Source organism: Ptychodera flava, chromosome 3, assembly GCF_041260155.1.
Source record: "Ptychodera flava strain L36383 chromosome 3, AS_Pfla_20210202, whole genome shotgun sequence".
NCBI lineage: Eukaryota > Metazoa > Hemichordata > Enteropneusta > Ptychoderidae > Ptychodera > Ptychodera flava.
The window spans coordinates 36,575,542-36,647,630 of NC_091930.1; the positions used below are offsets into that span (position 1 = coordinate 36,575,542).

General features: G+C 38.4%; 4 protein-coding genes and 1 pseudogene across 7 annotated transcripts in view; 3 read left to right on the top strand and 2 right to left on the bottom strand.

The window, feature by feature from the left end:
* Positions 1-3,165: 3,165 nt before the first annotated feature.
* Positions 3,166-3,957, top strand: LOC139129263 (sepiapterin reductase pseudogene; annotated as a pseudogene).
* Positions 3,958-20,578: 16,621 nt separating this feature from the next.
* Positions 20,579-52,195, top strand: LOC139129925 (uncharacterized). 2 transcript variants are annotated; one of them, XM_070695613.1, is made up of 3 exons: positions 20,579-20,715; positions 44,270-45,266; positions 49,906-52,195. In XM_070695613.1, exons 2-3 carry the CDS (start codon positions 44,292-44,294, stop codon positions 51,238-51,240), a joined length of 2,310 nt encoding a protein of 769 aa, XP_070551714.1. In that variant the 5' UTR covers positions 20,579-20,715; positions 44,270-44,291; the 3' UTR covers positions 51,241-52,195. The 2 variants fall into 2 exon arrangements, with proteins under 2 accessions (XP_070551714.1, XP_070551715.1); XM_070695614.1 differs by having other exon boundaries at positions 44,273-45,266.
* Positions 27,221-27,739, bottom strand: LOC139129264 (tigger transposable element-derived protein 6-like). Its single transcript, XM_070694905.1, has one exon. The coding sequence runs from the start codon at positions 27,737-27,739 to the stop codon at positions 27,221-27,223; it is 519 nt and encodes a 172-aa protein (XP_070551006.1).
* Positions 27,247-28,949, bottom strand: LOC139129924 (tigger transposable element-derived protein 4-like). The gene is made up of 2 exons (XM_070695611.1): positions 28,387-28,949; positions 27,247-28,030 (listed from the first exon to the last, which is right to left on the bottom strand). The coding sequence occupies exons 1-2, from the start codon at positions 28,694-28,696 to the stop codon at positions 27,933-27,935; spliced, it is 408 nt and encodes a 135-aa protein (XP_070551712.1). The 5' UTR covers positions 28,697-28,949; the 3' UTR covers positions 27,247-27,932.
* A 9,084-nt stretch (positions 52,196-61,279) lies between the features above and the next one.
* LOC139129926 (ataxin-2 homolog) overlaps positions 61,280-72,089 on the top strand; it is a 30,541-nt gene continuing 19,731 nt past the window's right edge. For all 3 annotated transcript variants that reach the window (XM_070695615.1, XM_070695616.1, XM_070695617.1), the window contains exon 1: positions 61,280-61,502. The gene's annotated coding sequence lies outside the window, so the exon portion shown is untranslated. The remainder of the gene's footprint in view (positions 61,503-72,089) is intronic.

Genomic DNA, 72,089 nt, shown 5'->3' on the forward strand with positions numbered 1-72,089 from the left:
GTGGCAAAGGTTCAAATTTACACATAACTTCAATATATAATGAAACACGTGAGCATTTACAGTTCATATCTGGTTTATGTATGCTCTAATGCGATCACTCAATTTCTCTGAGATGCTCTTCAAAGCACGCGCACATATCAACTTTCATAAATGTAGATGGCTAAAGCATGCTATTGGCCAGTATAAAATATAAATGTGTATAAATGTTATCTTTCCTTTCAATGATATTCCAATTAACCCGATCTCATATACGAAGAGTCCGGCTGATACTCTGATCAAAATATGTGGAACTTGCAACGGCTCAGGTTGCATTTTCATCTCCAACTGTGAGTCCACTATTTACGTAGCCTATTCCGTGATGAAGCTGAGGGTCTACTTACTATCTAGAACCTCGACGCCTTCGTCCATACTCTAAATGCCGGAGTCGAGGTTCTGGACTAGAAGTTTACACAATTAGGGGAGAACCATTTGATTTCAGGGGGTCGGAGGAAATGGGTATGGCAGCAATTTTTTTCCCGCCACTGTGGCAGCATTTTGTTTTTCTATTGTCTGTCCTGCATTATTTTTTTTCCACATGTGGAAGCATTGCAAATATTTTTTCGAGATTTCCAGGTTTTTAACATGCGGGGTCTTGAGTTTATTACATGTCACTGGTTAACAACTGTATAACAACGAGTTAACGAATAGTAAGTACCCTTTGTGAGGACTGGACAGATGACATTGAATTAGAGGACAGAGCTTGTGTAAAACACGGTCCCTCCACTTTTGTGGAGGGACCGTGTGTAAAACAAAAGATTGTCTCTAAAATAATTCTTTATTGAAATTAAATAGTAAAAAACTCCAAAAACCTTCCAGAGCACCTTTCCAGTGGATATTGTGGCGATATTAAAACAACAATGCCCCTTTGATGTGAGTAGAAACGAGTCGCACTTTACAGTCAATACGTCTGTTATTTCAAAAGTTTACGAGAGGTAACTGGTAAAAAATCCATGAGGAGCTGACTGATCGTCTGAGTGTTCTACTCCAGACCACAGGCGTACGGAATTTTTCCTAGATGTATACTGTATACAGTACCGAGGTTCGGCCTTCGGCCTCACAGTACAGTGTCAGTCACTTGCCATCCGACGACGATCTAGGAAACATTCCGTACGCCTGTGCTCCAGACCACTCTGAGTTGCTTTCCTTCACGCAAGTCTATCGAAAACATCTCTATTTACATTTTCATCGTCATGCTTTTGATCATGACCACGTTTATTGCAACATAAACCATGAAATGTGTTTGCCAGGACGTAGCATACACCAAAAGCCTTTTGCCGAAGAGTTTGACCTAACTTCTGTTGTGTGTTTGTATCACAGATATATACTGGCAACAGAGACTTTGGACTTCCTCACGTATTTTTTGCTCACGTGTTTACACACGTGGGCATATGTCGCAGCGATGTCTGTCTGTCTGTGTGTCCGTGTGTCTGTCTGTCTGTCTGTCTGTCTGTCTGTCTGTCTGTCTGTCTGTTGGTCCGATATCTCAAAAACGGCTGATCAGATCAGAATCAAATCTGGTACATAGATTGAGTTTGCAAATGGCAAGAACTGATTAGTTTTTGGTGGGTCTGGCTTGCATACTTTTTGCTCATTTGCATAATTAATGATTTTAGACAAAACGGATATACATTAAAAACGACTGCACACAATTTGATGAGATTTCCTACAAATGTTGATCACACTAAGATATATCAGCAGTGGGAAGCATTAAGGGGTGACATGAAAGATAGTTGCTAATTTGCATATTTAATGAACTTTCCTAATCAGGGATATATATCTGATTTGACTGGATCAAAATTGACCAAACTTGGTATGTACATTGAGGATACTATGATTTAACATTATTGAAAGTCGTTAAGCATTTGAACTTCAACCAATTCCCAATTTGCATATTTAATGAACTTTGCTAATTAGGGATATATATTTGAATTGACTGGACCATTGTTGATGAAACTTGCTACATGTATTGAAGCTATTATGATACAACATTCTTGAAAGTCATTAAGCATTTTTACTTCAGCCAATCCCGAATTTGCATATTTAATGAACTTTCCTAATTAGGGATATATATCTCAATTAACTTGATTTTAGTTATTGAAACTTGCTATATACATCAAAGATACTGTGATATAACATTATTGAAAGTCAAAAGACATTTTTACGTCAGCCAATTCCTAATTTGCATATTAAAGGAATTTTCATAATTAGGGATATATATTTGAATTGACTAGATCAAAATTGATGAAACTTGCTATGTACATTTAAGACACTATAATACAATATTATTGAAAGTCATTAAGCATTTTCTCTTCAGCCAATTCCTAATTTGCATATTTAATGAACTTTCCTAATTAGGGATATATATCTGAATTGACTCCACCAAAGTTGACAAAACTTGCTACATATATTGAAGACACTATGATACAACATTATTGAAAATCATTAAGCATTTTTAATTCAGCCAATTCCTAATTTACATATTTAATGAACTTTGCTAATTAGGGATATATACCGGGATTAACTTGATCAAAGTTGGCAAAACATGCTATGTACATTGATGATTATACCAGGTACTAGGTTAAAACTATATCGAAAGTCATTTCACATTTTCATGTCAGCTAATTTATAATTTGTACATCTAATGAGCTTTCACAGCTCAGCATATATAGCTTGAAGGACTTGGCCAATGGTAATTACACTTGCTATATAAAGTGGTGATACAATAAGAGCAGTCAAATAACTTTAATATTTTTATTTCAGCTAATTACATATTTGTATACTTCATGACCTTTTAGAATAAATCGGCGGTGATTATTGTTAATTATGTTGAAGATAATAATTTCAATGAAGTCACAAACATGTGGCAAAGGTTCAAATTTACACATAACTTCAATAAATAATGAAACACGTGAGCATTTTCAGTTCATATCTGGTTTCATTTAGCCCGCCGCGAAATCGATAGTTCTCAGTTTACAAAGTTGTCGGTCACGATTATCAGGATCATGTTACTTTCAAAAGGCTGAAAAGGTCAACCCCACCACGGATGCCTTGGCGGGTTTGTTCTTTTGATGACTCACATAGACGCACGCTACCCCGCCACAGATAGCTGCGTTTCCACACCTAGCAATGGCAGTGCTCCAAGTTCCTTGTTTTTGCTTAATTACCGGTGCTAGTAGGGGAATAGGGCGTGGAATCGCCCTACAGCTTGCAGAGAATGTTGGCGACAATTCACTGCTTGTTCTGACCGCTCGCTCTGACGAAGGATTACGGGAAACCAGACGATGCGCTCTGGTGCGCCGTTCTACTGGTATAAAGGTGCGAACAGTAACCGCCGATCTCGGTGAGTTGAACTCTTTATCAGCAAATCTAACAAGCCTGTTCGCTGCCGTCGACGCAAAGAAATTTGAGCACTCGATACTGATACACAACGCGGCTTCCCTCGGCGATCCGGCGAAATTAGTCCGTCAAATGAACAACCCGCAGGAATTACAGGACTATTTCGGTTTGAACTTGACCTCTGCGATATGTATGACATCGAAGTTTTTGGAGATCTTCAAACCTTCCGCTGGCAGGCGTATTTCAGTGATCAACGTGTCTTCCGGGGCCGCGCACAGGCCGATGAGGTGTCTGTCCACCTACTGCTCTGCTAAAGTCGCTAGAGAAATGCTTTTCAAAGTGCTTGCAGCGGAAGAGCCGTCCGTTCGGGTGTTGAACTACGGGCCCGGCCATGTTGACACCGACATGCACTGGCATCTGCGGCATAACACTGGTGACCCTGACATGAAATACCAAGCCAACACGGCCTTTGCTAGCGGAAAGATCCTGACTCCAGTAGGAACTGCGGAAATTTTGATTAAGATCTTGGAGGACGACTGCTACGAAAATGGCAATTTTGTAACAGTGTACGATTACGTCTGAGACAACACATACATACATACATACATACATACATACATACATACATACATACATACATACATACATACACACACGCGCGCGCGCGCTTACATATATATATATATATATATATATATATATATATATATATATATATATATATATATATATATATATATATATATATATATATATATATAATTCGACATAAACTGTAAAATAATTTCCGTATATCGAAGTACTTATATTAACCTGGTCATAGGGGACAGGGTGCCCGTTTGTCATCCAGAGGGGCCATGCGTTACTAGTTCCTCCAGCAGGGAAAGTCTTAGAAAAAACTACCACATGACGTCATGTATCCAAGCCCCTCTACTCGTCACATGACGTGTTCCGGCAAATCTGACACACACACACATATATATATATATATATATACTGAAATGATTTTACAATTTCATCTCTATAGCGTTGTTTCGAGAGCCTCTGTAGACTAACTTGTCAGGAGACTAAACTAATCTGAATATACAGCTGCAAGGATTACATATAACTCTTTGTGCAGATGGTGGAATATTTGTTGAATTTGATGAATATTCAATGAATATTCATCTACGAGGAGATAAGTCATTTATATATCGCAATGTATTTTAAAGTTAGTTGTTGCATATAGTATGAATGCCTTGCTTCTGTGTCGGCATGAGGACATAAGTTCGTTTGTTGAGCGTATAACATTCTAGTTGGCATATACCTCATTATGGATGAATCATTTGACATAACACATATATTTATTTATTTATTTATTTATTTATTTATTTATTTATTTACTGGGTGGCTTTACATATTTAAAAGTTATTCATAAATCATTGTTTAACACTTTGATATGCTACAAGGGAAATTACAAGTTTACACCCGTAAATACAAACAAGTTCGTAAAATATCATGCAAGAAACATCAAGAAATACATCTCATTATACTGTAATTAAATAATATTTTGACTCACCAGAAAGACAATCTTTTCGTCATAAATTACGACACTAACTATGATCTACTAATCAATTAAATATCATTTCAAAAACAATATATTGATACATTAAAGGGACATTAGCTGTAACTTTTGACTAATTTTTCACTACTCTGTTTCAATGTATCAACTACAGAATTTTACTATAATCCGATCATCATGACCAATGCCCGGTGTCCTGCTTGCCAACACAGCCTGTATATGTGAAACGACCATTGTCATTGTTGATAAATGTATTCTAGTCCGGACCTGAATACAAAATTTAAACAATAACAATGCAGATTATACTCATATAGGGTATATTTATGAGCTAAATATTAGGAATTTCTTCATGGTTCAGGGATTCAAACCAGAAACTGCAGATGATACACAGAACAAACAAAATTTTTAAAAATGACAAAAGTTAAGCTTATAGAATGCGCCTCGGGAGACAGAACTTCAGATTTTCAATTTTTTACCACTCATTTTTTTGTGAAGGTAGGCCTAATCGTGGAAATAAAATTTTTAGAATCTTATTTTTGTGCAAATTGGATTTTTTTTCTTCATTTTTTGCCCGTACAGTTCATACGCAGATGGCGGCCATTTTGATTTTCAAATACCGGTAAATTTATGGTAATTTGTACTTCTAGTACCAAATTTCGTGTGTTGACTCGTGGTATTTATTCTCGATTTTCAAAGAGAATGGCTGAGTGTTTCCTCGAGAAAGAATTGAGAAAAGTTCAAGTCTTTCACTGTCGAGGCGCATACTACCCTGAATCAGAAAAAAGTGCAGAAGTTGAAATATTTAAGCAATAAAGCACACCCAGCGACGGTATACCACGAGACTTTGACCAGTTCACGACATATATGCACGAGCGATATATGCACGAGCGATAGCGAGTGCATATATGAATTGAACTGGTCAAAATCGAGTGGTATACCGTCGCTGGGTGTGATTTATTGCTTTTATATCATAACAGTATATTGAAATTCTGGCGAGGAACGGCAAAAACAGATTTTTGCTCAAGCTGAGAGCTCGCTCGTATGCCACCCGTGGTATATCGCCAATATACCACGGTTCTTTTCGCGTCTAGACCAATAAGATCGCTCTATTTGCGCCATCAATATACTGGTATGATATAATAATGAATATGTGCGATTTGTGTCAATATAGCACAATAGTATGTTTGATGAAAATTTCGCTCTTACATCACTTAAGTTTCATAACTTCCACAAGTGCAGTGTTTATGATGTTGTACAAATGTTTTCGGCCACGGTGGGATTCCACCATGCCGACCACTGCGACAGTTCGTGCCAAGGAAATTTTAAAAAAATGTTTTAAAAAGCGGTCAAATAACATATCCAAAGACTTTCTAACTCCGAGGCGCGCTCTCTCTCTCTCTCTCTCTCTCTCTCTCTCTCTCTCTCTCTCTCTCTCTCTCTCTCTCTCTCTTCTCTCTCGTCTCTCTCTCTCTCTCTCTCTCTCTCTCTCTCTCTCTCTCTCTCTCTCTCTCTCTCTCTCTCCTGGATAGTTTAACTGTAGCTAAATGTTGCCTCTATATGAGTGTACATGACCATGTTCTGACTTGCATGTCCTGATCTGTATCTTCAACTAAAGAATGTTGGGAAGAATGCATGGCGACCAGTAGGAATATTGAATGGCTATCTGAAGGAACATGTCTGTTGGTGAACTAGATAATTATACTGCCAACAAGCTGATAAAAGTAGATTTTTCCAAAAAAAAAAAATATGACTCAAATTTGTACCAGTTACACCAGTGATATAATTGCTGTTTGTAAACATTCTCCGTTTTCACTTGCGTAATGAAATCAGTCAAAAGGTGCATTGTCGACACCGTCCAACGAGTGCTCGAAAACACCGTAAGTATATTTGCTTTTCGCCAAGGAATATGTTACTGTAGATGTTTACTTATTGTGTATTTATGCTGATACTTTCCACGCGTGACTGTTTTGAGTGTGGGCAGCATAAGAGATCCTTCACCGGGAGGAAAACGGCCCTTCCGAACGAGGAGTTCATGGCACTGTAGATGCTGAAGTTCCAGAAACTGTTCGATGCCACGAAGCACGAAGCCAGTCTTTCGATCCAGTCGGCCACATGTTGAGTTCGTTTACCGGACACAAAGTAAAACAGAATCAACCCTCCGTACGGTGTCCATGAAACCACGAAAGCCGTTGTCACTGCGACGAACATTCTCACAGCTTTCAAGTTTGCAGCGAATGCGGTGCCGTTTCGGGGTCGTCGCCATCTTCCTGGCGGCGGGGCACTTGCTGGTTCATTCGCTTGATGTTGTTTCTGACGATTACCAGAATTCGCAAGTAGAGTGTTACAATAACTCCAAATGGAATAGCCTTGCACGCGACGACGGTGAATATCACCAGGTTATGGCCACTGTAAAAAGGGATGCATGTATAAGTAGGGAAGCTGTACTGGTAAGAAGTTACAACCGATAACCAGCATGAGAAAGATCGAATACGAGGCCAGGAAAATCCACGCCGCAAGAGCCATCACCACGCGCGCTCTCTTCTCAGTCAACATGGTCGGATAGTGAAGAAGCCACTGTATGGCAATGAATCTGTCCACAGACATCAGGGTCAACGACATGGTCGATGCTGTCACAGCAGTGTGATAAACCGCGCCTAAAACGATACACCCGGGGAAAACGGTATCGATGAGAGGTTCCTGTGCCACGCAGCCGACAAGCGACGTCAAAAACAACAGCCCCCATCAGGAGATCGGCGGTGGCGAAGGAGATCGCGAAGCACCGACCCCGATCGGCAGAATCTTTGCTGAAAACAAAAATGTTCAAAATATTGAAGAGGATGATTAGCACTGCGATGACCAAAATTGGCATCGCCTGTGTAACGATAAGGGTAAAATCAATGTCCGGCTTGCCCACCGTTGTGTTCATGTTGCCGCACCTTGGATCGTATAGAAGTTACTCTGATGGTCGGTGATATTATTAAGGATAGACAAATAGTCAGGCAGATGTTATTGGCCATGACCAGTGTGACGAGTATGCGTGGTTTGCGTGGGCCCGTCAATTCATAGACGAAATCCTCGCGTACATATATATAATGTATTATCGAAACTCCGATAAACAACTTTGAAATTCGGTGCAGGGTTTTTGTGATAAGGGATGACATTTGAAACCGTCTTAGCAGCAATGAATACACTTTTCCCATAAGATTAGCCCGCCTTTTCTTACAGATATCACAGGAGGGACATACATACATGCATACACATACAATTAAAGTTTAATAGAGTGATAGCTGTACACATAGCCTAGAATCCTATTCGTCCGCTTGCCTCCGTACCTCCGACGAGTGCGTCGGAGGTACGGAGGCAAGCGGACGATAGGATTCTAGCCTACTATACACAAGGCAACTCTATAAACCTAAAAAATGCAACAGACCATTGGTGAAGCCATGACCAAGTCAAACACTCTCTGAATGCGTAATGCTCTGAGACTAGAACAATCACACGGTAGCATAAAGAACCCGGAATATGTATACCCCAGTTCATAGATGGAAATTCCGAATATGAAGATTACTTGTAGCAGAGACTTGTACCGCAGATTTCCCAGAACACATTTTAGCCCATGACGCATGATTATCTTACGCCTGTTGATGTTTTGTTCTTGTCTTTACAAACAAAGTGCTGGTGGAATCCTGACAGTGTTTTCTGATTCTGACCGATGTGTTTTGGGCGAAGATTAATCTGTGAATTAAGTTTATTTTACATACACCAGACGTTGAAGAAGTTCAAAACAGTGAGTTCATTCAGTTAATGATGAAAATTTTCATCTATATTATAAGTTTTTCATCAAATCTTCTTGACGTAGTCGTAGAGGTCACGTGGAACTCTATCGTGTCATTCTCCCATTTGCCAGGTGCGATGTCAAATTACAATCTTATGCAGGTGACTACTTCTGATTGGCGCTGATCGCGATTTCAGGTCTCTTTCTAAATATAGCTGCACGCGCGCGACATAGGACATTATTACACCTCACTCATTCAGCGTGCACTGCCATTGGTTAAACACGACTCACGTAACATGTAAAAGTATACACATATTGACTGGCCATGAGGGCAACAGCATACGTCTGTACCCCGAGGGACTGTGAGTCACCCCAAAAAACAGACTGTTTCCCGAGGCCGTAGGCCGAGGGAAACAGTCTGTTTTTGGGGATGACTCACAGGCCCGAGGGGTTAAAGACGTATGCTGTTGCCCTAATGGCCAGTCAATATGTGTTTTGTAACACACCTCATCATTAGCCATGCATAAGAACCTACTATACACAAAACTTGTCGCATGTAGGTCTATGATGTAATATGTTGGAGTGGTTCAGTAAGAAAAGTTTTTCCTAAAGAGACCGCAGTACTTCTGCAAAACGTTCAATTCACCTTTGATTATAGTTTTTGTCCGTATCGAGTCCTTGTTGGAAACCAAAGCATTCAATTCTTCTTCAGAAAGTAGGATAAACCAAGAAATTTCTGGATTATCGTTTCGATCGGCCGCAGACGACATCTTTGTTTACATTCCGGTCCGCGTTCGCGTCAAATATCGTTTTTGACGTCAGCGGGCATCATTTTTCAGAACTGATGCCTGGCAGGCAACAGTTCAAACGAATGATGCCTGATGACGTCGTTTACGTGGATCAGCACAAAAAGAATGCATCCCACGTGACTATCAATTGGCGAATTAGAATACAGACTGCGGATGAGGTGTGTTACAAAACGTGATGATGCCCTCTGCGAATGTGATGATGCCCTCTGCGAACTTGATGATGCCCTCTGCATTTGATATTACATGGATGACGTCATTTTACTTACTGCGCTTCCTTTCTGCGCAAAACAAATTGTCGTTCGCTTGTTGTACTTTGCAGTTGGCAACTTATGGCTGCGAAATGTCATGCAGAGCTGTCACCGGCACAGTTAGACGATATTTTGATGCAAGTAAACAGCAAACGAACGAAAATGGCAACAAGGAATGCAATTTCTGTGTTCAGCGACTATGCAAGCAACAAATTTGGATGCGCCACCGAGGAGATCGGCAAACTTTACCAGCAACCCGAACCCGACCCTAGACTCGGCACTGACAACATTTTACGCTGAGGTCCGGACTCAAAAGACGAACTGTACTCGACCAAGTCTTTGTGTTTTTTGTTTCTTTGCATGTTTGCTTGTTCGGTGTAATAAAAATAATAACACATGAGAGCTTGGGCAATATCACGATTTATTGCCTGCCCAAGGGATGGTGGTCATGATCGAAATACTGATGATGCCCCAGCCGTATTTCGATCATGACCACCATCCCTTGGGCAGGCAATAAATCGTGATATTGCCCTCGCTCTCATGTGTTATTATTTAACTATTGCATGCTTGAATTGGGATAAATTTTATTGTTGCAATTCGTAGCTGTGGTTGCAGCTAATAGCCTGAGTGTGACTTAATATGACTTTCAGTATCCATCCGTAACTCTAGCTGGTTTTATTTTCGTCGTTCTTGCGGAAAATGCCGACAAATATTTATTTCTATATATTAACGAAAGAAAATTGACGCTATTAAAGCGGCGCCTGTCGGCATAAAGCTGACAAGCTCTATGCTTAGAATGAACGGCTAACACTGTACACTGTAGACTGTAGTACCACCGAGTATTACGAAGAGCTATTCGGCGCATGCGGAATAGCACGGAACATTGGTACAAAACGAATTCCAATCAATGTCTTGTTTCTCTGTCAATATTGCTTTCTTACCTCTAGTGTCCACATATGAAAAGAATCGCATTATTTTTTCTTTTCACAACACCGTATTTTCCCACATTTCTTAAGGTCTCTTATCAGTATGCACAACCAAATTTGCAAACGTTTTAAATATCAGTTACTTTCGTCAAGTTTTCAAAAATACCAATGTGCAGCACTTATCATTGAATTTCCTCCGAACTTAACAATGAAATCCGCAATAATAGTCCTTAAGTTAATATTGTCAATTATTTTCTCTCAGTTTAAATAGCCACATGTTGCGATAAGACTTACTTTTAAAATTTCATTAGCGATATTAAAATTGCCCTGGAATGTTATAGTTGTATGTCTCTTCGAAGGCGTGTACTTTCAGATAACATGTATATTTTACATGATAGCCAGCGATATTAAATGTCAGCATTTTGACTGAGGCCCGACCATTCGAAATGACGAATGTCAACTTTTTTCAAAGACAACTTAACTTTTGTCATTTCCCCTTTTTTATCACAACTCTTTTCTGAGCTACATCGTGTGGAGGTTCATTTTAAAGCTCTCGGAGTAAGAAACATTTTCACCATCTCAGTTTTTTCGAAGATCGAAAATTTTAGTTTTCGCCCTAGAGATAACACAGAAATGGCAGAACTATTGAATTTCAAATATCGGTAAATGTAAGTCTCTCTCTCTCTCTCTCTCTCTCTCTCTCTCTCTCTCTCTCTCTCTTCTCTCCTCTCTCTCTCTCTCTCTCTCTCTCTCTCTCTCTCTCTCTCTCTCTCTCTCTCTCTCTCTCTCTCTCTCTCTCTCTCTCTCTCTCTCTCTCTCTCTCTCTCTCTCTCTCTCTCTCTCTCTCTCTCTCTCTCTCTCTCTCTCTCTCTCTCTCTCTTACCAAAATTTGCACGGAATTGTCCTGTCGTGTCACTGACATTTATATATACGTAGGCCTGGTAAATATGTGATTTCATGAGATTCTGCTTTCGAATGAAAGTTTGAAAGTTGGACGCATTTAGTTGATGACACAATTTCACGCTCTCTACACGAACTTCAAGCATACCCATCAGTCATCCTACGAATCTGGTAGCAGAACTATTCACTTCATTTGTGGGCATCTCATTTTAAGCCATGCAACTCTCCAGAGCACCCGGATGTCGTATGGCATCAGAGAGCGTTTTCATGCTCATGGTTAATCAGAAAGAGTTTCCCTCACGATGGAATCAGAAAGCAATGGTCTGGGATGAGGAAAAGATAATCACGCATTAGAAAATGTTGTCTGGTGTCATAAAGCGTTTTCGTGGCATCTGGAAACTATGGTATGTGAAAATGAAATTAACTCTTGCATCAAAAAGCGTAAGCTTGGCACTGTCAGAGAAGGATAATCATGGCACCAGAATAAATATAGGGTGTTAATTGTAGCTTGGACTATACACGCGATAATTGAAGCTTTTGGTTCCCTTGTCTCGGTTACCCAGACTGCACTTCGGGGCTCTCATCAGGCCAGCCTGATAAAGTAATATTTAAAGCCTAATCACTTCGCTCAATGATATTGCCTATTGTATGAAGGATTGGAAAGGATGCGAGCATCGTTGCGGCATATCATGAGCAAAGTAGCCTTTTAACACAATGTACAGGGGAGGGAGGGTGGGATAAAAAACAAAACAAAAACAAAAACAAAAACAAAAACAAAATTAAAACAAAAATAAAACAAACAAACCAAACTTTCCTTTCCGCTACCGTCATGACTTACAAATGGTTCCTTAACAGTGTACCTCCTAGCTCCCTGCGTTCTCTGCCCTGGCTGTGTGAGGAATGACACCTTGTGTTCCCTGGGGACTACTTTATACTTTGTTGTATTCATGAATATTTATGAGTTCACACCTGGCGGAATATTTTCGCTATGTGCTTAGGCTTTGAATAAAGTAATATTTAAAGCCTAATCACTTCGCTCAATGATATTGCCTATTGTATGAAGGATTGGATAGGATGCGAGCATCGTTGCTTCACACCAAACACAACGTATTCCTTTACTGAAACCTAGTCTACCATAAACTCTCAACCTCCCAATCCTTATTCTCCCAATCCTAATTCTCCCATTCCTCAATTCTCCCCATCCTCACATCGATATAAAATAAAGGACATTGAAAAATCATTTCACAAAAACTTCCCAGCCATTATACTATACCCTGACTTATATAACCTCCGGTATCAATCTGTCATAGATAGCGGATGCAATGAACTTGCCGAATTATTTGCATGACAAATTCTTCTGACGTGTCACAGGAGCTGGCGATGGGTAGTCGTAACAATCCCCTTTAAAGATGCCCTTGCACGGAGTTCCGTACTCCGATACTTTTACCCCTTCGGAGAGCCAAAGTTAAAATGGGATTACCTGACAGATTTTCAGTCAACAAATGCTAAGCTGCAAATGATTATGTACTTCTCCTGCAATGAACACATTTAGGTTTCTGAAGGTCAAGTCGTCATGGGAAACTTACTCCTTCCTGCCAAAACTGCTTCTATGTAGAAACACGCGTGTCTGATCCCCGTCTGGGGGCGCCCTCTGGCTTACCCAGGTAAAGGTTATCCGACGCTAAACACTGATCAACTGTATAATACATCTTTCAGTTTGGAATGCCAAACTGAGCAAAAAGCCCTTGTAAAATTTATAGAGGGCACCCCCAGACAGGATCCTGCAACTGGCAGGCGGCCGTAAGGCCAGGGCTTTTAGTATTCGCCCCCCTGTCTAAGGGAACCACTACTGAGAAACTACAATCTATTTTGCATTTACACTTTAATGATCTTCTGCAAACTTATACCACAACAAAATTCCCTCAGGAATTGACACAACAGATAAAGAACTCCAACTCTGTCGCTGAGATGTACTAACTGACTTCTCCAACTCATCGAACTTTTTTTTCTTTTTCTGTAACTCTGACAGTTGGAGCCGCATCTACAAGCACATACACAGAAAGGCAGTTTCACAATAGCACACCTCAAATGTCTACAAGTTTCCTCTCCGAAAACTGCAACGGTGGGCATCACATACATCACCTTACTATAAGCTTACGTTCAATCCCTCACAGGGAGAAATCCGTCACGATTTAGCCATGGCCGTGGCCGTGACCACAGTTACATCTTCCATACTCTCGCAGGAAGATAGGGTGGGCATCGCATGCAGCCACCTTACTGTACATTCCGTCCCTCACAAGGGACTACATCATTCCCTCGCAGGGAAGACAGGGTGGGAATCGCATGCAGCCACCTTACTGTACATTCCGTCCCTCACAAGGGACTACATCATTCCCTCGCGGGGAAGACAGGGTGGGCATCGCATGCAGCCACCTTACTCTACATTCCGTCCCTCACAGGGACTACATCATTCCCTCGCAGGGAAGACAGGGTGGGCATCGCATGCAGCCACCTTACTCTACATTCCGTCCCTCACAAGGGACTACATCATTCCCTCGCAGGGAAGACAGGGTGGGCATCGCATGCAGCCACCTTTCTCTACATTCCGTCCCTCACAAGGGACTACATCATTCCCTCGCAGGGAAGACAGGGTAGGCATCGCATGCAGCCACCTTACTCTACATTCCGTCCCTCACAAGGGACTTCATCATTCCCTCGCAGGGAAGACAGGGTGGGCATCGCATGCAGCCACCTTACTCTACATTCCGTCCCTCACAAGGGACTACATCATTCCCTCGCAGGGAAGACAGGGTGGGCATCGCATGCAGCCACCTTACTCTACATTCCGTCCCTCACAAGGGACTACATCATTCCCTCGCAGGGAAGACAGGGTGGGCATCGCATGCAGCCACCTTACTCTACATTCCGTCCCTCACAAGGGACTACATCATTCCTCGCAGGGAAGACAGGGTAGGCATCGCATGCAGCCACCTTACTCTACATTCCGTCCCTCACAGGGACTACATCATTCCTCGCAGGGAAGACAGGGTGGGCATCGCATGCAGCCACCTTACTACTACATTCCGTCCCTCACAAGGGACTACATCATTCCCACGCAGGGAAGACAGGGTGGGCATCGCATGCAGCCACCTTACTCTACATTCCGTCCCTCACAAGGGACTACATCATTCCCTCGCAGGGAAGACAGGGTGGGCATCGCATGCAGCCACCAAATATACATTCCACCCCTTACGGGGAAAAGAAAAATTGTGGGCGTTGTAAGAAACTGTGCAAGAAACTCTTAGACTTCATTTATTAACTCGTAATTATATGCATTTTCAATTCTCTCACATGAAAATAATGGGACAACTGTGCCCAACGTGGGTAAACTTGCAATAGTATAATTTGCCGTACAGCTAAAATGAGTAGCCCACTGCCACACACAAATTGTAATGATGAAGAGCTATGTCACTGTCATCATGGGTGTGCATCCATGCTGTCATATGGTCTTTGTAATATCTGACATAAAATCCATCCACAATACTCGGCTCAGTCTAAAAATACACGTACCTGAACGCTTTCTTTACCGGGGGTTGGACATCCCCACTAATGTTGGTGGACGCCATACCGGCAAACGCACGTGGCACAGTAAGGGGAGCTGAGTGCCCGGCACAGGTGGCCATGAACGTAGCAACTGCCAGAACTGGTCGTTGAGTCTGGTTTCTCCATGCGCTGAAATGCCTGGGCATGGCAGTCGCCGAGGTTGCACTGTTGGTATGAAGGGTGGAAGCTGAAACCATCCTGAGCTCGTTGTCGTCGGCGCCCTGGCTGTGTGAGGAATGACACCTTGTGTTCCCTGGGGACTACTTTATACTTTGTTGTATTCATGAATATTTATGAGTTCACACCTGGCGGAATATTTTCGCTATGTGCTTAGGCTTTGAATACTAGCGCCGAAGTGCATTCTTGGTAACTGAAATTATTGGTTCCCTTGAGCTTTTGAGATATATTTTAACACTTTTGTCTGAAAGATTGAATTTATGTTATTAATTCTCAAGGAAATTGTAAGGTTGTTGTATAAAATAGTATTTTGGGCCGAAAATAACCAAAAAAGTACTGTAATATACAGGTGAATATGCACATTGGCGAAATCCGTTGGCATTGAACCTCAATATCAAGAACACGTTTGATGTACTGTACACACAATATTTGTTTTCTTAAATGAATGGGCATCAATTTTTTCCGTCTGTCACAACTAATAGGAGAGTATACTGGGCCAGGGCAGCAGATGAAACGAAATCGCTCGACAGTTTAACTTTTCAGTGTGGTGTGAAAACTCCCCATCGACACTTTCGACAATTCCTAACGGAGCGTAAGCTTCAAGCCTCGGGCGTAGCCGAGGTCTTTGGCATCGATGGGACTCACTCAGAGCATTGGGTGGTCATAGATCGGGACGCAGACAGTGTCATTGGGATAGATACAACTATTCTCCATTGGCTGCGTTTTCTACACGATCGATTCTTGAGCTCCTATCCATGCGTACAGTTGCAATGTACACTTACTTCAGTCGACGTCTTCTGCAAGGAAATCAGGGACACGCAAAGAAGCTGTTCATGCAATTTGCAGTTCGTAAACGACTTCTTCATGTTGTCGGGTGGGAGGGCAAAGATTCCCCTTGGACACTGCCATGTAGACTTTTGTAAGTTGAATTATTTTTCTGAGTGGCAAAACGAAATTTTCAATATTTTGTGAAAAAAATGTTGAATCAAAAGTTACGTTTGAAAATGATTGTTTGGTTATTTTCATTTCTTCCATAAGGTGTTGAAATCGGGGATACTGAAACAACAAGTATTGATAATCGTCTTGAGTCTCTGAGACAGTGTACGTCTTATTTCGAGTTAATATCGAAGCGAGTAAACCAACAGCACTTCAGGGTTAAGATCTGAGTCAGGCAGATTTCCTTTAAAAATAATGCTCAATATTATGTCAGTTGTAAGAGATGTTTGCGTAGATTAGGCCAAAGTAATTAAAGTCTTTGTTTTGCGTCCACTCTAAATGGGAAAAGGTACGCGTCTAAGCGGCTGAAAAACACACACAAGGAAATTAACACAGTGTAATTTGATTGCAGCAAATAAAAAATTGTAACAAAATTTTAGTTCAGAAAAGCTAAGCGGTCATGTCCTAAAATTTCCTATTCAGATACACTGTGTGTGTTTTTCATGAAAACCTTAGAAACCTAAGCGGGTGGGGACGCAAAACAAAGAATTTAATTACTTTGGCCTTATCATGTTTTGAAAAATGCCGGTTGAGAAAACAGAGAAATAATTTCTTCTTGGACTACTATATTTGTTCATCCGATTCATATTTACAATGATCATAGTCATTTTTTCGGGTCATCCAGGTTTTAAAATCGTATTCTCTTTTTAAGGAAATTGACTATTTTATACTTCGCAGAAGTTGATATCAGATATGGGCAGAAAGTGACCTGTAGGCTAAATAAAAGTATCTTTCCGGTTACATGCCTAGGGATATCAGAGTCGCTAGGTTGGTGGAAATTTTTATTTATTTTATTTTATTTTAATTTGTATTTCATTTTTTTATTTTTCCCATTTTTTTTTGGCTGACTCAAAAAATAATGTAGAATTTAGAAAATTTACTCAAAACGTTTTGGAAATGGAAACAACTTTGTAAGGTTGACTTTTTTCTTAGGGTAGGTTGGGTTACTGGAAACGCGTATTTTTATTTGGCTTTACGTGAAAGAATTTGTTTGAGATGTGATAGTAATGAAATAGATGATGAGTTCAACTTTAAATATTATCACTTAAGAATTACAATTCTGGGACGGCAATTTGTGGCAATGAGGTAAACAATTTTTTTCTGCTTCCTCCAGCGTTTCACAAAAAGAACAATATGTGACAATGGTAAAGGAATTCAATTTTCAAACGCTATCCGTATTCTGAGACATAGTGATCAGCAGTATTCGCTGAACCCCAATCCCCAACCGACCCCGTCACTGATAGGCTTGGTTCAAGTCGGTGAATTTAAAAAAAAATAAAGTCATTTATAATAGCTTCTCTTGTGTCTCTCCTATTTCGTACAAACCTATTCGGAATTTGGTAGCCCAGGCCATGTTTTCCCAGCGATTGAATGCGTTACCAATGAGTCTGCGCAGTACGGTGAGTTTCTGCCGGATTCTGGTGAAACTCCCCTGTATAGCGTTCACCCGACTCATCGATCGCGTCCACCCTACTCACGCGCGCGTTTCACATGAAAGCAAAATACATATCATTGCGTTCACTCCACTCAAAACATTAACAAATCACAGACTTGAACCAAGTCTACGTCACTGACAACATTCATGTACAGAGAAATGATTTGTATTACAATTTATATGGGTGATTTATCAATGGTGATGTATTGTTAATAACATCTGTTATATCTCATCTTTGATGTACCATATACTCTCTGTCAGTGTGGGTTATGCAGTCACGATCGATCGATTTATTGATTGATTGATTGATTGACCTTGAAACTGCTCAACTAGTCTCTGTCAATAATAATGCCTCATCATTCCTTAATGTTACATGTGGAGTACCACAAGGATCTGTCCTTGGACCTACCCTATTCTTACTATTTATCAATGACATTGCCCGTTCCTCCACATACTTCAATTTTAGATGTTTGCTGACGATACCAATCTATTTCATACTTTCCCTGCTAACCAAGTTAATATAAATTTAAATACTGTCGACATTCACCTCAATACTGTAGTGGACTGGTGCAGGGCTAACAAACTTACTGTAAACTACCTCAAAACAAATTACATTGTCTTCAGAAATCATAACAAACATATTTTCTTGAATGGTACTCTACACATCAATAATACAGTTATCAATGAGGTTGAAGTGACATCATTTGTAGGTATTCACATGGACAGACATCTTAAATGGTCAAAGCACATTAAATGATTAATTCTACTATCAGAAAAAAGGTTGGCATCCTTTTCAAATTGAGACAGTTTTTACCACGCAATATCCTTATTCTTCTATACAAAACTTTCATCCTACCACACATCACTTATGGTCTTGAAGTTTGGGTTCAACATATTCCTCACATCTCAATAGTATCTTTCTTTCGCAAAAAATGGCAGTCAGAGCTATAACTTTCAGTGACTTCACAGCAAACTCAGCTACTCTTTTCAAACAACTTAATATTCTCGATATATACAAATTACATAAATTACATATCAGTACATTCATGTATGATCTTATAAATAATAACTTGCCACACAGTCTTACAACATACTGTCAGTTGCCTTCTCATTGCTACAGTACTCGTCATAAAATTAATGGTAACCTTTATGTCCCAAGTGTCAACACTTCCTTGGGTAAATTCTCGATATCATATACAGGCTGCATCTATTGGAATACATTACCTAAACAAATTAAAACAAAAACCACTAGAAGTTCGTTCAGACACTCCCTTTCAAGTCTCCTCATACACGGTTAGTGTTTTACATGACGAAGAGTTATATTCAACTTTACAAATATGTATATCATAGATATATAAATATATATATTTCACTATACATTTTGTTTTTTGGTTTGTTTTTTTTTTATTTTATTTTACATATTTTCTACTTATTCGTAATGAATTTTATGTAGTTGTTCTTATTTACTTAGTTAGTTACTTAGCACTTTCAAGTCTACTTTTACACGATTGTTTTTGTTTTTGTTTTTTTTAAGTGATGAAGAGTTATATTCAACTTTACATATATGTATATCATATTTAAATATATATATATTTTATATACGTTTTTTTTTCTCTCTTATCGTTTTCTTTTTTACGCATTTCTACTTACTCGTAATGTATCTATTTAGTTATATATTTCCTGAGAAAGGAGTTGAATGATATGTAAAAATGTTATAGTGTGTGATATTCTACTTTCCTGTCACTTATTTCATTTGAATACTATGTAAAGTATGATGGGCCGAAGGCCTTTATTACTGAATAAAGACCTTAGACCTTAGACAGTTATATATTTATTTATGTAGTTGTTCTTTTATTCACTTAGTTACTTTGTTACGATATACTTCAGTTTTCTTTTTTCTTCTTCGTTTCCTTGCTTTAACATCAAATGGCTTTGGGAACGGACTAGACTAGCATTTGCTATTTTCCGTTTCCATTTACCCTTTATCACAGCACAACTCAGATGTACATTCATCATTGAATTGTAATATTATTATGATTAAGGGTAATAAAGATTATTATTATTATTATTATTATTATTATTATTATATTATTATTAAAGGGTGAGCAGGGAGCACATCATTTGGTTGCTTTCGAGATCGTGGATGAGGAAAGTCTGACCACAATCGGACTTTTGGTGGAGAGGGTTATCTTTAGTTAGGAGTGGGGGTGAGTATTCCTTATGGAGAGGGCAGAAAATCTTGAGGAGAACTATTAAAAGGCGGGAGGGGCATTTGGAGGACATATTCAGACAGCAGTTATTTTGCCCTTCTAAATTTAACTTTTGTCCAGAACATGTTATGAAAGCATAAGCTTATTTACATTTAAAACGCCCATGGTTACAAGTTTTCAAATCTATTGTTTGGCCCGGATGCTTTTGGGACATCACAGTCCTACTACGTCCCATACGTGCCTCATATACTTCGAACCAGCTTGATAGGGCCTCTTGAGCAGCGCCACCAGAGAATTTTAGGCTCAAATAAAGTAATTTATTTGTAATTGTATGTATATAGGGTAAACCACATGAAATTCCTTTTATAGCTAATAATCAAATATTAGTAAAGCTTTACAATTATTTTGACTGAATAAAAAGATAATATTTAGCACTTAAAACGTACTACTTAATCGTAGATTATTTGTACCTGGGACGAGGCTACGTATTTACACTTTATCTGTGACCTCCAGGCAAACTCGACCTCCATATGAGGCTGTGCACTTTATGCGTTGTATGTGTGCGCGGCCGAGATCTGCTGGATGAATGAATTGTGAAGGTCCCCGGCCTACAATTAATGAGATGTCTGAATAAGAAGGGCGATCTCTGATCCCGAACGACCTTTAGTTTGCAGTCAAGCGCTAAAAGGCGTATCTTTTGGTAAGTAGAGATCGCGTTTTTCAATGCTTTATTTGTCGTCGACGCACAGGACTGCAGTTCACCGTCGAAGCCGGTGCCCCTCTGTTTTTTTAAGGGAGCGCCTTGCCTCGCCGCGTCAGTTTCTCAGTACAGTGTGTCGACGTGATTCACGGATTTCAGGGTTACACTTCATATTGCACGATGGTTTTTGTGAACCCGGCCATGTAGTCTGCAAATGTGGCCGCAAAAAATACGAATAATACCAAAAAAAAAAGCGAAAGCGAAGCATACCGCTTTACGCTTGCACAAACTGCTGGTGTACGCTCAAATGTCAAACGGGGGCCCCAACTTTATTTTTACTCCGTGCATATAGTATCACTATATAGTAGTAGCAGTAATTTTATCGTGTTTATTTAACCTCATTTCTGTATTTGTCGAACAAAAAGCAGGCAATTTTTTGTGATAGAATTAAATAGTTTTTTATAGTATCTTAGTATCTTTAACAAACTACAATTTCGTTTGTGTTTCTTAATGGCGTATTGTGAATGGAAGAATGTTTTCTTTACTTCCATGGGAGATTGGAAGCTTAAGCAATTTTATTAATTATTTTTTTAAAAATATAAATCATGATTTATGCGTCTAACAAAAGACTGCATGTTAAATAAATACAAGAAGGGCAAATCAATAAATTTGGGCATACGCTGCAAATTATGTGGGTAAGCTTACCTACTATTATTATGGACATAGAAATTTTGCAAATTGATGTCTTTGCTCTCAGAAAAAAACCCAGCAAGAAATGCAGACAGTAAAATATGTGGCTTGGTCTTTCTGATTCAACAACAGACATCGTGCTATTAAAATCACGGTTGTTGTTGCTCTTATTGCAGCTACTGGCTGAGGGAAGTTACAGTTTCGGAATGGTTGTGACAAGTTACACAATAAAAAATTTGAAATCACAGAGATCCTTTCTCTTTTGGACTGATAGGTAACAACTGGATATCAATTCTGAACCCCTTGAGCGCCTAAGTCTATTTTTTTCCCCAACATAAAATAAACCCCTGTCAATTTTTCTCAGATTTTTGCCAAAATTTTGAGAAAAAAACTAGCCTAATGAAATGTGATGTCCATTTGGTCCAAAATTATCGAAAAATTACAGAAAAATCCATAAAAATTGGAAAAATTTTGCACTAAAATTTTGGCGGGAGAAAATTACAGTGCTCAAAGGGTTAATTGTAAAGAGTAATTGAAGGATTGAAAACTTTGGATAATATATAACTTTGTGGTAAGATACACCTCATTTGGCATTTTACTTAAAACAGTCTTCAAAGTATGTGTTAGTTTTAGCTCCCTTTTAGAGTATTAGTATTCTGGTATTCCCAAACAAGGGCCTGTGCACCCTTTGGGAAGGAGACCATTTGCCCTCCTAACATAGGGCAAATGGTCTCCTGCCTCAAGAGTACATTGTCCCTTGTTTAGGCTACACTGTTTTTATATGCCTCAAAGTCTCACATAGTTTTCATTCCAGATTTAGACGCCATGGAAAAAAGAAAATCAGTGAAAACACCTAACAGTTGTCAGCATTGAACAGCAGCGCATTGATATATTTGAATTGACTGTTATGTCATTTATTGATATTTTTATGTATAATTTTCCTTTTAAAAAACATGTAATTTGATCATTTTTAAATTCCAAAGTTGTCAAGTTGAAAATAGTTCCAGGTCACAGTGTTTTCCCCGGGATTTTTTACAAGAAGGCAAAGATGTGGTGCGAAGGGGGTCCCCCTCCTGCTGTTGGAGCTTTGAAAACTAGAGATAAAATGATGTTATTTAGTGGCACTTGGGGAGTATTTTTTTCAGATCTTTTTGTATAGAAAACTCAAAGGAAAAGAAATCTTTGACAGTATTCCAAAACTTTATTCCTGTTCACTGATTTCAATGAAGATTACACTTTTTGAAAATGAAAAAATAACGACAGGAATAAGTCACCGATGTCCAAATATGTATCATCATAACACCAGGGATTACCCTGGCTCAAGAACTGCATGAGATAAAATCCCACAGGAAAAAAAACAGTGGGAGAATTTCAAAGTCTGTGGGAACCTAACTTTCCCTGATTTTCTGCATATTGGTTAATTTGCATAACGATACACTCAGTGTGACAGTTTTCAAATGACTTCAGTTTTCGGACATTTAATGGCATGCTGTTCGTTATACTCACTTCGCTCTGTATTGATAGTGTTTTACAAGTCATGCTATCGCATATTGAGACAGGTGACGCTGCCGCCCCGTTTTGGATAGTTTTTTTTTTCGGTACAAGCTATTTCGGGTGCTCCAAACTTGGCGAAGTTAGCCACACCGTACGATACAAGGTGTCGAACGCAGCACACAGAGACAGCCCGTGTCCGATATCTCTAATCGCTATACACGTCGAAATATAGTTGCGTCGTCCATGGATAAAATGTAACTAATTATCATGAAATATTTCACATCGAAATTGAAAATCGGGGTTCGAAGTTTCAAAATATCAGTATTTAGCCCCTATAATCATATTCCAAATACGACGTCCGATTACTGCGATAGCAGTCCAATTACCGTAAAATTCCCAATTGAGGCCGCACCTCTAATTGAAGCCGCACCCTGACTTTGAAACATTGTCTTGGCTCATTGTTTGCCCATTTTGGGTTTTTGAATTGTACCATAATAGAAGCCGCACCCCTTCTCTGAGCCCATCATGAAACAATGAATGCTGAAATTCACACCAGCTGGCTTGCGTCGTGTCATTGACTTGTGCTAATGATTGACAGGTGTCTTTCTTACAGAAAAAATACCCAATAAAAAGTTCCTTTTTAACACTACTACCATTGTGCATTTTGTCATTGATAGTAACAAAAGTACAAACAATGCCCCATGTATTGGCACGTTTGTGTGTACTGTATGTTTGAACACGGCCGAAGTTTTTGTCAGTGTGGTAAACTCCGCCATAGTCAATTACCTTATGCAACAATTTTGAAGCAACGGTGTTTGTGTACAAGTTAAAATAGTTGAGAGATTGAGATACCATGTTTCAAATACGTAGTTTTCATTCAATACCCACGTACCCTTACCGATGCCTGACGTACAACAACACCACCTGCATCATATTGACATAATGAACTGCTTATACTGTACTCTGGCTGCTGAATGACCATGGTGGGTGCATATAAGCTTGTACACGTTCCGTTTTTGATCATGTGAAAATAAAATTTGACCACAAAACAGTTCACAAAAACATGCCAGTAAAGTTACCAACGGTCATTCACTTGCCTTTATTGCACTATCCGAGTATGAGCCACCGGTTCGGCAACACAAGACTGCTGTAAATCAAGGGAACCCATCTGCCATGGACGCTTAATTATGCTAATTTTATGCACGATTTTTTCAACACCATTTGATCTTCTATCGCTTTCAAAATCGACTTACACGTCCAAAGAAATTGATTGTACAATCTCTGAATACAGAAGTGACATTTTTATGAAATTTCAGCGTCCAAAAACCCCTAAACTTGAAACAAAGACATCATGCATGCTGCCCAGGTCAACATGGCCGACCTTAGTGAGACTATTCTATTTAGGGGACGGGGGTCAGCAGGGTCAGAGAATCAAGAAAGTACTGGAAAAACGTGTCATTTTCCTTACGATGCTGTCAAGGGAACTCCAGTTTCCCATTGTTTTAACATCTTTTAACAGTTTCCTTATTATCTAAAAGGAATTTTACCAAGTTTAACGACCAAATACCGGTACACTCTCCTAACGTTTCTCTTTTGGAGTTACACTAGGGTGGGGGCTTTTTATGCGGGTAATTTATTCACGCAAAATTCATTGGTACTAATTTGCATAACAATGCAGATTGCCCCTGCAATGCTTGGTGAGCATTGAGAAAAATATCGAAACACAGGAAATGTACATAATTGAAGCCGCACCGGGACTTCAGTGCCTGATCCCAGGGGTCCCTCAAAAATGTTTCTAATACAAGCCGCGGCTTCAATTGGGAATTTTACGGTACATGCACTCAACATGGTAAAAAATTTGGCAACTTTGACCCCCTAATGCCACTTCTGTCGGTGTAACAGTTTTAGGATAAACACTGCACAATAAAGTTTCGAAAGGTATGATAGTAAGATTCGTAGTGCTTGTCATTTATGGCTTTGGGCGAAATTCACTACCCTGTCCGAAAACTGTCACACTGAGTGTAGTTGTAATCGGAGGCGATCGAATCCATACTTCTAGTGCGGGAGTAACGGAAGAACAGTTGTCCAGAATAGTGCATTTTCGTTTTTTCTTCGCACTACCACTCGTACTGGACACAAATTCCTTCGAAAGTGCGATTTTGAGGGATGACAACAAGCTGTACATCAGCAATGAACACTTGCTGTATCGACTCCAATGATTTGTCAATGAACGCAAAACTTCCTGTTGGCAACCAATCACAAATGCTCTTTGAAATGGGTAACTCTGCAACAGGTTCTTGGTATAGCGCTCTCTACGGCCATACAATTAGTGGTTCTGTACTGAAAACATTACCGATGAATTTAGATCGCATAAATGTATCACGTATGCGCCATTTGCATCGTCGGCGCGACTTTTTTGCCCAATTGTTTTTTCTGAATGCAATTTTTCTGATTTTGAGTGCAAATATCACGTTATCGCGCCCCCAAGTGATCCCTGTAACACTCACGTGTTCTAAGCCTGATACATGTCAGGGCCAAGCCTAAAAACATCATTTTAGCTTTGAGAGGGAATATACAAGCAAAATTCAAACCTCCCAGAAAAACTTCAGTATACTCTGCTGTCCTGGGTTACCCTCGTGCTCCTTGGCATGTTTACTCAACTAAGCAGCCTACAGGCTGTAGTTGTCTACTACAGCCTGCGTCATGCAAATATGGCTGCCATCGATGAGTTCACACCGGCTTATGATCTCGGATGACATCACAAACTTGCGAGATTTGTAAGATCGATGAGAATCACATTTGCATTCTGCATGATCAACTCATATTATGCAAATACACACAGGCTGGTGTGAACGTGAACGACAATGCCATACCCATCGGAAGATGGTCCCTGGCATATCACATGATGAAAGCGCCAAGCTTGGCACTTTTTCCCATGATTCAAAATACATTGCCCTAAACTGCAACTTCCGTTACTATTTTTGTCTGTTTTCGTAAAAATTTGTGTGAGTTATAAATTGTGAAAATGGCTGTTCCAGAAGAGGGGACCCCCCAAAGCTAGCACATGTGTAAAAATCAGCCTTGGTGAACTTCCCCTTTAATGCAATTATTTTGAGTCCTCTGACGAGATTCCATGTTATTTGATTGATACTTTAGAGTCAAATCTTTACTCATATTTATATCTGAAATGGTACTTTCTGAGCTGAAAATAACTTGGCCTTGACAAAAATAGTGCTGCCAGAGACCAGTTTGTGCAGTTTGAACTTACATGTCAAACATTTTCTAGTTGGAAAAATCTTGGCCTTCTTCAATTGATATTCAGTCTTGGGAGATGACCTCATCGCCTCACATCTTTCCGCAATAGGTTGTTGTCGACTAATATACAAGATCCCACCATGTTAAAGTCAACTGGATTTGTACAGCTTGAAGGGACAAAGTCAGCCATTTTTCATGAATTTTGTTTGATACGAGATACTACTTATATTGTTTGACATGTTGAAAGATACCGAATGAATGGGTGACCATGCATATATATTCAACCCCGGTTTTAGACACGATACATGAAACCACCACAAAAATGAATTAATGGACATGACCATTAATTCATTTTCACAATGGTTTAATTTGTCTAAAACCGGGGCACACTTTTTAATCTGATTTTCTCACTGTGTATTGGCCATCCATATCATTCAGAATCACATTAAAACTCAGCTGAAATTGCGCATGTTTATGTGTAGAGTAATTTGCTCAACGCGACGATCATAGAGAGCGGGGCAATGAACTAACAAGTCTTTATGCTCTGCAAAGCAATATAAGTTGGGAGGAGTCGTAAATTTGATGATCGAGGTCATTAACCTTTGTTGGTCTGTTTGATCTTGTGACACTTCCAGTAGTATTTTGACCAGAAATCCTTAATAATTGGTGATATAAATGGGTAAGTGTCTATGACACCGATCGGTATCGTAGTAAACCACCAAAAAAGCCTATGGGTTGGCTTGCGGTGGTACTGTGGCGATAACCCTTGACCCGAGCGCATTCGATAGCCGCCACAACTCTGTCGCTGGCCTGTCCCAATCGCAAGAACTGTTGCTTGTTGCTAGATTACAATCGATGTCAATCAAATCCTGCAGTGAACAACCAAACAGTTCCTGTGCCGCAGATTCCAGTTCACAATCACCATCCCCATCACAAGTGACTTCCTCAGCTGCCATCTCACAGGTTGAAAACCCAGCCTTTCCGAAGCACTTCATCACTGTGGTGTCCTTCACATCTTGCCATGATCAATGAACCCAGTAGATTGCTTCTAACACATTGGTTTTCTTCACTGCATCAGGACCTGTCTGGACTTGTCTTCGTCCATCAAAGCAATGATGTGTTGTAGCTGCCTCTTCCGGTACTTTAGCTTAAGTGCCTGGATGATGCCCTGGTCCATAGGTTGTAGCTTAGATGTGGTGTTTGGAGGAAAGAAGATGAGTTTCACGTTGCGAGGGTTGATGTGTGGATGACACGTCGCATTATCCAGGAACAACAGTGCTTTCCGCTTCTGCCGACCAAGCTTTCTGTCAAAAGACAGGAGCCAGTTCTCAAACACATCTGATGTCATCGAAGCTTTCTTGTTGGCATAGTAGTCCACTGGTAATGTTTTTGGATTGATGTTTTTAAAGCAGCGTGGGTTTTGTGACTTGCCAATGATGAGGGGCTTCTCCTTCTCACCAGCCATATTGGCACACAGCATCAGAGTCAAGCGTTCCTTTGATTTCTTGCCACCGCTGCAGTCTTCGCCCTTGACATGTAGAGACTTGTCTGTAGTGCATCGGAAGAATAAACCAGTTTCGTCCATGTTGTAGATGTCCCGTGGGGAGTAGCCTTGACAAAGGCTTGGTAAACGCTGTGTCCATTCTCTGACAACATCATCACAAACGTCACCACTCTCCCATTCATCTTCCCAAACACAATATTATGACGCTTGCGAAAAGACTCTAACCAACCATTGGAAGCCTTAAACTCGGTGTTTTGTAGATCACTGGCAAACTTCAGAGCTTTCTCCTGAAGCTGGGACCACTTACTGGAAGGCGGCGTGCTGTGACATCTTTGAACCATTCCCAACACAGCTCATTAATGTCTTCATTGCCTGATAAGAAAAATGAAACAAAATCAAAGTCAGTGATTTGTTACACCACAAAACTGTGTTGATGTCCTATTTCAGAAAAGCTTGATAAGATTTTGCTTTGTGTACAATAAAAACACCATCCTCATATAAAACGGTATGCAGAATAAAAAAACAGGAGGAGACACCACACTAAGTTTGGATTTTCTGGGAGGAAAAACATTTGAAAGTTGAAACACACATAGGCTACAGACCTCCCTTGAAGTTATCTTCGAAATAAAGTTAAGCCTTAGGGAGGAAGTAAAAACTCACAACTCTGAACTCTGAATAAGCAGCTTGGGCAAAGCATTCACAATGAATGTGTATACAAATTAACGTACCTGTTTTCCTTATTTTCCTCTTTCTTTCACTTGGAACATTGCTCTCATATTCTTCCATCACTTCTGCCTTCCTCTTCACGATACCATTGATCTGCGTCTTTCCGACACCCATGATCTCGGCGATTGCTCTGGAACCTTTCCCCTTCTCATGAAGTTGGATGACTTTCACCCTGTCATCCAACGTCAATGCCTTGCGTGATGAAGTCTTGTTAGAAGCCATGCTGCACGTAATTTTCGTTGCGATGTTAGCTCGACGGTAGCTAGAATCGATCTGGTGGTGTTTGGATATTCGACCCATCATATATAGCATTGGAAATTGTCACAAATGTCAATCACATCCAAAAAACTTTTGACAGTCGCCGATTGACTTCTGTGACTCGGGGCCGACAAAGCTTACCGCTGAGCGTCACTGCAACGTGTGAAACTCCGTATGATTGAACACAGTTGCCGGTGTTGTTGGCACCCGGCTCCAGCGTTCATTGTTTCGCTGACAAAGAAAGAGGCAACGTGGTAGTCGCTTCTTGTGCTTTCGAAAAGTACGTTTGATCTTTCCAAAACATGACTGAAAAAAATACTTTTACTTAAATATCCTACGCTGTACACTAGCATGGCATCTCAAACGGCACTCACGTCCGTCCGCCATGTTTGATGTTTACTGGGTGGACTTGATTGGGACGCCCCGGTTCATGTGACCGGAGTATGACCGGTTCTTGCCGTCACGTGGTCGGGGTCGTCCGGTGGATTCTCCAATCAAGTGGCCGCCATATTGTATTCGTCGTCTGCCCCGACCAAAATCGATCGGCTATTCGGGGATCCCCGAATAGATGCGCGCGCAGAATCCCCGACCCAATCAAGTCGAACTTCTTGGCCTGGGTGCACCGGTCTACACCGGTCGTCCCAATCAAGTCCACCCAATGTTTGAAGAGAAATGTTTTTGAAGAGGGCGCTGTATCCTGTTTCGACCAATGGTGAGCGTGATCGCCAACAACATTTCGATAAACAACAATGGCTGCCGTGGATAAGCCGCTCGCCTGTGTATATGGTGAGATCGGGCCGAGTGTCGAGCGGAAATAGTGTTTTAATTTTGCTTCGTAAGGTTAAGAAAATGCTAATTTCATGTTCGATGCTTCAAGCGGGTAGCACATTAAAACATAACTAAAAACCTGTCAACACAGTCCCTTGAGGGACCGAGGTGTCAATCAGAGTTTCGGCGTTGTCCATCAAAGCATAGTCGCGGTAACTCCTTGATCGAAGAATGATTAAACTTGAGTGATTTATATTGGCATTTCTTACAAAAGCTGGTGAAAACTATTGTGTCGGTAAACTTTTTAGTCAGTGGGGGCATTGATGGGGACTGTCGTTTAGTACTGTTGGCGGCGGTTTCCCCACACCTCTTTTGTTATTTCGTTTTTTCGGTATTTAGCACCTATTGTATTGAGTATTGTCAGAGCACCGCACCACCACACACGACATGCATACAATACAATGTAAATTTCTTGCAACGACTCAAAATTTCCGTACGACTTTCACGCATTTACATGGCATTTTGGTGGCCGGCAAAGATATTTCTGGCCGTAATACACAATGTCAACTGACCAAAAACACACAAAAGGGTGGCCGCTGGCCGCGTTAGAGAGGTGGCCGCTCTATGCAGGTACAATTACATTGTAAATACGTCGGGACTGCAATGGAGCGGCCGTTATAGACAGGTGGCCGCTCTGTCCAGGTGGCCGCTAAGGCAGGTTTGACTATATATATATATATATATATATATATATATATATATATATATATATATATATATATATATATATATATATATATATATATATATATATATATATATATATATATACACACATATATATATATATATATATATATATATATATATATATATATATATATATATATATATATATATATATATATATATCCACTCACAGTAGGATTTTAGTAATGGAGATAACAAGTGGTTATAGGACAAGTAATATATATATATATATATATATATATATATATATATATATATATATATATATATATATATATATATATATATATATATTGATAGTTTTAAACTTTAGCATATATTGTTAAAGTTTTAAATAAATAAACATTTTACCAATGTTTGAAATTCAAAATGGCCACCATCCCTTCGTGAAGTCTATTGGGAAAAACAAAATTTTCGATTTTTAAAATGCTAAAATGCTGACAGTCAGCCCCTAGGAAATTAAAAAGTTGTAAAAGTTGAGAGTCCAAATACCTGTCCCTAATGTACATTCTAATCAGTGGTTTCCGTTACAAAAAATCTCAGTGGCACAAAGTGTGGGAAAATATTCTGAAGGGGTCAAAATCCTGACACAGAATTCTTCGGTTGTTTCTAAGTATAACCTGATATACTTCAAAATAGCTTTCCGCTGCTTCTGTCATCTGGTCAGAGAAATACAATCTCCCTTATGGTTTCCCGAATCCTGTCATCTGGTCAGAGAAATACAATCTCCCTTATGGTTTGGTAGAGTTTGACTTTTCAGATCCTCAGATTCAGATCCTCAGATCTTCAGATTCAGATCCTCAGATATCAGATCTCAGATCCTATAACTTCAGACGCAGATTTGAATTTACAAGCCTTTTAAAATACCCGTATTAACAGTATGATTACAATATTTAAAATAATAATTTGAATATGTGTACAAGACAGGTATGAAAACACAAAAAAATGTCTACATAAACGTTTTCGCTCAACAACTTTCAAGGAACATGGGTTTACAATTACAGATTAGCTAACTTGCTTCTTCCGACCCCGGTTTCCTACCCCTGAATTCTGATTTAGCCTGGAGTCACTGGCCTCCAACATGGATTAGTTATATTCCCTCGCCATCAATATTACGAACGATTACTGTGGTAAAATACGCACTGTCGATAGCCAGTATTTACATGATCGTCGCGGTCTTGATCGTTCGATCGCTGGTGTATTTATCTCTATGTATTGACTATAGAGGGAACGTTCACGTGATGACATAACAAGTGGAATCATTGCGCGCCCTGTCTTCGACTGATGACGTTCTGATTCTGAGATCGAAGTTTTTAAGTTCAAGATTCAAGATAGAAATAAAATAATTTCTAAAGCCTTTTCAAATCTAAATTATATTTTATTTATCAGTATATTACATCAAACTTTGAAAGTTGAGAAATTTTAATTTCGAATCTGCGTCTGAAGTTATAGGATCTGAGGTCTGAGATCTGAGGATCTGAATCTGAGGATCTGAATCTGAGGATCTGAAAAGTCAACTCTACCCTTAAGGTTTCCCGAATCAGTGTTGTCGTCCCTATGCGCTCTGATATTTTACAGGCTGTAAACATGTTGGGTACCTTAACGAGATAAAAAATGGAAAAGTTTTTTACTGACTCGGTTACACTGTACCCCGAGCATTGCTTATGAAATCAAGCATTCTTTCATGCCTGTGTGAACAATAGTTATAGGAATTTCCCATTATATGAAGGTTAGCTTGTTTGTGCCAGAAATGGAGATTTTGTGTTTGTGGAAACAGCAATATTTTGTAGTGCTTCATTCTTTGAGACCAAACAGATATGTATAACACAAATTACTTCAAGTACAAAGTCATTATCTGGTACTGAGGTTTCATGCACCCTGCAATCTTCAGACAGATAGAACTAAATTATTCTTAGCTCTTCACTCTGCTCATTTATGGATGTACCATGGACACCGTGGCGCTAAGTGTCCGTCTGTCTGTCCGTCTGTCTGTCCGTCTGTAGACGGATTTTGTTCGACTCATAACTTACCTTAAGAAATGTTGGGTCTAATGTCTTGCAATTTGATAATGTAGCATTGACATGATAAGATCTATATCTGATTGGATTTTGGTAGACATGGCTACTTGATTAATCGCTCATTGGAATATTTTCAATGAATTTTGTAATTAGGCCATATCTCAAGAAGTATTTGACCAAAGCTGATGTGACTTTGCACATACTTTGCAGGGCTTGAAATTAATTTTTTCTCCTGGTAGTCCCATTGGGCTACCATTTTCTGAAGTTGGTAGCCCAGTGACAAAGTCTGGTAGCCCATGTATGAATGAAAAGTGTTTTTTAAAGGATATTTTATTCATATCTTGACAATGAAAGATTTATTTTTCATGATTCTATCCAGGAAGTGAATATTCTAGTCATTTGACATCAATACCTGCAGATCATTATACTAAGCTTTAGGAGAACGGTATAGCATGTGTAGTGGACAACAGTGACCCCTCAAAATTTGATGACCTATTCACAAACTTGCCTCATACATTGATTTTAATAGGAAATATCCATTTTTTCGGTAACTTAGCTACTTATTTTGAGAAAAAATGGCGTTTTTAAAATTTCATGAAATTCAAATTTCACTTTCAGTGTGCGTGAGTTGCGTACGGTGTCGCAACATTTTAGCTAAACTTTGGCTACCCTATTCACACATATCCAGAGCTATAATATGCAAATTTTGATGACTTTTCACTCAGCACGTGTAAACATAACACAGGATGACAACTTGGTACAGTCATGTTCCTAAAACTTTCGTGGCAATTTTGACTATATTTCTCCACCATAGTACACTATCATGTGTCCAGTTGGGTTGACTGTATGAGAGTCGGTCTTCTTGCCCATTATGTAATTTCATGTCCCAGGCTTTGGTACACTCAGTGTGACAATTTTCAGGCAGGGTAGTGAATTTCGCCCAAAGTCGTTTCGTAAATGACCAGCAATACGAAATCTTATTACCATACGTTTCGAAACTTTATTGTGGTTATCCTCAAACTCAGTTGACACGACGGGAGTGGTACTTCGGGGTCAAAGTTGCCAAAGCTTTGACCCCATGTTGAGGGCGTAGTAATCGGACTGCAATCCCAGAAATCGGACGTCGTGTTTTGAATGTGATTAGGAGCTAAGTATTGATAATTTGAAACTTCAAACCACCAACTTTTAATTTCGATGTGTTTAGAAAACTGTATATAAGAATATTTCATGATAATTAGTTATGTTTAATCCATGGACAACTCAACTATATTTCGACGTGTATAGCGCTAGATATCGGACTCAGGCTACCTCTGTGTGTGTTGCTTTTAACACCTTGTATCGTACGGTGTGGCTAACTTTGCTAAGTTTGTTCAGTGAGTATTACTTATAATTGTTTCCATTGCATATTTTGTTTGTATTAGAATCGCACAGGCATTATTTAATAAAAAGAGCGAGTATATTTCATCGTATGACATTATTTACCTGTCAAGTTTTTACTTTTACGTGGTAAGTCACTTACTACGTTTACACAATTATGCTAAATATTGTCTGTCCAAAAACTTGTACACTTCTTACGTTCATTAACCCTTTTCCTGCCAGACAGTATTAAGACTACCGGTATTACTTCCCCATCAGCCAAGTCAGTGAAAAGCGGTATTGAGCCCAAACATGACGTATTTTCACACGCTTAGCTTAGTATGTTATAGCATCTTTAGTCCAAAAAAAATCAAGTTTACAGTATTTATGTTTTCAACAGCCTTCAAATGTACAGTATTATGTTAAAATACACCATATGGAATATGTTGTGTTTCATTAATTTTAACCATCTTGACCTGGTGTTGAAATATGGACTTGGCAGGAAAAGGGTTAAATGTACTTTTTTTTCTGGAAACAACTGCGCAGTTTTCGTTAAAACTACATGCAATCGTAGCGAACAAAGGAAAGAATATTTTCAAAATCATTATTCTCCCCCACATTCAAAATTCAATGCTAAATAAGGACTTTAGTCAAAATTTCAGTTACTTTGACCTGACGGCAGTATGTTGACAGTATCAGGCTGAGGCGGTGTCAGACGACAATTTGTGACCGCCGCTCGTGGCGAACTCAATAGCTTCTACCAAAAAACTATCGAAAACGGGACAACAGTGTCACCTGACCTGTAAAACGCTATCGATACGGAGCGAAGTGAGTGTAACTAACAGCATGTCACTAAATGTCCGAAAACTGAGGTCGTCCGCAAACTGTCACACTGAGTGTACTGGTAGTCCGCGTGGGCTACCATTTCATGGGTTTTGGTAGCCCCAGGGAAAAGTTGCCAAGAAGTCTGTGGACGCAGGACTACCGCTAATTTCAAGTCATGCTTTGATTAACCTATAGCATTACATATTCTGAAAGTTCACTGGGTTTGGCATGATTAATTCTCATATATATTTAATGAATTTGTGTAATTAGGCCATATTCAAGAATTTCTCAAACAGAGATTGTGATTGCCTAAAAATGAAAGTTCTTATATGATTAAATATTGCCTATTCCTTTCATCATATCAGCGTTGAACACAGGAACAGGTGATATTGAGTATAAACAACTTCTAAGTATCAACTTTAATCCAAACATAAAATCACGATGTAGCGTTCCATTTGTAAATTATTTATTTTGCAGCTAATTTTAGTCACTTCCTACCCCACAGTGCTTTATTTCTCCCGAGATGCCATATGGCCTAACTTTAGAAAACAATAATAATTACAAAAAAATCCTTATGCGATGTTGACGCCAGCAAAATGAAGTGAGTTCGTACCCCTACACCAGTGAAGAAATGAAGGAATTACCCAGCCATGCGTCATCATTTATTGTGGATGACCCCCTAAGACTGCTTATTTCATTCTGTGTAATAAGCGGTGCCTGTGAAGAAATATTTGATAAGTGCCTGTGGCTTCCAACGTCACATACGCACAGCAAAATTGAAAACTGCAATTCAAGCCATTGTAGCCTGGGAAGAGTATATGTTTTTCCATTAATTGCTACAGCATACAATATGCATTCTATGAGAATGTATTTATAAGAAAGAGTGTATTTTCTGAGTGATAGTTGTGGTTTTTTGGATTTCAGGAAGCTTTAGCGTTTGTTATATGCCAAAAACATATTTTTATGCAAAATAAAAAAATGTATTTTCTGAGTATTAACAAGGATCATTTGAATTTCAGGCAGAGTATTGTTGGCACAATAGCATATTAAGATTATGAAAGACGATACCCATTGAAGTCACTAACATTCTGAAAATGTAATTTATTAGATCTACCGGTAGTAGACTAAAATCATTACATGGGATAAAATTTAAGAGAGAAAAAATATTTATGTGAGGCCATTTTTTCTCATATTTATCATGACATGTTTCTCATAAATAGTACTGATTCGTGTTTTGCAGTATTAAATTTATTAGATGTTCCTGCCTAATACAGAAATTTGAACACAGGAACTTATTTTATTGACATCACGATATATTCTACTTTCCACAGTGAGCAGATATTTCGTTAATTTCATGATATTATCACAACATTGTTTCTCATGAATAGTATTTATCCTTTTTAAATTTATAACGTGTACCTGCTAAATACAGAAATTTGAACACAACTCGTTTTATTGATGTCACGATATATTCTACAATGAGCAGATATTCTGTTAATTCTATGTTTTACCTCAGGGCTGGAAAAACATGTTTGCAAATTTCACCCTTGTTTTGGCAACGCATTTTCATTTTATTTTTATGAAAATCTCATTGATGTACAGGTATTGATGTTAAATATTTGCCATCATGCAGCTCGTGCTCAGAGTCTACTTTCCATAGTTCTTCCTGGTACCAGCATATTTTGCTTTCAACAAATTAATTTCCTCTCCAAAACGGAAACCTATTATAAATTATAATGGGTATGGACATTGCCATAGCATTGCATTTTCAAAGTTTTTCTGCTTACCTTGAGATTTGGTGTACCAGATTTGTTCTTCTGCATTTTTATTTTTTTCAGTGAACTGCCAGGCTGTTTGTATGGTAATCCTTACACATTTTATCATAGAATTCTGCATATATCATATGTTTTCACACTTGCAGTATTGGGTTATGGAACTGGAAAACTTAATTAAATTTTGCGATATATGCTATAGTCGCAACATTTGCTTTAACTGGAAAAATTTCCAAGTGGAAGGTATATTAACCAAATGTAATGAATAGCTGTGGCCACTGTTATTTTGACTTGAGGCCTGTATATAAGTGGCATCATATTTTTTTGATTTTTCAGACATCTTGTTTTAACGCCAACTGTCCTCATTTGATGCTGAAATTGTGGATTGATTATGGGAAATTTAGAAACGTAGGATGTTTAATCAGGGTGTGATTCTCGAAATCTGATATCTCATGCACGTTTCGTTTTTTTAGCTAACATACAGTACATGTATGCTCCAAAGGTGTATTGTCGTTCTGTTATTGCAGGGAGGCCGCAAAAACAAAGTGTGCCATGTTATATACTGACTGTATGTAGTAATGTCTTTACTCCTCAGCTCAGATTACATGAGTAACAGTAATAAGCATTCTATCATGAAACTTACAATTCAGTTGGCCATTGAAATGTTGAATTCCCTGAAAATGTTATTGATATATTTTTTTTTATCAATTTTGCAAGATCTGTACAGGGTTTAAGTGGAGTATTAATCAAAAAAATTACATAACACTTTTTGAGTTCCAAAGTCAATTTTATAGCCTTTGCACAATATAACGTTGACAATTTTTCCCTCAGATCCAGATAATTTTTGGCAGCTTTGTTCCTAAAATATTTGATCGAAAACCAACTAATGTAAAGTTGTGGCCTTTAGTCTTAAATTATTAAAGTCATAACAGAAAACATCAGAAAATTTAGTAAAATGTTGCAATAAAATTTTGATTGGAATAATGAGAAAACTCCCAGGGTAAGCAGATGATGCAAAAAACAATGCCAATTTAAATCTTGCTTGTACTGTTTTAGCATCATGTGAAATACACAGCAATATTAATCACCACGGACGCAGTCAGGCAGAGACTTATAGATTGGGTCCCATCCGCCAGTCTGTCTGTCAGCAGCCTATATCACCCCTGATTCGATTTTCTTCAAACTGTGTGCAAGGATAAAGTACTGTGCCATACATACGCACATCAATTTATTTTGCGATACGATCCAATATGGCCACCGGGCAGCCATTTTCTTATGATTTTTTTCATGTTTTTGAACCGTAACTGAACTATCCCTGAACTGATTTCATTCAATGTTATTACACAGATAAAGTACTATAGCATATATATGCACGTCAATTTATTTCACAATACGATCCAATATGGCCACCTTGTGGCCATCTTGTTGCGATTTTTTTCATGTTTTTGAACCATAACTCAACTTATATAATCGCTGAACAGATTTCGTTCAAACTTGGCACACAGACATTGTATTGTAGTGCCCATGTGTGTGTCAATAAATGTTGCGAGCGGGGACTGTGTCATCAGCAATGGCTTGTTAATTCTGTATTCTAAATTCACTCACTATCATAATTTAGACACAGTTTGGCTTCAAAAAAAATGACAAATCTAGTCAAACAATGAGTTTGCTGCAATATATAAATAGCAGACAATTAATTAGTGTATGCAACTTTGTTAATCTTTCAAAGTGCCAGTATCTACATCTTTATGCACTTTTCTTTTACAAGATATCATCCAAATTTACTCTTACCTGATCCACCCAACATCTACCTTAACAATGTTAACTATAATGTGGTTGACGTGTCCAGTCTTTTGTTGACACATGAAATACATGGGCAAATACAAATTATAATTGCCGTTTAAACAGGGGCTCCATCGGAACTACTGCACTTTTTGTTAGACATTACAATACCATGCTGTACCGGTATATATGAATAAAATTTCTGTTATCCACTGGACAAAATGCTTGATAATGATATACAACAATATGGACACAAATCCTGATTCTGTACGTTTGTCAAATACGTTAATTATACGCGACATGTATACAAATAATGTGCACACTAGTACAGTGTACTCTTGGTTAGTCCCCACGGACACCGTCCGGGGGGCTTATAGGTTTGGTCATGTCCGTGTGTGCGTGCGTGCGTGCGTGCATGCGTGAGTCCGTCCGTGCGTCCGTCCGTTCACGCAGATATCTCAGAGACGCCTGGAGCGATTTCGTTCAAACTTGGTACAAGGATAGTACCCTACCTCATACAGATGCACATCGATTTGTTTCACAATGCGATCAAATTTGGCCGTGTTAGAGGACTTTTTAGTTTTCACCTCCATAGACTCCCATGTATAAGGCAGTCCATAGATCCATGTATAAGGCAGTCCATAGACTCCCATGTATAAGGCAGTCCATAGACTCCCATGTATAAGGAAGTCCATAGACTCCCATGTATAAGGCAGTCCATAGACTCCCATGTATAAGGCAGTCCATAGACTCCCATGTATAAGGCAGTCCATAGACTCCCATGTATAAGGCCAAGAAAAATAAAGATTTAGTTTCTCATCGTATTCATATTGCAAAAAGGATGCAGTTACACAGTTTTTAGTCCCCAAAGATAAAGTCAAGGGGGCTTTTAGATTGGGTCATGTCCGTCCGTTAGTCCATCATGAGTCCATCCGTTCACGCAGATATCTCAGACACTTTGACAAAATGTCACGTGACCTTGGTGACCTTTGACCTCGAATATACATATTTGTCTATAACTCAGTAACCACAAGTCCTAAACCTTTCATATATGATATGATGGGACACCCTATGACACCACATATTGTACCTCATTAATTATGTGCATATCTAATTTTGAGTGAGCCAATAGAGCTAGAGGTCTGATTTTTTGTATATATGGATAACTTAGCAATAAATTTTTTTGACAAAATGTCACGTGACCTCGGTGACCTTTGACCTCAAATATACATATTTGTGCATAACTCAGTAACCACAAGTGCTACACCCTTCATATTTGGTATGATGGGACACCTTATGACGCCACATATTGTACCTCATTAATTATGTGCATATCTAATTTTGAGCAAGCAAATAGAGCTAGAGGTCTGATTTTTGGTATATAGAGATAGCACTACAATTTTTTTGACAAAATGTCACGTGACCTCGGTGACCTTTGACCTCAAATATACATATTTGTCCATACTCAGGAACCACAAGTGGTACACCCTTCATATATGGTATGATGGGACACCTTATGACGCCACATATTGTACCTCATCAATTATGCGCATATCTAATTTTGAGCGAGCCAATAGAGCTAGAGGTCTGATTTTTGGTATATAGGGATAACTTAGCACTACAATCTTTTTGACAAAATGTCATGTGACCTCGGTGACCTTTGACCTCAAATATACATATTTGTCCATAACTCAGGAACCACAAGTGGTACACCCTTCATATATGGTATGACGGGACACCTTATGACGCCACATATTGTACCTCATCAATTATGCGCATGTCTAATTTTGAGCGAGCCAATAGAGCTAGAGGTCTGATTTTTGGTATATAGGGATAACTAAGCAATACAATTTTTTGACAAAATGTCATGTGACCTCGGTGACCTTTGACCTCAAATATACATATTTGTCCATAACTCAGTAACCACAAGTGCTACACCCTTCATATATGGTATGACGGGACACCTTATGACGCCACATATTGTACCTCATTAGTTATGTGCATATCTAATTTTGAGCAAGTCAATAGAGCTAGAGGTCTGATTTTTGGTATATAGGGATAACTTAGCACTACAATTTTTTTGACAAAATGTCACATGACGTCGATGACCTTTGACCTCAAATATACATATTTGTCCATAACTCAGGAACCACAAGTGGTACACCCTTCATATATGGTATGATGGGAGACCTTATGATGCTTCATACTGTACCTCATTAATTATGCATATGTCTAATTCTGAGCAAACCCATAGAGCTGGATGTCTGTCATACATATGCACATAGATTTGTTCTGTGATACGATCCAATAAGGCCGCCATGTGGCCATTTTATTACGATTCTTTCATGTCCTGAACTACAGCTCAGACATGTATCAAGCGAATTTATTCAAAAGTATTTTATCACAGACCTAATGAAGAGGACTCTATCCTCTCTGAGGACCTGTAATCAAAGTACCCATTAACAAGTGGGGACTGTGTCATCAACGATGACTTGTTCACATTGATCTGTGTTAAGGTAGTATGTGCCTCAAAAGTGAAAGACTTAGACCTTTGCTTAGACTTTCCTCAATGAAGCTTTCAACTGATCTTTTACCAAAGTAAGAATAAAAATCCGGGGTCACCGTGCAAGTTTTAGTACCAGATGAACAAATCAATCAAAATTTACCGATATTTGAAATTCAAAATGGCCGCCATCCCTGTGTTATGGAGAAAAAAAAAAATTTCGACTTTGGAAAAATTGAGGCAGTGAAGTTTTCTTACACCGAGAGCTTTGAAATGAACCCCCACAAAAGGTAGATTAGAGAAAGAATTGAAAAAGTTTGAGGGTCAAAATATCTGTCCCTGAGGTGCGTTCTACTGTAAGTAAACAAATGGCGCAAACTCACCGTTTTGCTGGATCTGTCTTGTTCTGCTTCAATACTGTATTGTATGTTCCATACACAAAGAATTAAGATATACGGGTACATAGAGTATACCACTAATATGGTGTGCCATATATGCCCATACTGTGCATAAATATAGTGAAAGTATATCAGTAATTTTGTCTAGTGTATGTGTAGATAAAATAATGAAAGCAATGCGGAAGTATATGTGGCCGTGGATTTCCAAAATGAATTTCTGAATTGGCAAAGAGAAGTGGCAATCCAGTGGAAAAATGTGTTTTAATTTGTCTGGCAGAATACATTTAAAGTTCCAGTTATTGGAACTTTATTAGTCCCCACGGACACCGTCCGGGGGGACTTATAGGTTTGGTCATGTCCGTGCGTGCGTCCGTGCGTGCGTGGTGTGCGTCGTCGTGCGTGCGTCCGTCCGTTCACGCAGATATCTCAGAGATGCCCAGGTCAATTTCTTTCAAACTTTGCACAAGGATAGTACCCTACCCCATACAGATGCACGTCGATTTGTTTCACAATGCGATCAAATTTGGCCGTGTTAGAGGACTTTTTAGTTTTCACCTCCATAGACTCCCATGTATAAGGTAGTGTCCATAGACTCCCATGTATAAGGCAGTCCATAGACTCCCATGTATAAGGCAGTCCATAGACTCCCATGTATAAGGCAGTCCATAGACTCCCATGTATAAGGCAGTCCATAGACTCCCATGTATAAGGCCGAGAAAAATAAAAATTTAGTTTCTCATCGTATTCATATTGCAAAAAGGATGCAGTGACACAGTTTCAGTCCCAACGGATGAAGTCCAGGGGGCTAATAGATTGGGTCATGTCCGTCCATGAGTCCATCCGTGAGTCCATCCTTTCACGCAGATATCTCAGATATTTTGACAAAATGTCACGTGACCTCGGTGACCTTTGACCTCAAATATACATATTTGTCCATAACTCAGGAACCACAAGTGGTACACCCTTCATATATGGTATGATGGCACAGCTTATGACGCCACATATTGTACCTCATTAATTATGCACATATCTAATTTTGAGCAAGCCAATAGAGCTAGAGGTCTGATTTTTGGTATGTAGGGATAACTTAGCAATACAATTTTTTTGACAAAATGTCACGTGACCTCATGGACCTTTGACCTCAAATATACATATTTGTCCATAACTCAGTAACCACAAGTGCTACACCCTTCATGTATGGTATGATGGGACACTTTATGATGCCACATATTGTACATCATTAATTATGTGCATATCTAATTTTGAGCGAGCCAATAGAGCTAGAGGTCTGATTTTTGGTATATAGGGATAACTTAGCACTACAATTTTTTTGACAAAATGTCATGTGACCTCGGTGACCTTTGACCTCAAATATACATATTTGTCCATAACTCAGTAACACAAGTGCTACACCCTTCATATATGGTATGATGGGACACCTTATGACGCCACATATTGTACCTCATTAATTATGTGCATATCTAATTTTGAGCAAGTCAATAGAGCTAGAAGTCTGATTTTTTGTATATAGGGATAACTTAGCAATAAAATTATTGTTACAAATGTCACATGACCTCGATGACCTTTGACCTCAAATATACATATTTGTCCATAACTCAGTAACCACAAGTGGTACACCCTTCATATATGGTATGATGGGAGACCTTATGATGCTTCATACTGTACCTCATTAATTATGCATATATCTAATTTGAGCAAACCCATAGAGCTGGATGTCTGTCATACATATGCACATAGATTTGTTCTGTGATAGGATCCAATAAGGCCGCCATGTGGCCATTTTATTACGATTCTTTCATGTCCTGAACTACAGCTCAGACATGTATCAAGCAAATTTATTCAAAAGTATTTTTATCACAGACCTAATGAAGAGGCCTCTATCCTCTCTGAGGACCTGTAATCAAAGTACCCATTAACAAGTGGGGACTGTGTCATCAACGATGACTTGTTTGATGTTAGTACCGGTATTTTTTTTTATACTTTCCTCATTTGATTTCAATAATAGTCCCCTACCAGTATTTCTATGTTCAAAATTGCTTTCACATTGAAAAAATGTTGATTGCAGAAATTTGAGGTCTGAGTAATTTCAGTAAATTTATTATTAAACTAAAGAATAACCGTCGTTATGTTTACAGCCCTGGATTTGCTGCTATTCTTTGAGTTAATTGAATTTACACAGGGTGTTATGGCAACAAATTTTAGAATCTGGTACAGTTGTGCTGAGTCTTTTAAGAGTTCCTGGTTTTAATGTGGCATCAATTTCACTCACGTCCTGGAGGAATGAAAAACAAGGCTATTAAAACTCTGCTTTTTGACAGCATAATGGTACTCTGCTATATAGGGGAAGAAGATCTGTCCTTTCAGTCATGTATATTTTTGATAAAAAATTATGATCAGATGTGATATTTCCAAACAGGGATGACACTTTGCCTTGCAAATTACATTCACAGATCTCTGGAATATGTTGACAGTTTTGTTTAGGACAGAAAAAGCAAGAGCAACGTATCAAGAACTAATGATGTCTTTATGTGGATGGGTTAAACCTGGAATTCGAATTTACCACACTGTACAAAGAAAACTATGTGCACAAACGTGAAAAACGTGTATAATACCATGTGTGTTTGTACACGTGGGTTGGTTTGTGCTGTCACCACTCCTGGCAATCTCTTGGGTCTACTGAGTCTGTAGAATACTGAGTAAGGACCATTCAGTCTCCTGTATCCATGGTAACTAATCAAAGATTCAGTGGATTTCCAGGGCAAAGCAAGTGTGAATGTATCCTGATGACAAACCTATGGATGTATGCAGATTTGAAGGGACTGATCTAATTTTTCAGCTTCCCATTAAAGATGAGCAGACTTTTCACATTTTGGATGTGTCGTGGACTTTCACTGCTAATAATAGTTGTAGGTAAAACATAAGTAATTGAATGAAAATTTGAGTTTCAGTATACCATTGTGTCACATTTATCATAGACTCCAGAGTCGGAATTTTCAATATTTGTCGCTGTAGCAGCACATGAGCCTGTTGTATTTTGCAGTAAATAACTTAAACAGGAACTTCCCCTATAAAAGCTGGTATAGTAAATTATGCAAATGTAAAAAAGCCACGCTACTGAATAGACGTGCTGTCTTTGTCCCAGAATCCCATAATTTTGCCATCGTTCAGGTGTTCATTGTCATTGAATCTTGCATATGATGTCTGTGAATATATAGCGACTAAACAAATGTTCTGTTTTTTGTTGGAGAACACATATGTTTCAAAACGTGTTCCCTAGTAAGACCGTTTGACCCCTCTTTGAATATGTCACAAAAGTGCCCATCATGATCATTCAAATTCATCATACGGTCAAGGCGATGCATCATCAGTAATACCCCTATTGGTGCGCCACGGTCCTGTAACTTCCCGTTTAAGACTTGTCATATTTCTTTCAGAAGCAGTACTAATCGAAGCACCATGAATGTGGCTGGGGAGCGACCGTATTGGACGAGGAAGAGACAGAAGAATGCCAATAATGAGTATGAATGCCAGTATTGTAAGAAAATCTGTCCGAACGAACTTTACCTCCGGCAGCACGAATGGATGCACGAAGGTTTGAAACCGCTGAAGTGTAACATGTGTGACAGGTCGTTCTGTTGGTACAGCACGCTGACGGCACACAAGCGAACACACCGTAAGAAAGGGATTCAGATGACGCCAGTCATGTCATCGGCGTCACTGCCTTCCTCCCAAGCGCTCACCGTAGCGACACGTCCTCCATCCATCAGTGCTCCGTTGCACGCCAGCCTCGGTCAAACGAAGTCAAAGGAAGAGATGCAAGCGGACTCGCCTGCCTCTCTGATGAGGTCGAGAGAATATCGGGAATGTGAACGTGTGCGCTGCCCTCACTGTGACCGCCACTTCTCGACTCCCAGTGGACTGAAGTATCACTTGCGAACGCATGTCGGACTGAAACCATTCACTTGTGAAATATGCGGCCGTCTTCTGTCATCCAAACAGGGATTAGACTACCACCTCCGCGTCCATTCTGGAGAGCGACCGTACAGATGCGGAATGTGCGATTCAAGCTTTCGCAACCAGACGCTTCTCAACGCGCATTATAGCAGAAAGCATCCGCAGATAAGGGACGTTCCCGTTTTTTTCCCGGTTTCGCCGACTACAGCGTCGACCCCCGAAACTTCCCCGACCATTACGACGGAGAGTGCATTGATTAGCCAACATGGTCAAGGACCCATTATCACAGAGGCGTCCCCTGGTAATCTGAGTGGATGGGGAGAGGACTTCACATCGTTGAGTTTTGCCACGTTACCCCAGGCGGTTAAGACAAGCTGCAACCTAGTCATTCCATTGTACCCGTTCAGTGTGCCCATCAAGACAGAACCCCTCCTGGTGGACCAGTCACAATATCAAATTAATCCAGGCTTTAGAGCGGTACGTATAAACTTTAATATTTGTCTGCCGAAGAGGAGCGAACAAACAATTTCTTTTAAAATAAAATATTTAATTTGGAAATCCTGCTTGTAGTTCCGCCATGCTCTTGTAAAACACTACTGTATGATATGGCTGCATTAATTCTGACAGTTGCATATATGCTGCTGGTTTCGACTACTCACTCAAAGTAATAATAATTACAATGTTTACTACAGTTTCCCGCATTTCCATCTGATTAGTGTTTATTACACCGAGTTGAAGCGTGCACAAATCATTCACACTTCATTCCTTCAAGTTCAAACACAGTTTTTCATTTTGAGACAAAGTCTAGGCACATTATCAAGAGGGTTAAATCAATACGATTTTACATCATTCATCGGCAGAATGAAGGTGTGTGTATCGTCATCATCATCATAATCATCATCATCATCATATTTATTCAGTACTGTAGGCCACCTGCCTTAATGTACAATTTTCATATTGGGAATCAAGGTATAGATTGCCATATTCAATAATCTATGTGTATTAATAGGGGGGAGTGGGAATGGCAAGTGTATCTGATTATTTAGAGTGGAATTTTGATAAAATATGGGATTCAGCAATTGCATCTAGGTAGTGTTGGGGGGGGGGCTCTCACTGAGAAAGTTCACAAAACATTAACTCTTAGCAAGTAGAGAATATTACTTGTTCCATAGAAACAATCTTTCCTTACAGTCTAGATAGTGTATTAGTGTATGTGTACCACTTGCCAGCTGCCATGGTTACATTAAAATTTTGATATTCATAATGAACTCTACACCGTATACTAGGTTGGTGTACATATCCAATATTATATATTATAGCCCAAACATGGGACTATGTGCCCCAGGGCAGGTGACCCTTTGCCCGACGTAAGGAGGGCAAATGGTCTCCTGCCCCGAGGGTACATAGTCCCTTGTTTGGTCTACAGTGTTTTTATTACATGCCTCTCTTACTCTTACACAGTTTTCACTCAAAATACTTAGATTTAGTGGCAAATTATAATCCAATGCTTTATTTCCATCTTAGACGAAAATCCGTTAACATTGAAACGAACTTCATCATCGAATGGCGCAATGATATATTGAAACTACTGTTATGCGGTTTATCAATTTTTTTCTGCAAAATTTTCCAAAACCGGATTTCCTGTGCAAAACATGAAATTTTGACATTTTTACATAAAAAAGTTGACAAGTTGAAAATAGTTCCGGTTCACTTTCAGTCCAATGATGACTATGCGGCCCGCGACGTCACCGACGAGTTACCATTGAATCCTATGGAGCGCGCGACGTTCAATATATGAGGCATGTAATAATGAATTGGATGTGTACCCCTCGCCACCTCAAGTGGTACCAGCGCATTCAAGTTTTAATATTCAAAATGAAGTCCGTACCGTACCCTAGGTTAGTACACATCCAGGATTGGATGTGTACCCCTCACCTCTTCGCCATGGTACATTCGTATTTTGATATCCATAATTAACTGAATACCATATATTATTAGGTTGGCTGCTCATGTCTGTAATTCTTAATTAAAAGGAAACAAAAATATCTTAACCCCACATTTGAAACGAACCTTAACCCATCACTGCAGTGTACTACTACAAGGTCAACAGGTCACACATGGATCTAAAATTGAGAATGCTGCAAAAGTTTAACCAAAGGAATGTAAACATGAGGCCCAAGAACAATTCTACCGGTGTAAGCACTGGGAACTTGTATTCAATGTTTTACCCTTGCCCATCGCACCATGTTTCCATATTTTCATTCAAACTGTATGGCTGCCGTTCTACAGTGTTGGAATGCCAGCAAAATTGCTATCCCTTGTATCACTAAAATACACAAGCCATTATGTTCCGGCCTTTGTTTTTGTCACACAAGTTACATATACATGTCCAAGTTCAAGAGACAAAGTCCCTCTGTTTTTGACCTTTTAATGAATTTTTGTTTGATATGAAAAGTTGTTTGGGCTGCTTGACTTCTTGAAACATGCTGACATACATACCGGTACTGGTCAAGTGTGCTCAAACTCAACGCTGCTTGCAGCCAGACAAAAACACTCGGTGAATTTACGGTCTGTACAAACAATCAAGTTCTGTGCACGTGCATAACTGTCTCCATGCACGGCTGAACACACACGGATTAAATTAATACAAAAGTTTGGGCCTCATGCAAGCTTTTGTAATGAAATCTTAATTTGCTGTGCATTTCGTATTAAAGGATAGCATTTTTTCTTACATTGTGGCAATGTGTATTTGTCATAGGAAAGGATGTCAGAATAGGAAACATCCGTCTGTCTAGAGGTCACAAACAAATCATCTGTTTGCATTCAGCAATTGAGTAATTTTTTACACTTCTGTATATAGTTATGTACCATTATCATATTGTACCGGTACACTGAGTGACTTTTAATATTGAAGTGTTTCAAGTTTTCTTGATATCACAAAAAGGTAAAAAAGAGCGACTTTGTCCCTTTAATATGATATTCTTTTTTCAAGTATCAAACTGCTAAATTTAGCAAACTTTGTATTTTAAAATTTCCTGAGGAAGGAAGATTGTGTGTTTATCAGATTTCAAGGCCGCAGCAATTTGTTTGTCAAGGTCAGAGAACTTCAGTAGAGTTGGTTTATTTGGGTCGACTAGTATTACTGTCTAAACGATAATCACGCCTGACAGTGTTGGCAACTCCTCAATTAAGACCGTATGTCAAGTTCCCATATTGCCAATGATTCAAGGAAAACCCCTACATGGAAGGTCTGGGCGTTGGCTTGTTTTCACATTGCAGCAGCTCATGCATGATAAACACAGGAAGTGAACATCATATACAACCCCTGGGTCTCAATGTTTTGTTGAAGCGTGATGTTTTTAATTTGTGGTCTTGTTATAGCTGTAGATGACTTTTCATCCTTGAGAGTGCAACAGTGTGTATGTTCTCTGGTATTTTCACATAGCCAGTCAGCACAAAAAGTCATACGTCTGTGTGTGTATGTTGTGTACTGATATGTATGCAGGAATTTATTTCCTGACGGTGTAAACTGTTATATGTCTCAAAATTTTATGTACTGGTTAAAATTTCATGTCTGTGATTAAATAGACAAATTCGCTCATTTTTGACCTTTTTGTAATTATCAAAAAAACTCTTGCATAAAGTCAGTCAGTGTGCAAAATTATGACGATATATAACTGCAAAAATGTCAAAATTTACCCCTTTGCTACCTTGCAAACAGATGATTTTATTTGTGACCTCCAGACAAAACGGATTTTTCCTTTTTGCAACTTTTTTTATTATATTATATTTATTAGACTTTGCAACCAAAATACCATAACAAGTACAGACAGGTTGAATTGTTACAATGATATAAAAAAAAATCATAAAATCACAAAAAACTACACTATAAAACTGGAGTAAGAAAGTTAAAATATGTGAGCATTATAAAAATTGTAATACTAGCGAACCATAAGCATAAAAAATCACTTGTTGGTCATTTACTCATGGTTAATTAAAAGTTGCAACACTTTGCAAATATGTGTGATGAGGAAGAAAGTGGTAACACCAAAACTACGAGCTGGCAAAAAAAAAAATTATTTCTGATAGTTACAGAGAGCATATGGAATAAAACTATTTTGAAATCTTTGTGTGCGGCATCTAAAAGTAGCATATTGTTTTGAGTGGCGAGTCCTTCTGGTAGTACTAGGGTTCATCAAGTAGTTCAATCTATCACCATCAGTACAAATTTGCTTCACTATGACAAATAAACATTGGAACAATGTACAGGAAAGCTGTTATCCTTATCTGTATGAAAGGCACTGTCAATGGAGACTCCATTACAAAATTTGCATGACGTATGCTTAGCCATGCATGGTGAGAGATGTGCACTTGAATTATTGAACTCGACTTTTTTGGTACAGACCGTAAAATGTTTCATTGAATGTTTAACCCTTTCAGCACATGGTTTGTCCCAAATCCATTGTTTTCTATGGTAAAGTTGGACCTGTATACAGGGAACTGGGGTGAAAGGGTTAATCTAGTCTGGCTGCAAGCAGAGTTGAGGTTGTGCACATTTGAGCACTATTTCAGCGTGTTTCAAGGAGTCAAAGAATACAAACTATTTTCCATATTTAACAAAATTTATGAAAAAAAAGATCAAAGAGAGCAACTTTGTCCCTTTAATACAGGGCCAAAGAAAGTTTTAGGGAGTTTTGATGTGTTGAAAAAAAATGATTTGTTGATAACTTTCATTTTAACATCCCATACAGTAAATATTGGGCTGAGTAACGGCTGATAGAATGGCGCCCTCTGTTGTCTGGCAGCCAATGTGTTGATTTGTTGCTACAAGCTATGGCAATCATGAAATAAATACAGTTATAACAGAAAAAACATGCTCTCAGTATCACCAGGTATATGCCAATATAGCTGTGAATGAAATACATGGCATTACAGAAAAATGTGTCTATTTGTGACTGCAATACCGATATGAGGTTTGACCAATTTGCATACAAGCATCTCTGTAAGAATTCATTTTCAGGCCCTTACACCCTGGACAGACACACCTGTGATGTACCCGACAGTGTATTACCCAACCAGATGATTGGCATCTTTTGTTGTTGTTTTTATTTTGCAGCTTGACTTGAGCAACAAAATTGAAATGGAAGGCTGTCAGGAGGAGGAGATGACCCATGGAAAGATGGACAGTGAAGTCGGCGATGTTACCAACACAGAGCAAGAGGACGAAACATCCATTGGTGAAAAAGAGCATGATGTCCCATCTGTATCTCACAGTAGTCCCATCCCACAGAGGAAAGACCAGGAAGCTGCCGGTATCAATGAATCTCCATGGCAACAGAGTTTGAAGAGAAATGGGTTGCCCAGCAACAGGGACACTAAGAGAGCAAAGCTCGAAGCAACAATAAAGGGCATTAAAGGGAAAGTCACTGGAGAGAAGAAAGTGCAAACAAGAGAGAGAGATGAGGAAAGTCACCATGGTGACGAAGACTGTCTACTGCCCAAGATACTGAATGTTTACTCTTTGAGAAGGGACCAGGGTAATTCTGTCCCGTCCGAGGGCAAAGCAGTGGGGTCAGAGGGCAAAGGTCAGGAGGAGAAGGTCGAGGATGTAACTGTGAGCAGCACTTCGATGCTTCAGGAAGGGGATCTGAAAAAACAGAGTTTAGAGAACAATCCTGATTTTGAGGATTTGCGAAGATTGGCCGACGATGAGATGTCGGTGATGCAGAATCTTGTGGAGGAATACGTCACACAAACAAACAAAGAGGAGGAGGGCAAGGATCCGACAGAGGGAGAGTACCGAGTAGGATCAGGGAGACACGATGGGAAAGAGTCGGAAAATGCAGGTGACTCTGTCTACCAGGATGGAGAAGAACATGACTGTGAAATCGACTCTTCCATGCAACCGGACGGAATCCCGAAGTCAGCTTCCATTTCCACCCAGACAAGCGAGCGCAACAGAGGCGCCAATCCGGCGTCGGATCAGGCTACGGAAGCGAAGACCGATGCGTACAGCGCCGAAGATGAAAGCCTGCAGTGCAAACACTGTGACATTCAGTTCATGGACTCGGTTCAACACACTTTGCACGGCAGCTGGCACCACAGCGAGGCCGAGCCTTTCAAGTGCAAAGGTTGCCTGATGGACTGCGGCCAGCGGGACAAGTTCTTCTGCCACGTCACGCGCATGGCCACTTCTGAACACCTGCCTGAGGTCAACAGCGATGCCACGGGGTCAAGGGTCAACACGCTACGACCTAGCAAGAACGTTGGAGGAGGGTTTGAATGCACGTACTGCGGCTGGAAGTTCAGCGATGTCGTCCTCTACACTCTCCATACCAGCTGGCATCAGAATTCTGAGGTTCCATTCTACTGCAAGGGGTGCAAGACAGCGTACAGCAGCCAGGAAGATTTGGTGTGCCACATAACAAGAATTATTATATCGCCTCATTAATCAGCGTTTGCGCCAAAGATGAGGAACATTGGTAAACGATTTAGAAACCCTAGCTGCAGTCCCCTAATCTGATTGCGTTGGTATACTCTGCTAAATGTACTAGGGAACCCTGGTAGCATTTACCTGCCTACCGCCCTCAACAAAACCCTTTCATAGTGAGGTCAATATTCAGCACATAATATTTAATATTCAACAACCTTGATAGGTCAATATTATTATTTAAAGCCTGTCAAATATCTACCTGTGGAGGAGATGTAGATATTTGACAGGCAAGTAAGCCTTGCTAGTTAACATCACATTACATATATTTTAGAAACACCAGTAATTAAGTCATATATTTCTCTATATAATACTATGTCAGAAGTCAAGACTGTTTAGCATGATGACTTTTCATACACTGGCTAGCTCCCATAACTTAATTGTTTAGTTAATAAGTCAATACTGGTACATATTGTACTAGTACGTAAGGATATTGACTTCAACTTATATTTGATTGATGTGAAATGTGTAATATGGACAATCAGAGTACAAACGTCAAAAGTGCATGCCTGTAACATCAGCCAGTTGATGTTGGTATGAACCACTGGTCAATACAAGATCATTTGTAACTGAAAAGTACAATGACTTTTTTGCAGTGTGCGGTATGTTATAGCTACAGACCTGTTTTCTGGTCAATATTACTTTATTATTGCACCAGAGGGAAGTCACTACCTTATTTAAATTAACCAATCACAGTGATTGTTGCATGATCAGTGAAAATATTAACATGGACACGTTTGAATCAATTGAAATCTCTTTAAGAGTTCCCAAGTATAACCCTCTCACCGCCATGGTTTGACCCAAAATCATTGTTATCAATGGGGACTGTGGACCTGTTTACAGGGAATTGGGGGTGAACAGGTTAAATGGGTTTAGAGTTGAGCCAATCAAATAGGAAAACTAGTTTCCATGCAGTGATATTTTGGGCTTTTACTGAGATAGTTGCTAGATCACATACTGAGACGATATCTGCATGCATAAGTCAAATATAACAGATTGTGTAGAAAAATATAACCGATTTGTGCATAGGCTACCGAGCACAAAATCTATATTTTTGTATTTGTGGGGTCGGACCAAATAGTTTGAGCTTCCATACTGCAAGTTCTAGACAACTTTAACGGTACATGTCTCACACCAAAAGAATAAGATTGCTGAAAGGGACATAAAGCTGTAACTTGTGGCAAGTTTTTCAGTATTCTGCTTCTGTATATCAACTACCGTGTCTGACCCTAATCCGTTTGTCATGCTGAAATTTTGAGTATTCTTTTTGTCAACACAGCTTGTATGTGTGTAGCGATCATTGTTTCTTGTTTACAAATGAATTCTATTCCAGACTTGAATTGTAAATTGTAAATTGATCAGTGACCTGTGGGTGATATTTACCGTTGTCAAACATTGGCCCTTCTGAAATGCCTTCCAATTTTCCCAGTCAGTATTATCAGGTCCGCTTCCAATTGAAACATTGTCCTCCTATCTATGTAAAATACATGATCTCATGTGCACATATTTTATTAAATTTGAATATTCTGTTCCAAGTAAGACATTAAGCTGAGATGTTAGGACACGCATATACAAGGAGAGAGACCAGGAGAATATATTGTTTGAATAGCAATATTGACCTAAAATAGAGAACCATTACCCAGTGATTAAGTTCCATTGTACTATACTGAGCCAGCTAAGCCAGCATCAATGCATGAAATCATTGTCATTCCATAGGAAACATTGCAGATATTTATTTATACACTCTCTAACATAGAACAGCTGTCAAGGAAAGAATAGATGCAGTAGGTAAGGATTTTGCCATCTTTGTGTTGTTCTTCAAAACGTCTCAATTTCCATATATTATATTGTACGTCCTCCTATTACAGTAACAACTCCAATTGAAAGATTCAATCGCAGCAGAGATGAGTTAGAGGTCAATGTTCTTTTTATGACCTTTGGGTCATGTGATCTCATGAGTACCCTTTATGCTGGAAATATCTGGTACTAACATGAATAACTAATATAAACCTTGAATGTCGGGAAATTCCTTAGAGTTGCTGTATGTGTTCACGGTGCGTTGTCATGTAGGTTATAACATTGGTAATGGTAGTCGAGGGGTTAAATGTCACCAAATCATGTTGAGACAATTGCTCTCGATTTACCCATAGAGGGCGCTCTGACAGTCGAATAACGCAGGGGCCAGGGAAAGGATATTCAAACAATGCTCTCCATACGTGATACATGCTTGATTTCATTTCATGTACATGATTGTACATGTTGAAACAAATACTGTTGATGAACGAATACTGCCATCTTAATTTCTTTATAGTACTCACCTTTGAAGAGGTGAAAAATATACGAAATCTTCCAGAAATACACTGAGTTAAAATTAAATGTGACAAAACGATGATAGTATGTATACACTACATATATCTATATATTTCATTCAAAGTAAAAAAAGCTTTTATGTCACAAATAGCATATTTATTTATTTTGCCAATGTATAAAGCATTTGTAAAGATTCTGCCATTTTATTTTAAACACTAGTTCTGTGTTCCTAGAAGTGTGATTATATACACTTGCCTTGCTTTCAAGTGATTTTGCATGCATGACTGTCAGACTGTTTTTATACAATAGCTTTAGGATAGTATGCGCCTTGAAACTTGATAATCTAAAACTTGTTTCAAGGCACGATGAAAGTCTTTCAAGTTAGTTGAAGAATTATATCTTGATCTATAATTACCATGTTTGGGTGAACGTCTCACCCAAAGTTGAAACCTGCACAACTGTTTCCAGTGGTTTGGGTTATTCCATATATTTATCTATAGGGGTGACAGGGTGTTAACTTTTTATCAGTGTTTGCACCGTTTTTATGTGCTATCCAAATGCACTGTATGTCTTATTTTCTTCTGTGTGGTACCAACTGCGGAAAAGTTAATTAGTATATTCTTGGTAGTGTTGTTTGTTTGATATTATAGAACAGACATTATCATGTAAAAAGGTATTAGATAAAAAGACAATAGTGTATTCTTGTAATTAGATTTTCAGAAACTTGCTTTTGTTACACCACTTTTACCCAAACTTGTCACCATTTAATTACAGAAATGTTTTATTCCATCACGGTCCCTCCACAAGGAGGGACCGTGATTCCATTCATCTAGGCGGGGTTGAAGAGACCCGCAATGGAAATACACAATTATCAGACAGAACTTGTTTTACATCATAATTTGAGATTGCTGTAAGATTGCCATAGATTGCAAAATGTATTGTAAGATGTCCTGAAGTTGTTTGCTAAATATTATTAGTTTCAACATACCTTAGGGATCAAGAAAACAACCTTGTAATTGACACACAAAAAAAACAAAATTGATTTGAAAATCGTCAAATGATTGTAAGCTACTGGCCCTTCATGTGGCAGAAAGGAATTTTCTAGCTATCAAAATGAATCTCGTACCAGTGCAATACACCTAGCAACATGTCTGCCCTTTGATTTACAATAGTCACCCAGTGCCACATTGAGTGTTCTCCCTACGAATTTCTGATAACATAGTGGCTAATTTGCATAACTATAATTGTTATGTTAATGAATTTTTGTTTATCGTTTTAGCAAAATTACAGATTCATGGCCACTATGCTTTAATTTCTCTGGGGAGAGCAGTGATATTGAAAGATTACAAGTAACCAGATAATTTCCAGCGGTGAGCTACCAAAAACAAAATGCAATTTTCAGTTTTATCATTCACAGTATCCACATGCTGAACAATCACAAAAAACAATGCATGATGCACTGCACAGTCACGCGACACATTGCTTCACGATCGGTACAGTACCGATCTGTGTACTGTACCGATCGGTACAGTACTGATCTGTTTATTGTACCAATCTGTACAGTACAGATCTGTTTACTGTACCGATCTGTACAGTACCGATCTGTTTACTGTATTGACTGGTACAGTACAGATCTGTTTACTGTACCGATTGGTGCAGTGCAGATCTGTTTACTGTCACCAATTGGTACAGTACAGATCTCTTTACTGTACTGATCGCGAAGCAATGTGTCGCATGCCTGTGCTGCACAGGCCCTAATCTGCTCAATTGTCAGTTGAATTTAAACATGTACAATACAAAGACAGAAATCTGTCGGTATTTTCAGTACTGTGTACATCTTTTTTGTATTTCATCATGGTCCAAACTGCCCAACATTTCCATGGCGATAACTTTTCAATATTTGATAAAAAATTTCAGTTTTTGATTTTTTTTCAGCTGATAATTTTAACAACCTTCAATCCACCAATGAGAAGTGACAACAACCGCATGCTTTTTCCACTTTCATATAACACATTTTATTTCTTTAAATGTTAGAATTTATGCATTATTATATGTGTATACGATCATTTTTCCCAAAAGCTATATATGTATATTCTTTATCCTCTATATTTTAATCTGTAAAAAGCATTTACCTTATATATTTTACCCTATTTATTCTGTTAATGGCTATCACAAAATTTATTTGTATTATTTTTTTGCCAATACAATGATGTGACATGGACACTGGTTGTGACCTTCATATGCTAATTATATTACACTTGTTTTTTTCTTTGTTATTGAAAAGAGCTACATGTATTGTTTCATGATGTGGCCACTTTTCTCATGGAATTTGTATTTGATGTACTTTGTAATATCTGTGACTTTCGATATATTTAGCATTATTTTTTATACTCTTTGTTGAATACACTCTCTTGTCCTACTGCCTAGATCATCTTATGGTAGTATGTGCCCCGGGGCCTGATATTTGGACTCAAATTTTTTAATTTCGTTTCTGATCTACCAATTGTCGGAGCTCATTTTAAAGCTCTTAGAGCAGGAAAAATGTTCGCTGTCTTAAGATTTTTTGAAAATTGAATTTTAAACATTGATAAATGTAAGTTTGTTCTAGTTCGAAATTTTGCATGGTGACTCCTGATTTTTATTCTTGATTTAGTGAAAGAATGATCGACAGTTTCAGCAAAAGTTTAAGTCTTTCACTTTTGAGATGCGTACTACCTTGAATACCAAGTGTTTCAACTTGTCAATACTATATAGCGTGTGTGTGCGTCTTGCCCAATGTAATTGCTTACATGGGGATTTTTGTCCTGACTTGAATTCAGGAATCAACAATGAATAAATGAATAAATTTGCATATTTTACACAAATGCGTTATGTTAGCCAAGGTTATACCATGGAGGTACCTCCATGGTTATACTAAGTATTTCAAAGTTAGGCAGAAAATAAGAAAACACTCCTTGAATAGGTCAAACCCGGAATTCAAATTGACTGCGGTGCAAACAAATCCATGTGCGCAAATGCGCACAGAAGTATGTGTATTTCCATACTCGTTTGTACACACATGGGTTGGTTTGTTCGGTATTCACGTAATTTCTTGGGCGTACTGAGTCTGTAGAATACAATGTGTCATATGGTCCTTTTTAATTCCATAGTAGAACCATTGACCAAAAGTAGTGAAAATATCAAAATTTGCAGCTATCTTTCGTCGTGACTGTATTGCACATTTTTCTCACTGAGATTATTGAAAAAACAAGAAGACCATGAGGTTTCCAACGACAACAAAAGTTACTTTAGAGAACACAACTCTCCCGGTGTCTGTGAACTATGTGTGACCTTTGACCCAACTCTGCTTTTTAGGGTAATTGTTTTGTCTCAGAGATGATGCGTAGTGCCTGTTTATGTACTTTCATGAACAAGACCTAGCCATTATGAAGCAGAAAACTTGGTTAATAAAAAGAGGAAATAATTTCTCTCTGATGATAAAAAATTGTAGAGGTTGTCAAAGGCAAACAAAAAGGATTTGTTTCTGGTCTTTGACACTCAGCAAAAGGTGATTTACTTTTTTTTCCTTTTTATGTAACAATGCTGGTTTGGCATATTGATTCAACAATTATTGTCAAATTTGTCTTTTATTACTGGCTGTAAAATACTTCTGTTTTCTTTTTAGCAGTTTTGGACATGCATCATAAAAACGTTGAATTCAGGCCAGCCACCATGCGAAATTGTGACTCACCCAGAAGTTTTACCAGAAAAAAAGAAATGACGCACTCACTGACCAGAAACATGTCTATTTTTTTGGCCTAACTGATCATTTCTTGTGCAAGGCTCTGCCAGTTTTCTGTTGTTATATCAGAACCACACAGATGCTGTACTGGGAGAAAAGGACATCGAACCAACAAGTCATATTTATTTTCTATAAATCTTTTTTGCCCCAAATGAACAAGTGTGCATTTGATACAATTTATTCCCATGAATTTCAACTCACACTCATGTTAAAGGGCTGCTATCTAACTTTTTATGATTTTTTTTTTTCACAAATTTTAGTTTTCATGTAGATACTGTTTTGTGTTCTGCTCCCCAAAGCATGTTGAGGTACACTATCCAGCTTGTCAACTCAGCCTACGTACAGATTGTACAGTTATTGTTGGCAAGTGAATTCTGGTCCAGACTAGAATTCAAATGTAAACAATAACAGTGCATTTTACACGCATAGATGTAGTTTTGACAATCAAAATAGTTGTGTTTCAGCATTTTTGGGGGGGAGTAGAACTAGAAACTTGAGCTTACATGAAAAACAAAAATAGTCACGGTAAAAATCATAAAAAATTATAGCCACCAGTCCTTTAAAGTAATACGAATAAAGTCATCATTTCTTAAAGTTTTGCATTTTTACTGAGCTTTCAACTTGGTCATTTTATGAGAAATACTTTTAATTGAGTGATTTAACTTTCAACTATAATGTATTGAATTACTTGTGAATGGGGAGGGGGAGGGGATACGTAACTTAGACTTTCCTCTCCATTTAGGAGGGTGTTGTTGCTCAGAGACCCCATAATGCTCAGTATCGATCAACAAAGTGAAGTGTGTTATTTTATTATATGATAGTAAGGCCAAAAAAAATAAAAATGTTTCTGGTCAGCGCGCGCATCACTTGAACAACAGCGCGTCACCCTTTTTTTTTTCTGTTTGTGGCTGACACCAAACCAAAATGGCTGAAGAGAAAGAGAAAATTCTTTGGGGGCATGATCAGTGACTGCAAGAACAGTATATGTGTGACTATATTGATAAAACTATAAAACTGACCCTCCCCCTCCCCCTTGAGGGAAAAAAAATTAAAAAAAATTAAATGCGCGTCGCCGCACCATTTTTTAAAGAAAGACCTGACCAGAAACATTTGTGTTTTTTTTTTGGCCTAATATACACAGCTAAAGAAAATTGTGAGTGTTCAGAATTGATGGACCAAGAAAATGAACAGCATTATTAATGTTATGGTAATAACTACCAGATTATAGTATATTTTTAGGGCGTGCGTACGTTGTTGAAAATGTCACAGCCATTAATCCCACAGGGGAGAATATATATATTATTTATATTTCATATTTTAAAAAATCGTGTCCTTCCATTTTTTAGTTGAAATTACAATGCATTAAATGTACAATTATTTGTTTTGTCTTTCAGTCATTACAGACCAAAAAAAAACCTTAAAATGTGCGTGTTTGTATCATTTGGTAGCTTCATATTTCAAATTATACATTTTAAATTGTATGCTTAAAGTGAATGTCAAAATGATACCTTTTACTAGCAATAGTATTGTGTGTCAGCAGTGTTTTAGAAATAAAATCTAGAATTTCTTCCAAGTCACTTCAGCCTGTCTCACTCAGCAGTTCATTTATGTACATAACCTTTGCTCGTGGTGTGCGCATTTGCAAGATGAAAGAGTTTCAAACAGAAAATGATAGTTCATAAGATATTGGGGTTTTATGCTCCAAACTCCGAACACCAAAAAAAAAAATACTCAACTATTCCGGTCCAGAACTGTGTGAGAGGATTTCTGATCGTGCCAATGAGTCGCTGTGACTTCAGACAATTTTTTTTTTCTCACTACTTTTGCTTTGAATGTCAATTGAAAGTCCCTGTTCTACTTCCCCCAAAATGATGAAATGACATCTATTTAGCTTGTCAACATAGTGTCTATTTTTTTTAAAGCACCGTTATTGTCTATTTATGAATTCTTGTCCAGACCATATTATTTTGCATCTTACTGGCCAAACAATTATCATCCAATCTTCGGGGAGATGTTTTGGATTCCTGTCATTGAGGTATTTCATCTTTGAAAATATCACTATTTCAATGCTTGGCGATGGATTTGGTCCATCAAATCCACGCAGGCACTTGTGTGTCTGTTTACAGTGATGGCCATTTGAGTTGCCACTAAAAAAAAATATTTAGTTGTTAAAATTGAAGTTGTGTGTTCATCTTCCCATGTTTGAAAAACATTAAATGGGCCTATTGTACGTTATCATAATGCATAATCAAGTTGCATTTGATTTCAAACCGTCTTCAAAAAAATTGCACTGAAAAATACAGGTAATGGGGCTTATAGAACTCTGATAGTGAGGGGCTCTATCGTTTAACATTATACGCACGATGTAGAAATGAAATGTTCTCCAGCGTTGCCTCATCAAAGATCACTTCCACTGATTGTACCACCTGGCGATAAGACTATAGCCACAAATCTGTCTGTATGAGCGCACCAAGTGTCTGTGCCCCAATTGTCATTTCACTACAGGTGAATACTCCCTGCATGGAAACCGTGTTTACTGTCTGTCCCTTTTTTATGGTATTTGGCGATTTTTGGTCAGCATTCAGATAAAGTTTTGAAATTGAATATTTTTCACTCTGCTTCTAGTGCCTTGTAACAATAAATAGGAACAAAACTTGTAATTAATATTTGACTTTTAGGTTGCTTAAAAAAATACTAACTCTTCAGCCCCTCAGACACTGCTAAGAGATGTAATCTGTGTGTATAAATAGAAAAGGTACCACATAATCGATGCTGACAAATGTACACTGTTAAATAAATATTTAGAGCGAGTAGCTCTTTCAATACTCAGATCCATGAAAATAAATACAGCCAGTCGAACTGAATGGCCCCTATTGCAAAAATGGTACAACCCATCAACTGAGTGGCTCAGAAAAGCTGAGTTTATCTGTCGGTAAAAGATAAAACAGTGATTCTGTCTATATTCCTTGTGAGTAGTATTAAAGACTGTATGTATGTATGACTGTGCTACTGACTGTAATTTTTCTATCGAAGTTTATTTCAAGGGCAACATCAACGACAAGTTCAAGAAAAAGTTTTTTTGGTATTAGCACCAGTAGTCCTAATACCAAAAAACTTTTTCATATATGCCAAAAAGCTAGCACTTTGCTAAGGCCTTCTTCTATAGCATCAAAAGTAGCACGCTTTGGTCAAGATGTTGACACTTTCATGCATTCTAATATTGAGAATTTATTAACGAGTGTACAATTTAGCAATCATCATTGTAATACTTTACTTTATTGCTCAACAAACTCAGGAGTGTAGTAAGGCAAAAAATTACAAAATTCAAAGATGCAGACTTCAGCAAACACTGGATAAAGCTGCTGCTGGTCAAACCCTTATATGCTCTTCACCAACCCTTAATGACGAAGATGGAAAAAAAAACGGTTTCTAAAACAAAATGTTATGTAATTTGCTAAACTTGTAAAGAGTCCGCCTATTGTTATGTATTTAACTTCTGAAGGGGCTTAGAACGTCGCTATGTTGACGAATTTTCCGGTAACAAGTGTGCCGTTTATCATGAGTTGATGAGAGCGCTGCAGCGACAACACTCATATCCCACTCAGCCAATTTGGTTATCTCCTCGTCTCCCGTGTTTGGGAGCTCATGACATGTCAATTTCAGCAAACACTATATCTGACAAAAGGTTGTTGCCTTTCCACTTTTTGAATTATTTCAAAATAACTTTCAATATTATTGTTGGCAGCCGCGGCCGACCGTCTATCAGAATGATGTGTAGCCATAGCCCTGAGTCAGTCTGGGTCTGTGACCTTTGTTTACGTGCTCTGTGCGCCCAACGAGTCACCATAGCAATATGCAAATAAGAAACAAACCACCTTTGCATGCTGGGAGTAATAGCTTCTGCTCGTCGCCATTTTGGCATCTCCCGACGTTTACGCGAATGAGTTATCGCTACCTGTGTAAGGTATTCAACGAAAATGTGGGAAAGTATCGAAGTCTAGCGTCCTGAAGGTATTTTTCATAACACCGGATTATGTTTCCAGTTTATACTAATTGTTCATGGAACGGTTTCAAGCAAAAATAATGTAAATATCCGGACGTGAATATCCGTGCATGTTGTATTCGTCAGAAGGTAAGTCCTCACATAAATAATGAATCTCGGCTTATATTGGTCGTGAACAGGTATTTTAAAGAAGGTTTGTCAAACCTTTCTGCTTTTCTATTTTAAGGATGAGGGTTTTCTCTCTAAACTTCAAGCCCTTCCAACGCATGCTTTATTTAATTCAACAAGCTGGCCTTTTCGCCATGGCTCTCCCTTCTGAAGTTCTATCGCCATGTCGGAGAAAGCCAGGTTTAACTTTGTCTACCTAAATATGCGAATAGCCTGTGCACGACCTAGTCCCCAAGTTTCTAATGAAAATATCCATGTTTCTAAGAGAAGATGATAAACTATTAAATCCAATACAAACTTTTCATTAATACCAAAATAATTGAATATATGCCGCACGTTGTTGTAAAATACATTAAATTTCCATCGCAAAAATTCCAGTGGTGTTTATTGTGTCAAACACTTCAGTTATGAAGTACTTGGGTTTCGTGAAAACATACTTTACGCAGTGACCGAGGAAGACAAAACCTATCTTTTCATAATGTAATTGTACAACTTAGACATACTGTCTTCTGATCGAAAATGTGTTATTGCACACGTTGGTTGCTCTCACAGCACCATTGAATGTACTACAGTTCATACGGGTCTACTCAGAACTCTTGCTTCACTCAACCCTCATCGATATTTTAATTTCACGTCGTCAAGTCTTTTCTTATAAAGTCATTACGGATTCAAATCCCTGTGAAAGGCAGAGCCCTCTCCGCAAATTAGCGTGTCTTGTCTTTGTTTGGTGTATTGATGCACCCAGTGGCCGAAAATCGATATGGAACTTGGAAGCCCAACGGGAAGTGCGGATGGTATGTTGTGTTTGTGCCACGGGCTGGCGTGGTTAGCAACATGCGACAAGACTTCTAATCGAGTTCCAGTTAACAATTTTCATTTTTCGTTTTTGAGGTAAATTTTGTAAAACCCAACTTATTAGGTTTCGATAACAGTGGAGATAACATTATAATATTCAGGTTTCATGATTTTGTCGACATGGTGTTTTGTTCAGACTCCTGTGGGCCTGTACTGGATCTCTCGCCATGCTGAAAACCTCCATGTCAGTGTCCATAGCACACTATATACTCTACCAGGCCGCAAGTGGAGTCTAAAATATTAATTTCCTTAGCATAATTAGAAAAAGTACCCATTAAATGGTATAGCTAACATCTTTTTGACAAATATTTCATTTCTACATAAAATTGTGCTCATTTGTACTATGGTTCATCTGCATGCAAACTATTAATAAAGGCAACGATAATAATAAAGTGTAAATAGATTGATAAATGACAAATAAATAAAAATTATATGACTTGCTGTATTATATTATTTATCAAGAGTTAGGGAAAAATAAATTCATTCCGGTATTGAACAAATTTTCACCCACGAAAGTGTAACCTGTTGAATTTTATAATTCATGTTATGCAGTGACCTGCACCATTACATATCATTGTTCACAATAAAAGGTTCAAATTAGTAGACAATTCAATGGAATAATAATTTTCAATCAAATTCAATACCATTACAAAAAAAATTTCAGAATTATAAGTGCTCTGACTGGCGGTTCAGTTTAAACTCCTGATGTTCATGTTATTGTTATTATAATGATCTAACTGATATTGGACCACCAAATAATGTTAATTATCTAAAAAAATGTTGAGCATGGCCCATTGATACAGTAGCTGCCTTCCTAATTCCTCAACATGGAGAACCACTTAAGGGTACATGACATGTTCAGATGTACATTGTATTCGCAGTTTAACATACCTTGATTGTTTTGCCATCACCAGGCTGATCATTCCAATAGACTTTATCAAACAACTCTACATTCATATACCATCAGGACTACCATTGGTTATATATATTACGTCAAAACTGACAGGATAATTACCATTTCAATTCAAAAGTTAAATATAACCAGGCCTGCAAGACATTCGTCATTACAATATTAAGTTAGATTTGATACTTCTTTTTTTGGTGTCTATAATATATGTTTCAATTATTACCGTAACGGTAGTCTGCATAGTTTGGTATGCTTGCAGACTAGAATGCATACACTACAGTTCACATATATGTAAATTCAAATTGTGCGGTTGAAGTGCCAATCATAATATGAACATCATTTCAATGTGTTTAATATAGCCGCCAACGTACAATTTTACAAAATTTATTCTAGATTTATTAACGTAATTCAGTGAAAAATTAAAATATGAATTGTTGAAAAGAGAAATTCTATTGATGAATGTATCCGGTATATATAATCCAGTTGGATTTACACTGTCATTTCAAAATGCAGTGTCGTACAACCTGTGTGAAGGGAAGGCAAAATGAAATATCAAATACGGTGAATACATGTAGAATATGACGTTTGGATTAAAATACCAATATTTGAGAAAGATCATAATAGTATTACTAATGATCAACATGGAAAACCCCCATGGCATGACTTTGAAAACTGTGTAAATATGTAATGCCGAAAGCAAACACATGGTTTATGGTGTAAAGACAACATACAGCAAACACCGTGCTAATGATACGGTCTAAATTTATTTTGACAGCAATAGGGGTAATGTTAATATTCAATCCATCGTGAATCCAGAATTTGAACCCTAAGATAGAAAGTGCTGTGTAGCATGGTAGAGTATTTTACAGCAAACCATTTAAAATGGGAGTTATCAACAGAATCTTGAACTATTAAACATATTATGCATGGTATTGTAGCGACATAATTCAAATTAATTGAAAATTAATGGCTGATCAATTAACAACATCAACAAGAATTGATACAAGCACGCAGCATAAGATCTCAGAGCTAGGTGAGATTATGAGATATTATACTGATATGAAAACTGTCAATAAATTGTTTTGCTGAGCAAAGCAAAATGATAATTAGAAATGCCAGATTATGTTTCAAAGGTGGAATTCTTTTGAAACCAGGCATTGATACAATGTGTCAAGGTGTTAGTATGATCAAGTCAATCATCGGAGATAATTACTTTATTCTATGTGCACATATTGTAAGCTGCCATTGTAGGATATATCACATGATGCATGTGTGAATAGAATTTCAGGCATACAATGTGATATTGCAGTCAACTCATTGCTCACAATTTTTACTGATGTCCATGGGTTCTTTTTGCTTGAAATACCAGTAAAAGTATTGAGTTCTGTTCAATCTAATACTTGTAATAAAATTTATCGTCACATCCCAGCTCTTTGACCTTTACCTAAAATGTATACATTTTACTTCTCATTGTTTCGCATTGTCACAGCTGTAGTGCTTAGTGGCAAAATAACGTAAACCCCGCTCACAGAGACAAACTTACGCCATCGCTACACCAACGTTACCTTTACATTGGTGTTATAAAGGCTGTGTGAATGCTCTGAGTCAGCCCAGCGTTGGACCTATTTTGATCCAATCATTAGGGGGAGGAGGTCTTATAGATATAGAAGACTTAAAATTTGAGTTGGCCCAGATTTCAGTGCGTGAAAGTGTTACGCTGGCCCTGGTCCCAGATGATCGCCAAGTTTGATCATAGACCTCATTAAGGGTCTATTACATGTAGCTTATCATTTGATCATCAAGTTTACATAACCGGAACTTTTCAATCCATTATAATCCCAAGTACAGTCAAAACGACATTTTCCCACCAAGTTTAGCTCCGCAAGCAAGACCATATCACTGGATTCACATGGTGCACATCCATGGTACAACTACAACTACAAGAACTACAACTGAGAGAAACACATACTAACAACATCCTAATATTGCCATGTAATGATTATTTCTCCACAACCGACGTATCCGATTCATCTATGCTGAAGTTGTCTAAGATGGTTAAAATAGTCTGTGGCAGGCATATTAGCCCCAGTACAGTGCAAATTTTGTGTTTGTACAATTTGAATGTTTCTGGGTGCTCATTAAGGTCTTATGTGCCTCGAAAATGAAAGACTTAAAATTTTGCTCAAACTTTTGTCAATGAAACTTTCAACCATTCTCTTACCAAATCAAGAATAAAAATCGGGGTCACCAGACAAATTTTGGTACTGAAACAAATTACCTAACATTTACCGATATTTGAAATTCAAAATGGCTGCATCCCTGATTTAATGCTATGGGGTAAACAAAAATTTGATTTTGGACAAACTATGACTGAAAATTTTTCCTGTTCCAAGAGCTTTAAAATGAGCTCCCCGCAAGTGGTAGATTAGGAAATAATCGTAAAATTTTTAGAGCCCAAATCTGTCTCCAAGGGTACATTCAACCGTAAGTTTGTAAATGATAAAACGTCATAATAAGTACATATGAATAAGCTATGAAAATTCAGTTTTTACTTTAGCGTGAACAAATTGATTCATCTCAATAATAACGCTTTTGAAATCAACTTGGTTAGTATGGCATGCCAATTAATACAGGTTTTAAAATCGAAGACTCATGTAAGTAACAGTGTCAAGTTTGTGTACAGCTTTGTGTGTTGTAAGTAACTTCTTTCAAAATAGTTGTGCACTTCAGCTTTTCATCTCAGGATACCAGGACGCCATTCTGAAAACGAAATCAATAGATTTACTTGTTACTTCACCAGTGTACGTTCAACGTATTTTCAGAAGAAATACATGTCGCTAGAAGGGGTTTATTGATATTGTGTGCAATATTCATTGTATTAGCAATTCACACGAACTGTATAGCGTATGTAACAATATGAAAGTATACTGGTGCATCAATGAAATCAATAGGTAATCCAATTTTATAATATTATAGCAAATACATGTTTTATTGTTTAAACAGTAAGCAACCATATCATAGAGATCGCTATGCATATTATTGTCTTGAAGACTAAAAGAAGCACTTCCCCCTCTTTTGTGGCTTGTATCCCCAGTCATATTATTCGGCAAATTTTGACTGTACCATGCTAATAAAAAGTGAAAATAGACATAATAAGGCAGTATTGCTAAGGCAATGAGTACTTGGGCCGTGATAGAGTAATTTGAGGACAATATATACAACTATTCAAATATGGTCTTGAATTTCCTCCTGTCAATTAGGCATTTGATTAACTGGTTATTAAACGAAGCAATGACATGACAACGGCAAAATATGTCTAGCAACTTTTGTGGAGTTTGAGGCAGGGGTTCTTTATTTATAGTGGAAATTGCTTAAACTCCTTAAATATTCAAATTACAGCAAATTTCTTTTGTTCTCGATGGTAGATGTCTAATATTTAGATGGGCATATTTAGATTTTTACCCTATAGTTATCCCTATAATACCAAAAGTCGGACATCCAGCTCAGAATTAGATATGCGCATAATTGATGAGGTACAATATGTGGTGTCATAAGGTGTCCCATCATACCATATATGAAGGGTGTAGCACTTGTGGTTACTGAGTTGTGGACAATATATATATATTTGAGGTCAAAGGTCATTGAGGTCACGTGACATTTTGTCAAAATAATTGTATTGCTAAGTTATTCCTATATACCAAAAATCAGACCTCTAGCTCTATTGGCTCGCTCAAAATTAGATATGCGCATAATTAATGAGGTACAATATGTGGTGTCATAAGGTGTCTTATCATACCAAATATGAAGAATGTAGCACTTGTGGTTACTGAGTTGGGGACAAATATATATATTTGAGGTCAAAGGTCATTGAGGTCACGTCACATTTTGTCATAATTGTACTGCTAAGTTATTCCTATATACCAAAAATCAGACCTCTAGCTCTATTTTGTCGATCAAATTTCAGTAAATTTACCTTACCTAGATGAAATTTTGTCTATAGGCTGAAATTTCGCCGAAGTTTGACAAAATTGCATCGATTTTTCAGGTTCATATCCGACATTTTTGAGTTTTGAGTGCAGACAGAAATAAGTTTTGAGGCAACATGGCTGCGACCCCATGTTGACCCCAAGCCCTGCGTACGATGCTATGTGCTACAGCTAACACACAGCATCGCACGCAGGGCTAGCGATAGCCCTGCGTACGATGCTGTGTGTCCGCTACAGCTAATAGCCCCGCTCACCACAGCCCTGCAAAGACCTGTACGTAGAGTTGGTGACTTCAAATCCATTTTTGGACTTGACGTAAAAAGCCAAATTACTGCCGAAATTCAGCGTTCTTGGGCCCAAGTCGTATCCCTGCCTACCTCAGCTACTCGATCGCTTCCAAAAATGACAGTCTTTTATTCACTTCTCGTAAATAACCGTCGATGTCGGCAACTCTCTCGCTAGCCCTGCATACGTACGCAGTGTACGCTGTGCATTCCCTGTGTGCGTTCCTAACACACAGCGTACACTGCGTACGTACGCAGGGCTAGCGAGAGAGTTGCCGACATCGACGGTTATTTACGAAAAAAGAATAAAAGACTGGAACGTAGAGTTCAGCTCGCTTAGAGTATCATAACGTTCTTCGGCCTTCTTTTAGATCGACCCTAATCTCTCCCATTTAGGAAATAAATACACAAGCTACCTTGACAAAACTTCGTGCACCATCGATCCAGGACCAAACGCACTACAAATCTGTCACGGTCTTGACGTCATCATTTCCTTACATGGTAATCGGCATGCCGTATTTTTTAGCAAAGGAGACACAGAATACGTCGGAGTATTCAGTTTCAAAACGTATTACATTGTGTGATGTTGTCAAAAAAGGTAATGTTACTGCAGTAGTATAAATTACAAAACACAAAAGTTCAAATCAGTTTATTTTGGACTGGCTTTACCCAACATTTCATATTGTTTCTTATGCCAGATTTGACCACGTGCTTACTGGCGACCCCTTTACATGCAAATTTTGTGTCAAATGGTGTGCTCTCCTGGAAAAACAAACGTACGATTTCTATATGAAGGAGGCGAAATTTGCCCTCAAAACTCGAAACCACCCCTTTATGGGGTGTACCTAGCTATTTTGAACGAGCTTCTCGAATCTGCAGCTCTATTTCGAAATGACGGTCTGGTTTTCTCAGCTCAAGGATAAGTGTTCTCCATCGCTGTGGGCATTACTATTCTCAACTGGGGGTGCAGTTTCCAGTCGTAATGTTTTTCATTGTATCCGGGATATAAAACCTTTCGTTTTCACAATTTAGTTTGATTAAAACTAGTCCACATCTTGTCAGTGATTAAACATGTTTCAAGTTTAAATGTTAAATTCTGGTCTCGAGCCCTCTTGTTCGACCAAACTGAAATTACCCCTCCCACTTTGGCTCGTCCAGTGGGTGTAGCAAGGGTCGTGCCATCGCATAGGAAACGGAGGGTGCATTAATTGTTGCATTTCGATGCACATTTTGATTATATTCAGAAGATTTTGTGGCAAAAACTCAGATAGAGAAGCATTAATATTCACATCTCACTTATTCAAGACTGGCTGAGAGCAGCACTTCCATTCAGTTAACATCATTACGCCATTTATTATGCCAAGAAAGATGAAGCCAAGGCATTTTGCCCTCCCTGGTCTCAGCCAGAAATGGTTATACCTTACAGAGTTTTTTTCCCACGGAATGAAAACAAATGTACTTGGCTGAGGCCCAAGTACATAATAAGCTGAAACAATGTCAGTTTACCAATGATTTATGTTCTTATGAACACAAAGGTACATTTTGATATGTTTTACACATTTCAATAGAGTAAATTACAGTGAAGGTGTTTCTTGGAATGGAAAGAATTACTGTTTACCGGTAGTAATATTGTATGGCTTGAGTGTTCTGTGAGCGTCCTTCACTTGAAATTTTGTTTTGCCAGTTCAGTGCAAACACCAGTGTTCCTAAGATGCGATCACATGTGCACTATAAGTAAGTTGCTATTCGCCAGACCCGCAAATTTTTGATTCCAACACCTGTGTACAAAATCACAGATTTGCAGTGTGATGGGACTGTAAGAAGTTGACCAATCTTGACAAACCTTATAACTCATGTTGTAAGACCACTTCAGACCCCTCTCCAGGCTCCGCTCCCTCAAAATATTCCAACCTTTTTAATAGCTAATGTCCATTTTTACCTACCAAAACAATACCATGGAATCTTCGAAGATATGATTTTGATTCCTGCTATGAAGCCATGTTGTCTTAAAAAATGTTGCTTATTTCAATCCTTGATGATGGATTTGGTTATTCAATTCAGGCCCTTTGGCATAAGTTTTCAGCAGCAATATTTCAATTTCAGTTGCAACTGGAAAATTACCAGTACCAGCTTTTGAAATCTGAGTAGTGCGTCAGTATTTGAAAAGTGTTCTGTGGTCACCCTATCGTAGGCTTTTTTACAGATGAAAGTTGCATTTGATACCATCTTATCGAAAAAATGACAACTTGCAAATGTACTGGACTATCATGGGAATCCTATTACACCTGACTTAAATTGCCTACAGCCATCTTATAAGTATTGGCATTCATGTGTTACTCAGAAATAAATGTTGATATAGGATGATCGAGTTATGTTCTTCTTCTGCAACAGCAACACCACAAGAAGACGCTTTCATAAACGCCGATGCGTCATTGTAACCCTGTCACCAGCAGATTACTTTTGATAGCCTAATATCACTTTCTGTAGAAAAGTTTGACTTAAAATAAGATGAAAACAGGGGTAATTATAGAAAGATTGAAATATCATCATACTAACATATTCTGGAACTCCAACAGGTATAACTATGTGCCAAACACACATGGCCATTTGCTTAACATTTGCATAACATTTACATATTTGTAGAAACGATGTCTGTGTCTCGATCTGATTTGGTGATATTTTCTCGGCACATGTATTTCATTTGGTTTAGTTGACTTTGTATGTAAATGTAAATACCTGTGTAGGCTGTGTGTAGATCAGTAAACAACAGTCAAGTCCCCAGCAAAATCCTCTGTTGTTAAGCAGAGTGTATTAAACCTGCACAGATCATGTACATGGTTACACAGTACATATATGCTCTACTCCACATTCTACCTTCAAGTTTTTATGATGATTTTATTTGCTCATTTATACCAGTAGATCTGTTACACCCTACTGGTAGCAATAATGTATACAACTGTACTTTGTACATGAACCAAATAATGATCTACCGGTACTCAACACTACAGTAAATTTGTTTACCATGATCTGCAAATAGCCCCCTGTGTACCAACAGTGATTTTGTTCTTTCTCAGCGATCAAGTCAGTTTTAGAGAATATTAGAGCCTTATACCTGTTTATTTCTGAGCGATAGATAAAATCTAATGTAGAACCGCGTAACCGCTGCAGTGAATATGTTAATACCTTAATAAACAACAATAGATGCATATTGACATGCTAGCAAAATAAGGAATTTAAATTCCTGTGAAAATGTCTCAGACATCAAAACAGTAATATGAAATCCCCTTAAATAAAGACCAGTGATTTTGCAGTACATATACATGTATGCCCACTACATAAGAATTGAAGCAAAACTTATACATGAACAGACAACCTTGTTACAGGTATTCTGACCTGTTTGTTTAAAACTGATGAAGGCTAGTGTATGAATTCATGATAGGCCTACATGTATCCTTCAGAATACAAGTTCACAGCACCGTATTACATTCACAGTCATGTGTAATGATACACTTATTAAAGTTTGAACAATGTCTTATAGATGTATCATATGCATGTTTATTAAACTGGACACCAAATTAGTCCTCAAGGTAATATGAGGTACAGGTATTTGGACTCTTCAAACTTTTTTAATTCCTTGCAATATGCTTTCTGCAACTTACTTTTCACCATCTTGACTTGTTTCTCCTAAAAAAAACCAAAAATCAAATTTTGAATAATAAAAAATATTTCAGTGCCATATCTGATGTCTCTCATACCGGTATGATTGCATTGATATACAATTGGGAACCTCAGTGACATGATGTACGTACTGCCTTCTGCAAAAACACAGTATAAATATGCTGTTGTCATCAGTATTTTGTAGTATTTTATAAATGGAGGTACATGTATGTAGTGCCTTCTGCGAAAACACTGCATTATCATACTAGTGGTATCAGTACCGCTTTTTTCAGTTTTTTTGTAATAATAGTACCGGTATATATATTATAATAGCAGTGCATAGAAACATTATAGAATTTCAATCTACCAGCACTACATCAACATAAACTATTCAGAGCTCATACAGGACAATACAGGTAGACACACACTATTGAAAACCTTGATGCCCTGTTGTTTGTGGTAACTAAAAACATCGAATCCAATGCAAACAGTTTCAGTGTCAATAAATCACAATTCATTCCACTTGAAGTCTCCAAGATTTGAATTCCTTGCGCACCAACACAAATCTAGTCGGCAGATAAGTTCTTTTAGATCTCAGCCACTGTCTGTCTGTCATCTTGTCTGCTGGTATTGTCATGTCAGTTACTGTCATAAGTCAAAGTGTAGACAACAGAGTTTAATCAGCCAGCAATCATTTTGGAACTAAAATAAATGAAAAACAAAAAATTAATGTGAAATAGACGAGTAAACTGTGACATGATACATGTCTGAGATTTCAGATACATTGGCAAACTTCTATGAGAGGATCTGGGTGACAATAATTTGCTGTCTTTCAGTTACATGTACATCAGTAGTAAAT

What these genes read in the sequence shown, in the direction of transcription:
- LOC139129924 (XM_070695611.1), bottom strand. Translation starts at nt 28,696, where the DNA reads ATGCTATATATGATGGGTCGAATATCCAAACACCACCAGATCGATTCT. An exon ending in GAGGAAAATAAGGAAAACAG is followed by an intron (nt 28,031 to 28,386) that starts GTACGTTAATTT and finishes TTTTCTTATCAG; the next exon opens with GCAATGAAGACATTAATGAG.
- LOC139129264 (XM_070694905.1), bottom strand. Translation starts at nt 27,739, where the DNA reads ATGGACGAAACTGGTTTATTCTTCCGATGCACTACAGACAAGTCTCTA.
- LOC139129925 (XM_070695613.1), top strand. Translation starts at nt 44,292, where the DNA reads ATGAATGTGGCTGGGGAGCGACCGTATTGGACGAGGAAGAGACAGAAG. An exon ending in TTAATCCAGGCTTTAGAGCG is followed by an intron (nt 45,267 to 49,905) that starts GTACGTATAAAC and finishes TTTATTTTGCAG; the next exon opens with CTTGACTTGAGCAACAAAAT.